The sequence below is a fragment of the Ascaphus truei genome, chromosome 3, assembly GCF_040206685.1.
Source record: "Ascaphus truei isolate aAscTru1 chromosome 3, aAscTru1.hap1, whole genome shotgun sequence".
In the NCBI taxonomy this organism is placed as follows: domain Eukaryota; kingdom Metazoa; phylum Chordata; class Amphibia; order Anura; family Ascaphidae; genus Ascaphus; species Ascaphus truei.
Genome location: NC_134485.1, coordinates 57,564,169 through 57,636,257, shown reverse-complemented (window position 1 = coordinate 57,636,257; position 72,089 = coordinate 57,564,169). Strand labels below are relative to the sequence as shown.

At 44.9% G+C, this 72,089-nt stretch overlaps 3 protein-coding genes and 1 long non-coding RNA gene across 5 annotated transcripts in view; 3 read left to right on the top strand and 1 right to left on the bottom strand.

Moving 5' to 3' along the window:
- The first annotated feature begins 11,431 nt into the window (after positions 1 to 11,431).
- On the top strand, positions 11,432 to 12,998 carry LOC142490911 (uncharacterized). The gene is made up of 2 exons (XM_075593308.1): positions 11,432 to 11,490; positions 11,854 to 12,998. The coding sequence occupies exons 1-2, from the start codon at positions 11,442 to 11,444 to the stop codon at positions 12,903 to 12,905; spliced, it is 1,101 nt and encodes a 366-aa protein (XP_075449423.1). The 5' UTR covers positions 11,432 to 11,441; the 3' UTR covers positions 12,906 to 12,998.
- On the bottom strand, positions 11,722 to 14,990 carry LOC142490913 (uncharacterized). The gene is made up of 4 exons (XR_012800147.1): positions 14,841 to 14,990; positions 13,764 to 13,819; positions 12,223 to 12,393; positions 11,722 to 12,135 (listed from the first exon to the last, which is right to left on the bottom strand). It is a non-coding gene; the product is annotated as an uncharacterized LOC142490913 (long non-coding RNA).
- A 15,399-nt stretch (positions 14,991 to 30,389) lies between these two features.
- CPOX (coproporphyrinogen oxidase) lies at positions 30,390 to 41,929 on the top strand. The gene is made up of 7 exons (XM_075594048.1): positions 30,390 to 31,046; positions 32,083 to 32,226; positions 33,244 to 33,354; positions 34,725 to 34,866; positions 36,812 to 37,030; positions 39,499 to 39,603; positions 40,375 to 41,929. Exons 1-7 carry the CDS (start codon positions 30,413 to 30,415, stop codon positions 40,460 to 40,462), a joined length of 1,443 nt encoding a protein of 480 aa, XP_075450163.1. The 5' UTR covers positions 30,390 to 30,412; the 3' UTR covers positions 40,463 to 41,929.
- Positions 41,930 to 70,591: 28,662 nt separating this feature from the next.
- The window catches only part of GABRR3 (gamma-aminobutyric acid type A receptor subunit rho3), a 66,609-nt gene continuing 65,111 nt past the window's right edge, over positions 70,592 to 72,089 (top strand). Inside the window, exon 1 of one of the 2 annotated variants that reach the window (XM_075594053.1) lies at positions 70,592 to 71,148. In XM_075594053.1, coding sequence (XP_075450168.1) covers positions 70,991 to 71,148 — 158 coding nt within the window. In that variant the 5' untranslated portion in view covers positions 70,592 to 70,990. The remainder of the gene's footprint in view (positions 71,149 to 72,089) is intronic. The other variant, XM_075594052.1, reaches the window with a different exon arrangement.

Genomic DNA, 72,089 nt, shown 5'->3' with positions numbered 1-72,089 from the left:
ATGAGGGGATGGCAAGGTGCAATAAAACAAAAAGCTGGTAGCAGCTCAACTCACACGGGCATGTGTGAGCAACTCCTATCACAGTTTATCTCAACTCCTTGCCTCCAGATAATCCCTGTCACATCTGGGATCAACTTCTGCAGGTGGAGTGGTATCAGCGACTGGCTATCACAGGGTGGTCCCTGTCGTAATACTCCAAACAAGGGGCGGCATCCACAGAAGTATGTGTGAAAAACAATGGTTTATTTCACATAAAAGGTAAGTATACAAAACTTACATATAGGTGCAACACTGTCAGCCTCCGTGTCCTCTGTATGAGCTCCGCCAGGGATCTCCCAGTTTAGTGTGAACATATATATATACAGTGTTCGACAAACCTATACATTTGCTCGCCCCGGGCGAGTGGATTTAACCCCCGGGCGAGTAAATATTGGCCCAAGCAGCACACGTTTGGTATTAGGTGGCGAGTAGATTTTTTTGTGTGGCGAGTAGATTTTTTGGTGATTTGTCAACCACTGTATATATACCAGTGCAAATATATGGGCTTAATTTGAAGCTCTGCCTGAAATGATTACAATATTGCTTGCACTGGTGTGCGTGACGCAGCTCAATTGAGCAGGTAGCTTTAATTGGACAGGAAAATAAGAACAAAGCTGGAACTAATTACTTTACCATCTATAAAACACTGCACGCCTTCACTTTAAATTTTACCACTCCAGGAAGAAGCTCACTGACGGGTGAAACATGTTGAGTGTTTACTTTACTACAGCCTTTATGTAATCTTCTATTCTGAGGGACTTATGATGGATCTGATGCAGCATTTTGGACTTTATTTTTTGTTCCTGTCATTAGCAGACTTTGGAAACACATCCTGTACAATCAATATGGACACAAACTCTACACAATCTAGCTGCAGCTGAGTATTATCCTCCTTACTGTTTGGGCATTACCTGTCCTTGCAGTGCTGCACTTTGTGGTGTTTTCAATATGTATGACTCTGTTTGCTAATATGTCTTTATTAGTCATATTTTTCTTTATTTGCTGCATCAGTTCTCATTGATTTCATTTTGGGGAAATGCTGTTCAGGGTATAACTATTATTATTGTTATATTATTTTTCCCTGGTTGCTTTATCCTTTTTTTTTTCCCTCTGTTTTTGGTATACATACTAATTTTTCCTGGCTATATACTGGGTCATTGACTATATACTTTTTCCAACGCAATGATTTATTATTCTTTCATGCATATGTCAGTGGGAATATATTTTGTATTGCCTATTATGTTAGACTAAACTACTTTGTTGTCATTATTTAAACTTTATTTAGATACATTATATTTTTGATACATATATATTTTCATAGGCTGTCTTTAGTATTTTTATGTTTTTAAGTTAGTGTGTCTTGTTGTTTAATCAATAAAATCTTGTTCATTTTTTCTGAATTGGCGGAGCATCTGTTTCTTTTTAACCATCTTTATCTTATAGATTAGTTTAGGTGTAATTTAGAGTGCTACTAAGGGGATTGTCTATGTTCTTTTCATCTGTGTGTCTTATATATATATATATATATATATATATATATATATATATATATATATATATACAAATGAATTTACCAGATGTAAGTCTGGAAAACAGAGACAGCACACAACCAGAGAAGTCCAAAAACACTGTATTCATGAGAAATACATGGCACTGCATCCAACATTTTGGTCATCCAAGTGTGACCTTCCTCAGGGACAGGACATACTTGAAAATGAGAGGTAACTCTCAATGTATTACTTCCTGGTAAAATATTTTATAAATAAATAAATAATATATATATCCCATTGGCTGAGGAAATGTCGGTCTTGCTATAATAAGCAACTATGGGTGTTACTAGGACATACCTCCTGAAGAAGCGTCATATGACGAGAAATGCGTAGAGGTGACGTCATCACGCAGTGTGGAGCGGATGTGACGATGGAAGCCCAACCAGCTGCAGACACACACGAGTCCTGCACGGGGTGTGTTCCCTTTCACATGTAAGTGTAATGAATCCACACCTCGGTTTACTGCTTACCTTGCCTTACAGACCTGTACAGTCCTGGAACAATCCCCATGATATATTCTGCAGCTGTGCAAGCTATTACTGCAGCCCCAGCCTGGGCTCAGTCATTAGAGCAATGCTGTCACAAGCCCCTTTTGCTATAGGTTCGCTGACCTTTAAATACAGCTTTCCCACAATACTTCTCTGCCGAGCATAATCCTTTCTGGATGTCACATGTGTTTTGCCACAGGCCCTAGGCTTATCTCTCGTTAAGTTTCTATGTTCTTGTCCCATATTCCATGTTCCTAGTTCATGTCCTGGTTCCTGTGCTGAAGCAGAGGACTCTCCAGTGTTACTTCAGCTTCCTGTTTCCTGAGGCCTGCTGTCCTTCCATAGCAGAGGCCTGTCTACTGGTTCTTGGGGCCTGCTGCTCTCTCTCCATTGCAGAGGCCGTGTCCTGGTTCCTATGCTGAAGCGGAGGACTCTCCAGTGTTTACTTTGGCTCCCTGTTTCCTGAGGCCTGCTGCCCTTCCCTTAGCAGAGGCCGGTCTATGAGTCCTGAGGTCTGTAGCTCTCTCTCTCCTTGCACAGGCTCGTTCTGGACTCTTGTGCTGAAGCACTGGTTTACCAGTGCTGCCAGGCGGTGTGCCCACTCCAGTCTGCCTATCCCTTCCTGAGACCGGTACCATGGGCCATGGTCGCCGCACGCGCAGAACCCGCTCCCGCCCTGCAGCTATTACGCTGAAGCGGGACCTAGTTGACTTCCTGTTACCAAAACTCCGCTTAGATAACGTTTACACTGATGTCTCCAATCCTGAACCTGGCTCGTCCATTGACTACGCTGCTCTCTCCAGTCCCGACCCTGCTATGTACGACTACGAACTGCGCAATCCGGATCAGCCTGCACGGTCTAAGGTCGGTGCTTATAACCTCACCTCAGCCACGCGGTCCGACCCTGGTTTGTGGTGAGCACAACCGTGACAGTAAGCAGGAACATCTTTATACACCCTGAACTAATCCATCTGTAGTTCTGAGGGGTTGTGATTTGGGAATATTCCTTTTGTGCATAGACTGCGTGGGTCAATAGATCTAATAGGGTCTTTTTATTTTATTTTATCATGTAATACATATATGTGATTTTTATGGTATTTTGAGTCAATTTATAAAGTTTTTCAATTTTGACTGATGGTTTTTCTTTTCTTGCGCTTCCTTTTTGTGTATGTGTTCCGGTTTGACCCCGCTGATCACGGGAGAGTGGGAGCAGCAGAGGGATACCATCGTTTTCTGAATACAGAAGGATTTTTGGGACTGCGCATACTTTTCTTTCTATCACCGGATACCCTCATTTTTTATAAATTCATTCTTTTGTGGACTACTTTCTTAGCCACACCCCCTGAACCTTGCAGAACTTTCCAGAGAATGCCTTTGAAAGTAACTTTAAAAGGGTTCTGTTTATAAAGATGTCAAGAGAGCCATATTTTAATCCCATCTCTGGCAAAAGAAATGCCCTTATCTGGATATTCTATCAGCCCCATACAACACATCTTGTACTTTTAGTGGGCCATAAATGATAACCCACCAACTAAGCACTATTTAAAGCTCTGGACAGACCCAGGAAGGGTCTTGACCTATCAACCAAATATATTGGGTTTTTTAAACAAACAGTAACCATATTAAAATTGGAAGAAGCATATACCCTAGCTATATAACCCTGTATAGCTGTTCAAATAGACATTGCTGTTCAAAGATCCCCGCTAGGTTATTTTTATTTTTATTGCTTTTGGTTATCTATATTTTTTGGTCAAGCTTGCATCACGCTGGGATATACTTTATGAGTATATTTTTTTATTGTTTTTATTATTGTGTTTTATTAGATTAAATTTATCGAAATTATACACTCTTCCTTTGTGGGCTTTCTTGGAATACAATGAACCTCTAGAGCAGCGGTGTGCAATCTGTGGGGCGCGACCCCCTAGGGGGGGCGCGAGACTGCCGACGGGGGGCGCGGGGTTTACAGAGGCCCCGCGCGCTTCCCGAAGGCACTTAAATTAAGTGCCGGGGGAGCTGCAGGGCCTCTGTAAACCATACTTACCCGTGGCTCCGGCGGCTTCCTCCCGGCGTCGCCATGGCAACGCGGCGTCAAAATGACGCTGCGAGGTCATGTGACGTCACGTTGCTATGGCAACGTGACGTCATTACGCCGGTGCGAGGGTAAGTTGGGGTTGGGGGGGGCGCGGGAGTGAGGGGACAGCCGGCAGGGGGGCGCAGGGAAAAAAGTTTGCGCCCCCCTGCTCTAGAGAACAGTGGTTCTTATTTATGATATAATTTCATGCGCTAGGGTATATGCTTCTTCCAATTCTATTTGTTTAATGGGGAACTGAATGTTCCCTTTCATCTACCTAAGCAGCAGAAATCACTCTATACACATTGTGATCAGGTTCCACCCCTACCATTGCAGACCTATTCAGCTAGTGCCTTTTATTTCTATTCCAGGTAACCAAATTAACCCCTGAAGCACCAGATTGATTAAAATACTTCATATTCCCCACCATTTTCCTTACACTATGTAACACTCATTAGGTAGGAGACATGCAGGGAAATCTGTCATCTGACACGAGAATATATTTAGTTAAATGCTGTAATCATATGACAGAAAATCCCAATTTACCTAACTAATAGTATAAATACTCAAAAGCATTATTTAAATGTATCAGGTAGGTTTGATTGACTAAGGATGGCCAATGAAGCTGTAAAGTTCTAAACCATTCAGGTTCAACCTTTTTTGGGCTTAAGGAATCCTGTAATTATATTGTAGAATTCTGCGGAACCCCAACCCTCTCTAATAGCGTGTCTGAGATCAGATGCATTGTAAAGAACCCCATCCCTCTCTAATAGCGCCTCTGAGATCAGATGCATTGTATGTATGTATATCTTTATTTATATAGCGCCATTAATGTACATACTGTAGCGCTTCACAGCAGTAATACATGTGACAATCATATAAATAACAAATAATATAAATAACACATAAAGGGGAGAAGTGCTTCAGACATAAATGTGACACTTAGGAAAAGGAGTCCCTGTCGCAAAGAGCTCACAATCTAATTGGTAAGTAGGAAGAATGTACAGAGACAGTAGGAAGGTGTTCTGGTAAGTGTGTCTGCAAGGGGTCAAGGTCAATGTATGAGGTGTGCAGTATCAGCCACAGAGCTACTCATATGCTTTGCTAAGGAGGAGAGTTTTAAGATGGGTCTTAAAGATGGATTGAGAGGGTGCTAGTTGGATATTGAGGGGAAGGGTATTTCAGAGCTGTGAGATGGTGTATAGCGAGAAATTAGAGCTGAGATTTAAGGAGTGGCAGAAGAGTGTAAAGCTTTCAAAGTGAGGATAATTGAGTGTGTGCTCCGGAATTTGATAGGAAGCCAAGCGAGGGATTTCAGCAGGGGAGACGTTGAGACAGATTTTGGAAAGAGTAGAGTGATTCTGGCAGCAGCGTGAAGGATAGATTGTAGGGAAGACGGGTGAGAGGCAGGAAGGCCAGACAGCAGGAGGTTACAGTAGTCGAGAAGCGAGAGAATGAGGGTCAGTGCCAGAGTTTTGGCAGTGGAGCAACAGAGGAAAGGGCGTGTCTTTGTAATATTGCAGAGGAAAAAATGACAGGTTTTAGCTACCTTTTGAATGTGACGGGAGAATGTGAGAGAGGGGTCGAGTGTGACCCCCTAAACAGCATGCTTGTGCTACTGGTGTATGATAATGCATCCAACAGTAATGTAGAAGGAGGTAGTAGGGCCAGGATTGCGAGGAAATATGAGGAGTTCCATTTTTGCCATGTTAAGTTTAAGTCAGCGAAGGACCATCCAGGGTGATATAGCGGAGTGACATTCAGAAACTTTAGTCTGTACAGCAGGTGTAAGGTCAGGGGTTGAAAAGAAAATGTGGGTGTCATCAAAATAGAGGTGATATTTGAACCCAATAGATGTGTTTACGTCACCTAGAGAGAGTGTGTAAAGTGAAAAGAGAAGAGGTCCCAGGAAAGAGCCCTGGGGTACGCCATCAGAGAGATTGACAGAGGAGTGTTAGCAAAAGAGACACTGAAAGTATGATGGGAGAGGTAAGAGGAGATCCTGGATAGAGCTTTCTTATGGATACCAAGAGTATGGAGAATGTGAAGGAGAAGAGGGTAATCCACAGTATCAAATGCTGCAGAGAGGTTGAGTAATATGAGCAGAGTGTATTGACCTTTGTCTTTGGCAGCATGTAGGTCATTCATTATTTTAGTGAGGGCTGTTTCAGTGGAGTGAGCAGTGCGGAAGCCAGATTGTAGAGGGTCTAGGAGAGAATTGGAGGTGAGAAAATGGAGCAAATGAGAGAATACAAGACGTGCAAGGAGTTTAGAGGCAAAAGGCTGGAGGGAGACAGGATGATAGTTAGAAAGACAGGTAGGGTCAAGATTGCTGTTTTTGAGTAATGGTATACCTGTAACTGTTGCATGTTTGAAGGACATGGGAAAGTTACCAGAGTAGAGGGAGGAGTTAAAAATATGTGTGCGCATAGGGATTATAGTAGGAGCAAGAGATTTTAGGAGCTGGGAGGGAATGGGGTCAAGAGGGCCAGTGGTAGAGGGAGAAGAGGAGATCAGAAGTGACACATCCTCCTCTGTGAACGTGGAAAAAGAGTCAAGGAAAGCAGGAGGAGACTTAGGAAGAGGTGTAGGTTGGGAGGAGGATAAAGAGGGGATATCCTGATGTATGGATTCTATATTTTCCTTGAAATAGTCAGCAAAGTCCTGAGGTGAGACGGAGGAAGAAAAACAGGCAGCAGAGGGTGGTCTGAGTAGGGAGTCAAAGACAGAGAAGAGTCGGCGTGAGTTTGTCTTGTGCAAGTTGATTAGTGAAGAAAAGTAGGTTTGTTTGGCCTGGGAGAGGGCAGAGTTGAAACAGGATAGCATAAATTCATAGTGAAGGAAGTCTGCGAGAGTGAGAGGCGTTCAGAGGAACGAGTGCAGGACCGAGGCATCTGCGTGTGGAAATTTAGCCAGAGTCTGGGGTTAGAAGGGTGAGAAGGGCAGACAGAAAGCAGGGCATGTAGATCAATAGAGGATAGGGCAGAGTTGAGTCCCTGACCAGGTTTTCAGAGTCTGGAGCACAGCTGAGAGAGGAGAGGGAGGAGCGTAAAGTGGAATCAAAAGCTGGTAGGTTAATAGAGTGCAGGTCTCTGCAGAAGCGAGGGGCAGATAGAGGTGGAGAAGGGGAGAAGTGTGAGAGAGAGAAAATGAGAGGAGGTGATGGTCAGAGAGAGCAAGGAGGGAAATAGATAAATCAGAGAGAGAAAAGTTTTTAGTGAAAAACAGGTCTAGGTAGTGGCCATTCTTGTGGGTGCTGGCTGCAGTCCGCTGTTGAAGGCCAAAAGAAGAGGTTAGGGAGAGTGGGAAGCCCAAGGGAGAGAGGGGTCATCAATATGGAAGTTGAAGTATCCAAGGAGAAGAAAAGGGGAGTCAGGATTAGAAGTGAGAAAGACAGAAGGGGGCTGAGTAGAGGTAGGTAGGCGATAGATAACCACCACATGGACAGGGAGAGGAGAGAAAATCTGGACAGTGTGAGCCTCAAAGGAGGGAAAAAAAGAGAGGGAGGAATAGGAAGGGTTCGGTAATGGCAAATAGAGGAGAGGACGAGCCCCACACCTCCACCCCTGCCATCAGGGCGCAGAGTGGGAGAAAGAAAGGCCACAATAAGAGCAGGTAGCTTCCAGTGCAGAGTCAGACTGAGTGAGTCAAGTCTCAGTTATACAAAGAGGAGCAGATTGAGAGAAAAAGAAGTAATGCACAGAGAGGCACTTGTTGGAAAGGGAGCGGGCATTCCAAGGGGCACAGGAGAAAGGGAGAGGGGAGAGAGGTTGATAGGGAATTGGTATGAGGTTAGAGGTGTTGACACCAGAAGGAGTAGAAGTTGTTTTTGAAAGGCTAGGATGAAAGCTTGTAGGAATAAGGCAGGGACCAGGATTGGGAGAGATATCCCCAGAAGCAATGAGGAGAAGCATGAAAGAGAATGTGAGGATGATTTTTAGGGGTGTGTTTTAGTGCAGGTGGTATAGCTATGTAGTGTCAGAGGGCGCAGGTAGGAAAGGGGTTCATTGAACTGAGATGTGGCCAAGGAAGGAGAAATGGAGATAAATGAATAGCGTTAGAGACATAGGGCCTCATGCAGTAAGCGACGATTATGTGAAATCGGCAAGCTTATCGATTAGTCATGTTATTGGCGTTTTTCCCTCTCCGTATGCAGTAAGTGCCGAATACATTCAAAATCAACCAGAAAACAAATCCGCCCACTCTCACGATGATGAGCCGATCACACACAGGTGTATCGGCGTGCGTGGCGGGGTGCTGTTAGGTTGCACAATCACAAATCTTGCTGAATCAGGCGAAACAAGCATGTTTTTGATTGCGCGCCATATTTAAAGGCAACGTGTACTGCTAATCATTCTCTGTGTTGTTGGGAGTGAGAGAGAGAGAGAGACGCACAGAGCTGGACGATTGAAGATTTGCATATTGACTGAGAGACTTGTTGTGTATTGGGTGAGCTTTGTCCTTTGTTGTTTTGTTTACATCTTTGTCTTGTTTTATATGTGGAAGTGGGTCGTGTGATTGCCTGTACATTTCTTGTCTGTTTTTTGTGAGTGCTGGAAGTATGCCCGCAAAGCGTGGGAAGAGTGATGCTGGTGGGAGTGGGAGTGCTACTCGTGGGAGTACGCGTCGGAGTGAACGTTCTGTTCAGGGGAGTGATGTTGCTGGTGCACCGAGTGGTGTTGCTGGGAGTGGGAGTGCTGTTGTTGGGAGTGGGAGTGCTGGTGCTGCGAGTGGTGTTGCTGGGAGTGGGAGTGCTGTTGTTGGGAGTGGGAGTGCTGTTGTTGGGAGTGGGAGTGCTGTTGCTGTGAGTGGGAGTGCTGGTGCTGGGAGTGGGAGTGCTGTTGCTGTGAGTGGGAGTGCTGGTGCTGGGAGTGCTGGTGCTAGGAGTGTGAGTGCTGGTGCTAGGAGTGTGAGTGCTGGTGCTAGGAGTGTGAGTGCTGGTGCTAGGAGTGGGAGTGCTGGTGCTGGGAGTGCTGCTGGTGGCGCAGTTGCTGATGGGGTGTCTGGTGGTGGCGTGCTTGCTGGTGGCCAGCTTTTGGAGGCTCTTCCATTGGAAGAAGGAGAGTCCAGTCAGCACCAGCCAAGCTCTGACCCTAAACCTGCTCGGAAAAAACGTGTGGAGAAGCCACGTAATCCTCGCTTCAATGACCAGGAAAATAGGGCTCTTGTCACTGGCATTCTGGAGCACTATGACAGTCTCTATGGACATTTAGTAGGTAAGTGTAACTTTACATTTATTATTCAAATACATGTGATCCTAGGTCATCTGAGTTTTGTTCATATGCAAATATGGGTACACAATATCTTTCTATGTTCATTAGTGTGGAAACACAGCTTTTTATCATGCCTTACAAGGACAAATAAACACAGGCGGTCAATTTGCCAGAACTGCATACAATATGAATGCAACCTTGCTTACATGTATAGGTTTAGTAGTGAATGCTCATGTGCTGCACATATTACACATAAAACAGCATGTTTGCTATCTCTTGGAACAGCTAGCAGTGTAGGAAACTGGTGCTTATATTATTATTAATTTACCTCATATCTTTTATATGTTTTTCAAGGGCGGACAAGTGCAGCAAGCAAAAAAGAAATGTGGGACACAATAGTCATTGGTGTCAATGCCTGTGGGAATAGTGTCAGGGACAAGTATCATTGTCGGAAAAGATTTGATGATATTAGGTCCAAATTGAAAAAGAAAATACAAGACCAACGCGTGCATGCTACTGGCACTGGAGGTGGGCCCACACCACAACGTCTCATATTGACTCCATTGGAGGAGCTGCTTCGGCCAAAATTACTTACCGTCGTCGTGGAAGGCTTGGCTGGTGACCGTGACATTGGAATTTATCCGTCACAATTTCCAGCAGGTGATAAATATTACTGTACTAGGCGTGTCGTTGCTTACAGTTATTTTGCATATTTACACTGCTTTTTATACTGTCTTCACAATATAAGCATACCTGCATCTATATATGTATATGTCTGATTCTGTATATATATATCTCAAAATAGACATATATGTAGTAGTCCTACTAAAAGCAGTAACTAATATAGCACGTGCCATTGCGTGCTCATTTACATGTGAATTCCCAAAATGCATAGCTGCAGTGGAAGCAATTGATGGTGGGCGAAGATGGGGAACAACAGGGTAGTACACATGTGTAACACATGTTCATGAGAAATTATTAGTAGCTACAGGTACAGAACAGAAATATGTATCATATTATTGTGTATTTTATTGATTTTACTCCGACAAACATGACATTACTGCCTATTTTAAGCATGCATCAAAGAAATTGCATGTAACGGCCTACAAACATCACTGGCACTAACACATCTATAGTTGCTTATGAAAAGGTCCATTTTTGCTTTATGTCATATACAGACAGCATAATGAGGCACACGTATCATATGTTATGTCATTGTTTTCATAACTTAAACACTGCAGATGACTACTTAGCTCATCTACCATTGTGTTAAAGCAGCTGCAATTAATATCTCATCACAGCATACACTTCAACAGAGGGGGTGGGGTTCAGCACACACACTAATTACAGCCTCATTTCACGGTCAACTTAGTTCACACCATTTGCACCTGTTTCAAGTCATTGAAAGGTGTGGCTGATTAGGCTTTTTGGGGAAGGGAATACCTTTCTTACAACCTGAATAGCACAACTGAAGTTAATCACACTCATTTGAAAGCTTAACTCTAGCTACTAAATGCCCCAACAACTCATTACTTATCAAAGCGTACGTCACACATTAGTTCACTCATATCTATAGTTGAACTACTATGAAAGACACATTATCACACACTGCATGTGTTGTCTTGTTGAGTCACAGCCACATTCAGGTGTGCCACATCTTCGATTAATGTACCACACATATCCTCTACCAAAAACAACACTTTTTGCAATATGACCACCTTCATGATAACCATTGTGAATGGTCATCTCATGATAGTTATGTACATTATGATACTGATATCACTACACAACATATGATTTTTATGTACTCATTTAATCTATTTATCCTCACGCATTACTGCAGAAACATAGTATGTTGTATGTTAGGGAACTCAAAAATTCTAAGTACACAGGCATGTACAGTGTTATTACAACTATTTATGTTCACTTTCACACACATTTTCGGTTAAGGAACTGATGTTGTTAGTTAATCATAAATACAGAACATACAATAAGTGTTTGTTCAATATTTACACATGTAAATGTAAAACTTATGTTATTGTTATATATAGTTGCCCCTGGAGGACATGTGTCACCTGAGATGGAACAAGTGTCTTCACCTGGGTCAGCCAGCTCAACACTACTAGAAGGTGAGTGTATCATTTGCTGGCCATATAATATGTGCTCTTCTATATGTTATGTTGTCATGTGCATTATTTGTTTTGCACATCTTCTTTAAATAGGATTACTTAGTGTCAGTGAAAATTAAGTGTAAGGCAACATGTATTGTGTTAGTGATGTTAATTATCATGTAGGACTTCTGAGTTTAGAGCAACTTTTCATTCATTCATATTTCATACTGAGTCCAAACATTATTCGTAAGTCAAGGTAGTTTTTAATGAGGTTATAAAACGTATGCTAACATGTTAGGTGTTACTTAGGACACAGTACAATTACATAGTAACACAGCATACATTAACATGCCATTTAATAATGTGTACATTTCTTTTTAGAACATCATGGTGATGAGGATGATGAGTATGATGAGGATGACGCCACAGAAGAGACTGAAATACAATCATGTGACCATGAAGAGGTGCCAATAGAAACTGTTGTACCGCCAAATCGTCCATCAACTTCCACATACGATGCAATTGTAGCTTCAGAGGGAAAAATAGTGGACGCAGAAAATCGTCGCCATTCAGACATGATGACAGTGCTGGAAAGGATGATTGGACTGCAGGAAGAAACAGTATCACAATTGGCACATCTCCACAGAGTCTTCATTGAAGTGCCTAAACAGTTGCAAAAAATCAACACCTCATTCGAAGCATTAGTTGTTCAGCAAACACAAGCTAATTACTGGAGAATGACTAATGTACCACAATTCAACACCTCCCAGCCAGGATCTGTTCATGCAGGTCAGTTTTCACCACATTCATCTGATATTCATTCACCAGGCCCAAATGTTACCGGTCAAGTAGCAGACATTGCTGTGCAGGTTCCTGATGACATCCTACCGCTGCCATCTGTACAAATTCAGCAGCAGACACCTACAAAGGAGGCGACAAAAACAAAACAAGACACACATGAAACAGACCAACCATCACTTGTGCAGTGTCTACCAACTTGCTCACATGTGTCACTGGGCACAAGCCCTGTCCGTGAACAGTCACTACCCAAAAGCCCTGTAGGTGAGTCGCTGCCCAAAAGCCCTGTAGGTGAATCGCTGCCCAAAAGCCCTGTAGGTGAGTCGCTGCCCAAAAGCCCTGTAGGTGAATCGCTGCCCAAAAGCCCTGTAGGTGAATCGCTGCCCAAAAGCCCTGTAGGTGAATCACTGCCCAAAAGCCCTGTAGGTGAGTCACTGGCCACAAGCCCTGTAGGTGAGTCACTGGCCACAAGCCCCGTAGGTGAACAGTCACTGGCCACAAGCCCTGCCCGTGAAGTGCCAGAGGCCACTCAAAGTGGCTCTGTTGTGCCTAAAGTTGGTGGCAAAAGAAAAAGGAAAATTCAAGAGACAACAAGCAGGCCTGTTACTCGCTCGCAAAAGGAACAAAAAAAATAAATGTTATAATTCAGAAAATATGTCTTTGGCCTTGTTTTGTTGACTTCAGATTATCTAATTACTATTGTATGTATGCTGAAGACTGTGTTGTTTCCAAACTTTCAACTATGTTCTTGTACACGTGAAGTTTTGGAAATGTTAACACTCATAATTAATTGTGTTATAAATATTTATGTTGTAATCGTCTGTTCAGTAATGGTCCACCAGGAGCCAGTTGCTAAGTTTAGAGAAGCTGCCATTGACTTTGCAGCAAAACATTGCATTTGGGTGTGTTAATTGATGTAAGAATTGCATATGCATATTAGTCACATGCAATTATTAAAACACCTAAGTAAGTGCAAACATCTTTCTTGTACGTGTACAGCAGGATTATGTGTAAATTATTACTTACCTTTGCCTTGCTTGGCCATTGTAATTTTGTCCTTTAATCAGTTGTGTGTTCGTTTCTATAACATCTCAGAATGTATAATAATATATATACACACACACACACACACACACACACACTGAGTGAGTGTGAGTGTGAGTGTGTGAGTGTGTATATATATATGTATATGTGTATATATATATGTATATATGTGTATATATATATGTATATATGTGTATATATATATGTATATATGTGTATATATATATATATATATATATATATATATATATATATATATATATATATATATATATATATATATAGTACTATATAAACTGGTATACACAAACTAATACACTTCATGCTTCCTTGTGAAAACACTATTTTAATAATACAGGCCTAATGTTTGAGAAATATCCTAAGTATGAGACTCTAACAGTATTGTGCTTAAACAAATGTTTATTACTTAATTCAATCATGTTTCTCACCATTTAAATAGGTTTCATACAAGGTATACTTAATGCCATCAATGTTGTGTGTACTCCTGCAATATAAAAAAAAATTAAATATAATATATAAATATATATATATTTTTATAAGAGATATATTTATATATATATATATATATATATATATACACACGTATTTAAACTCATGCAGACAGGGAGTTAACCAGACTTTCACATACACACAGAAATGTAAGCGGGGAAAAAACATTTCTTTTTGCAGGTGTGTTTTTACTGATATGCCTGGCTAAGAAATATTTTCACACACTGGTCTTTGTTAGTTTTCAAAAAAACACTATGTGAACGCATTCAAAGTGTAGGGATGTTTTTCACAAACGAGATAAAAGAAGGAGAAATGTTTCTCCCACAGTCCCATATCACGAACCACAACTGTTAACCCAATTAGACAAACAAATCCAATTGGCGTTTGAAATAAGGAGTCAAAGTAGTTAGTTTTGTTGACCTTGACAAGGAAAAACAGGAGTTTGTTAGCCATTCAGCACATTCATTTTGATGAGCAAATAACACAGACCTGCACACAGCTTTTGTGCTACTCAGACATGGCTGATGAATTCGTTAACAATATTAATCCCCTTTTAGGGTATAAGTACATGATCTGTGAAGCCATCTTGAACAGTCGTGGACAGAAAGCAAGCACACGCCAAATCGATGATTTCATTCGAGCAAAATATCCTTATTACCAAGACCGTAAGCATGCACGGAATTTTAATTCCTCAATAAGATTCACTTTATCAAGTAATGACTTTTTTGAACGTGACCAGGATAAGCTACAACACACCTATGGTTTCTGGAAGATTGCCCCGGAAAAACAATTTCTCCTGAAAGACGGCACTTATATTGTCGTGAAAGGCATATTTATTCCTAATGGCAATAGCAATGTATCCGCTACTACTGATCCGTTTGAATCGATACGTGCTGCAATATCTGCAGCCTCCATTCCTGAAACCCACATTGTACAAGAACAAAAGTACTATGATTATGTACCAAGCCTTTCAGCTGAAAATGCATTGGAATGGGAACCGGAAGAAATGAACCTACCTCCCGACCAATTATTTGAAGAAAGCAGTGGCGATTCCTATGAGCGCATCCTGGAGGAGATATGTGCCATACTGGATTCAGCGGTTGGGTTAAGCGTGGATGAAAATGCCTTGCATTTCTGGAGCGACCAGTTGCAGCCAGGCGAAGAGTTAATTCTAGAAGAATGGTAAATATAACAATCGTTATGCGTTGACTCTGCGTTTAAATTTTTATTTTTTTTGTAACCACCATTTTCACTTTCAATGCGTGGATACAGCGTAACATTGCAGACTGCATAACATGTAGCGATCACAAACAAATTGTTTCCTAATACAATATAGTAGGACCTGAAAGAGTAGTACACATTGCTGACGGAATAAATATACGTACTTTCCTATCCCTTTAAACATATTAGCAACATTTTACCATTACTCTAACACATACCTGTTTTGTTATCATGCAACATCTACAACATTGAAAACCGGGTCCACCACGTATGACGTGGGACCCTTGTCATGGGCCAAGGCGTCCTTAAAAAGGATTAGTGATGTAAGTCCCGCCCCCAAGCGACGTGCGCGCCTCAAAGCCTATTGGCTGTCATGTTTTGTTATAGTAACGGTAACTGCAGTGTGTGATGCGTGCGGCTCAGTGTTTGTAGGCGTACCCTGGGCGTTAGCCGAATGTTAATTGAGTGGGAGGAGTGTTAGCGTGCGTTTCACGCTGGCTTAACATGACGTCACACGTATTGCATTTGCGCATTGTGTTATCGGCCGTGCTTTCTGTTCAAACACGTCTGTTTAAAAAGAATACAGATGTACTCGTTTAGAACGAATGTAGTTTCGTCTTCATTGTATTTGAAATAAAGATGTTATGTTTACTGGTATTTTCAACATGTATTGAACGCACAACGTACGCTTTGTTTTGCGCATGCGCTAACAGTTAGTGGAGCCAAGCGTGAAGTGCGTGCGCACACAAAGATGTGCGCGCACATCTTTCAGTATACAGGCAACGTTCACTTCTTATACATAGTTATGCCTGCTACAAATTTAAAGAAACATTACATACTGATGAACAGTTTTACTTCTAACATATAAGTGAGTGACGTGTGTATCTACACAATCATATAGAGCTGCGTAACGCGTTGTCACGGATGCATATCTAGTAAGGTGCCATCTTTGACCATCATGTGTTTGCTGTATTTCAGAGATGTCGGGGAAGATACAATCGGATCAATGTATGATTTCAGAAGAGTCTACCTTTATATGAGATGATTGTGAGGAGGAGCCACCGACTACTATACTACATATGGAACTAATTTTATATTGCTTGCAGCGCTTATTAACAAACAATTAAAAATGTGATACCCTTATGCCTATATTGCATAAGCACTTAATTAACATAATGATGTTGCAAAAGAGTGCCTCATGAATTTTTATTGAGTGTTCTTTAATGACTACTAACATTTTATGACATGGTGTGTTTTATATATAACAACCATTCCCACTCTGCTAACACATTTGTGTATTCTAATATGTAATGGAACGTATGACTGTCGAAACTATGTAACAATAATAATAATAATATGAGCATGTTCATGTATAGGGCTGCTAGTTGTACGCAGCGATTTACAGACACATGTTTCAGCCTGAGGTCCCTGGCCCGTGGAACGTACAAATGTTTTTTTGCCGCATGAGGCACAGGGAGATAAAGTGACTTGGCCAAGGTCACAAGGAGCCCACACCGGGAATTGAACCAGACTCCCCTGCTTCAAACTATCAGTGCCAGTGTGTGTCTTTACTCAGTGAGCCACTCCTTCTCCCAATGTAAAGGACACTTACAACCAAGTAGCCATTTATTTTTAAAATCTCTTGTTACATGGGTATGTAGATAAAATGGTTTGGGACTGTAGCAAATAATGTTACTGGCCAGATGTTATGGTCCCCTCCAATGCATGATGTTCTGAATATGACATCACCATCATGTTATGAAGTACGTTTCTGTGTATATTTCATTAACCTAACTAACTATAGTTTACTGTGTTTATTAATCGTTTAGAAATACATAGTATAGTCAATATGATGATATAAGCTACCATAATAAAGCTGGTGTTATCATTTGTCGGTGTTATACATGGATCCTACACCAATTGATAGAGACACAAACAGTTGTCTTAAAAAGTGTGTCTATGCTAGTGATGAATGTGCTCCCGTAAGTAAACAAATAAGTACAGTTATCCCCTTTTCTCCAACCACCTCTATATTACATTAATGGAAATTATAAGGAAACATACATAAAATGTGATGAAATGTGAGTAATCATTTTGTAATACAATGCACATGAAAGCTCAAGAGTAGCTAAATGCATATACATGATACAGAAAGTACATATATGTAACATTTGTGTTTAAACCAATATGTTGGGTTTTTAGTTCCAATAATTATAGGAAGATTGAGGTAGCCACATCTTATGAGAGATGTCAGCAAATATACATACCATGATCAGTCATACTGGAGATATACCTATAATGCAAAGGAACAATATATAAATTGCAAACATTGACATGCCATCTTCAGTACCGTAAACAACACAGCAAAGTGTGTATTTGGTGTTAAATGTACAACACCATGTATATTTCATGACATTCAAAATGTAAATCAGCCTGGTGTACACATCATATGGATGTACATGTTACACTGCACCAATAACATTGTATGTAAGCATACTAGAAGCATGAATGATTATGGGCATAATATGTGTTTTGTCTTAGCATAAGGAATAACACAATGCTAAAATATTATTGCTTTGTTACCCAAGTTGTATTCACATACACACAACTAAAGTACAATTGAAGAGGGATTATATAACCTGTGCAACAATAACATACCGGTGCCACATCCCTTTGTGCACACAGCAGAGAAAAGAAAGGTGTGCAACCCATATTCATCTGTGTCCTAACAGAAGGTTATATAAAGAAACATTATTGTTAATATAACATAATTAAACTATAAAAGTAGTACTAGGAACATATGAGTTTGTACTTACAAGAAAAAAATGAATTGATGAGATTCTGTCGTGTCTGGCCACCACTGGCTGTTTGTTCATTTTCAGCAGCTACATGGGTGGGATGCTCGTCTACCAAAGCCTCAGCTAGGTCTGACTGTACATTGTGCCTGAGTGCAACATTGTGCAAAATGCAACAGGCAAGGATAATATCAGACACTTTTTGAGGCTTGTATAGAAGAGCCCCACCAGTTCTGTCCAGACACCTAAACCTGGTCTTGAGTAGGCCAAATGTCCTCTCTATAACAGATCTTGTAGATATATGGGCTGCATTGTACCTGTCCTCTGCTTCAGTTTGAGGGTTTAGCACCGGAGTCAAGAGCCACGGCCTAATTCCGTATCCTGAGTCACCTATAATGAATGGAGCACACATAAGCTGACATTAGTGATCAAATTGTACAATGCCAACATTCCTAAATCAACATGTGTTTTGTGTTAGAACATGTAAATATGTACTCACCCAGCAGCCAACCAGGTTCAAAATGTCCCTCTTCGAACGCATGGAAGACTGAAGAGTTCCTCAGGATAGAGGAATCGTGACTGGAACCAGGGAACTTGGGTACCACATGCATTATCCTCATCGTGGCATCACATACCACCTGTACATTGAGTGAATGGTAGTGCTTCCGATTGCGGTACACATGCTCACTCTGACTAGGTGCAATCAAAGCAACATGTGTGCAATCGATTGCACCCAGCACAGATGGTATCCCTGCTATATTATAAAAGCCAGTCCTGACTTCCAGCCACTCTGTTGCCTCTGTAGGAAAATGAATATAATTCCTAGCGCGTCTATTGAGTGCATAGAGAAACTGGGTCAAGGCCCGCGAGAATGTAGATTGCGAGACCCCGCCCACTATGCCCACAGTTGTCTGGTATGACGCGGAAGCAAGATAATGTAATGAGCACAGCATTTTAACAAGCCCAGGGACTGCACGACCTCTGGCTGTGAAAAAATCTAAATCCCCCCTTATCTCCTCATAAAGAGCTAAGATTGCTGCTGAACTCAAACGATAGCGACTTACAATCTCCTCCTCACTCATCCCATCTAACAGGGTTCTCTCCCTGTACAGACGCGGACGAGGCACAAGTTGTCTCCTCTGTCTTCTCCTCTGATCTCCTGTCCCTCTACCTGTCCCTCGGCCTGTCCCTCTCCCTGTCCCTGTCGTATCCGCGTCACTGTCACTGTCCCTCGGTGTGTCCCTACCTTGCCCTATATCATTCTCTTGATCAGCAAGCATGTCATAGAAAAGAATGTTCCTGCGTCTCCTAAACATTCGCAACATTTTGAAATGAGTAGCTGTGAATGAGCAGGTAATGTGCGTCCTTTAAATAGGTATGTGATGATGTCAGGTGACATAGTAAAATGCAAGGTGTTACATTAACATAATAAAGTACTTCTGTGGCAAGCTGTGTGCACTTGTTGTTCTAAGTATTTGTTGTGTGTATTCTGCAGGGAATGATGATATTTGGCAATGATGTGACGTGAAGCTTTGTACAAAGATTGCTTGCAAATAAATAGTTGCATGTGCAATGCATGTAACACTTGTGAACGCAAGAGTCAGTCATGTAATGAGACAAAAAGGCTGAGATTGACGTGGGAAAAGTTTTGTGTAACATGTGTAATTATCCATGTTATTGTGACATGTTGGCAACAATGAATAGTCGTGTGCATATGCATGCATTTGTGTAAGGAGGATAGTTGGTATAGAATGAGTTTACAAGGTGTCCCAATGATGAATTACTGTACATGTGTGTATAAGTTAGGTTGAAGTGCTTGTAATGCAACGGTTACAATGTAAACATGCAATGTGATTGAGCGTCCAATAAGTGACGTCATGAAAATAGGGAGGACCCAAAAGTATATGTAAACATGAGAAGACAGATGTACATGAACGTTTAAAGATGCGTGTCACATTACAAGCATTGTGTAATGTAAAGGAAGATGAATATACTGTGTATGTGTGACATGTGTGACATGTGTAACATCATGTAAATAATTGTCGCTGAGTTGAGTAAAATGTGTGCTATGATGTGAGGTTCTCCTTTAAGAGTGTAGTATAGTATTTTCCCTTGCCACATCATCACATGATGAGTAATGTGACCCGCAAATGCTGAAAACATGTAAAAGTCGAATGTTATGCAAATAAGACACATCAGCTGTGACACAATGCAGGGAATGCCCCCACACTGTAATGCAAATCCCCCTTGTATTGTGAGCAATGAAACGTAAACAGTACTATACTGTTATACGTCCCCGCTCCATTGACTTCCATTGATGTACAGAAGATTTTTTTTTTCTAAGTGCCATTCCGGCAGCCTTAGCGATCGTTCTCCCGTCCAAACTGCCAACTTTAGTTGGCGGGAGAAATCGGCCATAACATCTCAATTTCGTAGTGCCGATCAGCCCCGATAAGCTGTTTTTTTTTGTTGAATCCAGCCGATTTAAAAAAGTGGCGATCAGTGTCGAAAACAGGCTTATCGGCAGGCGACTGGCCATAACCAAATTATCGGCTCCGAAACCTGGCGATATGAAGCACTTATCGGCGCTTACTGAATCTCAAACCCAATTTTGGCTATAACATGGCCATATTTCCCTTATCAACGCTTACTGCATGAGGCCCATAATGTGGTTGATAGAAAGAAATGTGTATTTTGAAAAGAAGCTCACAAGGTCAGAGCAAATATAAACAGTAGCGGTGGCATGGCAGCAATAGTTTAGTGTTGAGATGTGCGGTATGGGATAGATAATGCCCTCTTTCAAGCATAGTTCAAATCCAGGATTCAGGGCCATTAGGTGTTCTGTTGTCCAGTTGTTTCATTCCTGTTGAACTCCCTGTTAAACTCCACGCTGCTTGCCACTTAAACAATTGCCACTTTAAAGATGGGCTGCTTTACAGGTAGGCTGCTTCACCAGTCTGTCTCTAGCTATATAGGTCTTACAAGTCACCTGACTGAATTAAGTTCTAGGGAAAACACAGATAAGCGTATCTTCGGTGTAAATCAATAGAGAAAGCTGCACGTATGTTCCGTCGCATTCCCACGTGACCGTCACTGTACTGACGTCACAACACCCACTACAGTGACGGTCACGTGGGAACGCGACGGAAGATACGTGTAGCTTCCTCTATTGATTTACACCGAAGATACGCTTGACACACAGGATGTCTACTCGATTGCTGTCTCTCCAGTATCATACATCAGGTTGTATAATTCCTGCTTCATTGCAGGCTATTTAGTTCTAGACAGCAAGCCAAATTCATTTATGTCTATGTGGGTATATGCTTAGCTCACTATACATTTAACCCACTGTATCCACTCTATACCATCATTATGGTGGTTACCAACTCAGGTGTGACATATTAATGGTTCCCCTGGGTATGCTTTAATTTGAGCTCTGTGGAACTATTCTGTGTTGTAATGTTGTTATTCTGCATTGTATTATGGTGAGGCTAATTAGCTGTGTCAGTATATTTTGGACACTGTCTACATATATATTGATGGGGCATTATGCATAGGTTCATACTAGCACCTTTAGTCACCTTATATTTTCCGTTTCGCCCACACAGGGATTTTTTTAGTTTATAGTAAATTAGTTGTCATTTTATGCATTTCGTCATATTTTAGTATGTAATAAAAGTGTATATTTCTTTGTTGTGCTATAGTTTTGGTTTTGTGGGTATTTCCCATTGGTCTGTAATATTTTCAAATTAGTGGTACTAGTTATTAAACTGGCACTTTATGTATATTAGATTACAATTTATAATGAGTGCAATTTCTAGGGACTTTTAGTGACAATCTTTGGTCACTTATCTGTGTTTTCCTTATTGTTTTCCCTGTGCACCTGTAGCCAGGTCACCTTTTTCCCCTTGCGACCCCCCAGGGAACCTCCGTGGCCCGGAGCGATGTCGGGTGCTGCCAGAGGCCAGCGGCAGACCCGACGGCCATTCCGGAGGGTGGGGGCCGAGGAGGGAGCAGTGCGTCTTCCCCTGCAGTTTGCCGGTTGCCGGGGACGCGATCGGGCCGTTGCTATGGCCGCGGTCGCGTCGCTAAGGTCCCGGCGGCTCGGTAATCCTGGCGGCACCATTGCTCTGCGCGTTGCGCATGTGCAGGGGACATTAAGAGCCAGAGGCCCCCGAGCAGCTCGCGCATGCGCGGCGGGAGCTTCAGGGGCAGGGAGAAGTCACGCGAGCGCGAGAATAGGCAGGGAAAGGTTGAGGCGGCCCCTAAAGACTCGCGCATGCGCAGGGCTAGCCAGGGAGGAAGGGACAGCTCAGGAAACAGTGAGGCGGCCCTTAGATGTTCGCGCATGCGCAGGAGAGGTGCGCACGCGGGCCCAATGTGTTTCTAGGCTCCATGGGACTACAACTCCCATGGGGCATAGCGAGACAGGCACCAGGTGCCTGATAGGAGCCAATAGGGCTGTAGGACTGCCCTGGACAGGAGTGGATACATTTGGCGGGCTGGAGCTACGTGTCAGTCAGGAAGAAGCAGAGCAAGGAGGCAGACAAGGGAAGGAGGTAGGGTACGGGAGAGGGGGATTCCCTGTACTAGCCAGCACCCCCTTGGCCCAAGATAGCTCTAGTTATCCCATATAGTGAGTGTTGCCAGGGATGCCCTAGAGTAAGGGACCCTGTCACTCAGGTTAGTCAGTTGTTAGTGGGAGTCAGGACTGGGCATCGTTAGGGGAGTAGGCAGACGATTAACCCCTTAGGCCCCAGACAGGCTCTCCCCCTCCAGTGTATGGTGTATGTAGGATTGGTTGCTGTGTGTTGTCGCTGCATGTGCTGGGCGCAGTGTGTGCAGCGTGTGTGGATGTCTGCAGGCTGACGGTGTTAGCTGTGTGTCTGCTACAGGCTGTTAGTATCTAGGAGTAGCGAGTAGCTAGATGCTAGGGAGGATTAGGGACGTGGGTAGCTAGGGGAGTGGGGCAGGTTATTACTCTGCAGGCCCTAGGAGATTTCCCCAAGCCACCCCAGGTTGCGGTTCATCAGGGACAAGCCCTAGGTTAGGGTTCCTGTCACGTTAGGGTTAGTTAGGGATAGACAGGGATAGCGGCGGCTGCTGTTCCCGTGATTCGGTTGCTGTTACCGTGAGACGGTTGTGTTCCCGTGAAGCGGTGGGACCCTCGTTGGGGTTCCTGGAGAAGTACCTGGAAAGGATCAGACGGATGCATCGCACGTCTGACCCTTTGAGAAGAGTGTTGCAGGACCGAGCATCGGAGTGCTCGGAAGGTATTTCTACACATGTGCACCAACAGGCCTAACAGATAATTTAGTGACTGCGCAGTCACCCACGACCTCCGTAGGAGTACGGGACATTGGGTGTGGGGGATTACAGGACACTGGGTGGGAACACCAGACATTGGGCCTGAGGTGATAAGGTTAACAGGTTATGATGTTATGTAAATGTGATGATATTCTCCATGCATGTTAGTAAAGTCATATAGTTAATATATATGCTGTCTACGTGATTATTATTGTGATTGTCCTGCGAGGAACCACTCCCCCTCTGGTGGGAGCCATCGCAGGTGGAGGCGCTGTACCGAGAAGATGTTGTAAGTGATCACCCCTAGTATAATTACCCCAGGTTCCCCGTGGCAGAAGCTCAGCCCTCCTGTGAGCCAACAGGTAATGCACCACACCTATGGTAACACCGTATGTTCCTTGCACCTACATCAGATCTGCGATTGGGGGGGGGAATACCCGTTACATTTGGAGGCGCTGCTGAGATCGACCTGGGGTGCCCTGTTCCATTTTTTTCTAAATTGTCCGATTCATATTTTTCATCATGTCGGTGCCGTCACAGCAAGACGTCGATGACTGGGCCTTAGCGCGGCAATTATCCCCAAGGCGCGTGTTTGTAGTGGCCGGAGTATCCCATGATACGGCCTTGTCCACAATGCGCGCACAAGTAAGAACTTGCCCGGAATTGGCCACTGCTCGGGTGACAGACTATAGGCTGGATACTGACGGCCGGGGGATTACCTATCTCCTGTTCACCACGCATGACATATGCCTAGAGACTGTTCCCCATGTATTAACACTACCCGAGTCCTCCGCAGGGGACTGTCTCATGATCTATGCGAAAAGCTGCAGTGTTGTTGACAAGACTGTAGTCAAAATGGAGGCTCCTGCAGCAGGGAATGCTAACAGTGAGTCCCACCTAACATGGCGGCTCCCGCCCCCTCAAAATGGCACATGTGCTTCTGACTGCCAGGCTGCTCAGAAAAAGGTTGCAGAAATCTGTCCGGGGTTGGCGGGAAAACCAGAGCCCCGCCCCCGTAATGTGAGTGACTCAGTGCAGAGCCAGAGCCACTCAGTGATAGAGCACACCCCTCCTTTAAATTCCACCAGGGGGAGTGAGCACAGTGAACAGCCATTAGACCCTTCTGTTCACCAGGAGGAGGAGGAAGGCATTGTCGTAGACATGGAATATTTTCTTTCTGAGCAGGAAACCGAGATAGACTGTCAAGGGATACACCCTAGTGTGTATGTGGCCTGGCGCGCGCCCGGAGTAGATTCTCTTCTCTTCATATGCTCCTGCCTGCAAGAAGCCCACGCTCAGGGAGCCAACGTGGCTCAGGGACCCCTCGACTTCAGGACCATCGAGGTGGAAGGAGAAATGGGCATACAGTGTTTTGGCCCCACGTGCGGCTGTTCTAGAGAGACATTGACATGGTGGTCCTACTGTGAATGTTGCGGTGTGCGGTTACTGAGGTCTATTGTGCCCCAGCATGCAGAAGTTTCCAGTGAAGAGGTTGAAGTTCCATCGGTGGCGATGCGCCTACCGGCGAACCACCCCAGCGATGATACAGAGGAGACAGAGGAATCACAGGGTAAGGTGTCTATACCCCCACCTTCTTCTAGTGAATCCAGCGACCCGTCACTTGTGGTGATGCGCCTGCCGGCGGACCACTTCAGTGACACCAATGAACACACTATCTCGGCGAATGCAGAGCCTGCTGTGGGCCCGTGTGCCCTAGAGGAAGTGTGTCCCGATGTTGCGGACCCTGCAGTGGGCCCGTGTGCCCTACAATGGTCAGTCCGACCTACTACAGAGGTACCATCGGTCCTAGGCTTGGGACTAGTACCTACAGACGACAAGGGTGAGTCGACTGCCCCAGGGGTGTTGGGGGTGAGCCTCCAGGTGACCGCGGAGCACGATGGCTCCTTAAGTCTGGTCGCCCGGGCAAAGGGCTCCCCTCTGCATCGCGTCCTGGTGGAGGTGTCCTCATTGGAAGGTAGCTGTCCAGAGAAGAGAGTGGACCAGTGTCTACCGTCGATCCTTCCGGAAGAAGGGAAGCCCATCGTCAGCCAGCAGAGTGGTAAGGAACCCCCTTGTTCCCCACCGACTCCGATGGAGGTGGCCGTGAAGAAGGCCAAAGCTACGGTTCCTGAGCGGAGTGTGAGCCCGTGTGCTCCGACGCAAGTGGTCCCAGGACTGGGATCCAACGCTCCCGAAGTTCGAGTCAGTGAGTGGACTGTCCCAGAAGTATTGGGGACAGGTCCCGATACCGCCAAGGTGGGAACTGACAGCGTCCCCGAGGACCTGTTGGCCACCGTGAATCACTGCAGGGGTAAGGTGTCTACTCTTTCCCCCCTGCCAGGTGAAACCGAGACATTGTCCCGTGCTCGCTTCTCAGAGGAAGCCTCACAAAAATATGGGGACAAAGACTGTGTGGAGAGAGATCCAGGGAGACTGGCCTCCTTTAAGCCCAAAAAGGAGCGCCCCATTCCTCAGGTAGTGGACCGCGGGAAAGGTCCTGGCCTCCTGGTCTACCGCATCCAAGCCGCGGATGACCGGGTAAAGGCCTGCTTAAAAGACGTTGTGCTACTCCTTCCACCAGGGGGAGGAAGTAGCGAACAGCCAGTGACTGTTTCCCCAGAGCGTGCTCAACAGGAGATTTTTCTGGGGGAGGCTCACGGGCGCAAAAGCGAGGTACCCCCATCTGATCAGTTAGGGGCACTCCACAAATGGTCTCAGCAAGCAGCTGATACTCAGCTGGCCTCGGGTAATAATGGGTGTGATGTGTCAGGTTTCATGGATGTTGCAGCCGATCTGTTAAGTGTACGGGTTACGCCATGCCATTTTTCACTGTGTAAAATTGTGCCATGTGATGTCGTTCCCCAAGCGAGGGCGTTGGGTGTTTCACCAGGGGGAGAGTGTAGCCAGGTCACCTTTTTCCCCCTGCGACCCCCCAGGGAACCTCCGTGGCCCGGAGCGATGTCGGGTGCTGCCAGAGGCCAGCGGCAGACCCGACGGCCATTCCGGAGGGTGGGGGCCGAGGAGGGAGCAGTGCGTCTTCCCCTGCAGTTTGCCGGTTGCCGGGGACGCGATCGGGCCGTTGCTATGGCCACGGTCGCGTCGCTAAGGTCCCGGCGGCTCGGTAATCCTGGCGGCACCATTGCTCTGCGCGTTGCGCATGTGCAGGGGACATTAAGAGCCAGAGGCCCCCGAGCAGCTCGCGCATGCGCGGCGGGAGCTTCAGGGGCAGGGAGAAGTCGCGCGAGCGCGAGAATAGGCAGGGAAAGGTTGAGGCGGCCCCTAAAGACTCGCGCATGCGCAGGGCTAGCCAGGGAGGAAGGGACAGCTCAGGAAACAGTGAGGCGGCCCTTAGATGTTCGCGCATGCGCAGGAGAGGTGCGCACGCGGGCCCAATGTGTTTCTAGGCTCCATGGGACTACAACTCCCATGGGGCATAGCGAGACAGGCACCAGGTGCCTGATAGGAGCCAATAGGGCTGTAGGACTGCCCTGGACAGGAGTGGATACATTTGGCGGGCTGGAGCTACGTGTCAGTCAGGAAGAAGCAGAGCAAGGAGGCAGACAAGGGAAGGAGGTAGGGTACGGGAGAGGGGGATTCCCTGTACTAGCCAGCACCCCCTTGGCCCAAGATAGCTCTAGTTATCCCATATAGTGAGTGTTGCCAGGGATGCCCTAGAGTAAGGGACCCTGTCACTCAGGTTAGTCAGTTGTTAGTGGGAGTCAGGACTGGGCATCGTTAGGGGAGTAGGCAGACGATTAACCCCTTAGGCCCCAGACAGGCTCTCCCCCTCCAGTGTATGGTGTATGTAGGATTGGTTGCTGTGTGTTGTCGCTGCATGTGCTGGGCGCAGTGTGTGCAGCGTGTGTGGATGTCTGCAGGCTGACGGTGTTAGCTGTGTGTCTGCTGCAGGCTGTTAGTATCTAGGAGTAGCGAGTAGCTAGATGCTAGGGAGGATTAGGGACGTGGGTAGCTAGGGGAGTGGGGCAGGTTATTACACATGTGCACCAACAGGCCTAACAGATAATTTAGTGACTGCGCAGTCACCCACGACCTCCGTAGGAGTACGGGACATTGGGTGTAGGGGATTACAGGACACTGGGTGGGAACACCAGACATTGGGCCTGAGGTGATAAGGTTAACAGGTTATGATGTTATGTAAATGTGATGATATTCTCCATGCATGTTAGTAAAGTCATATAGTTAATATATATGCTGTCTACGTGATTATTATTGTGATTGTCCTGCGAGGAACCACTCCCCCTCTGGTGGGAGCCATCGCAGGTGGAGGCGCTGTACCGAGAAGATGTTGTAAGTGATCACCCCTAGTATAATTACCCCAGGTTCCCCGTGGCGGAAGCTCAGCCCTCCTGTGAGCCAACAGGTAATGCACCACACCTATGGTAACACCGTATGTTCCTTGCACCCACATCAAATCTGCGATTGGGGGGGGGAATACCCGTTACACACCATTGATAACATTTCTTCTAGTTGGCGAGCAAGGTGTTTCTGTGTGTTTTTTTAAATTAAGTTCTATCCAGACAGCTCAATTAGCACATGTGAAGTTCATTAAAACAAATATTAAAACAAATGGTATTTCCAAACAGACAATTGTCCTACCCAGGTGTTAGAAGTTGATTTTACTGAGATACTGTAGGCACAGCAAAGGGTGATTTGGAGAGACAGGATTCAAAGATGGTTTTTACCTGAGAAGGAACCCCAACCCTCTCTAATAGAGTGTCTGAGATCAGATGCATTGTACATTTTTCAATATGTGGTCCAATTTTCAAATGGTATACAAAGGTACTGTATCCAGGGTGGCATGGATCAAATAAAATGCAGTTAAACAGTCTGTCTGTAATATGAATCATTTCTATATTTAGAATTGAAAAATTAAAAAAAGGTAACAATGTGCATAAATCATGCTATTACCGGTATGAGGGTCCAATACATACTCCACTAAGATAAAGCATTAATCTAACTTTGTAGCAACATAAAAAGTAACTCCAGAATGGGAGAAAGATTGAATTTGGCTTATGACCAGGGTTCGACAAATTATGAAAAATGCTACTAGCCAGACAAAAAAATGACTCTGTCTCAATCCCCCCCTCCCCAATTTTTTTTCATTGCACTTTACTGAACGTACACTCCCTCTCTCAACCCCCTCCTCCTTCCGAGTTAGACAGCGGGTGGCGGCAGGAGAAGAGCATTGAGACCATGTGAGCGGCACAGGAGAAAGACCCGGAAGTTTTTACCGACTTCTGATGTCTGTCGCTGATACAGAGCAGCTCCTCTCCAGCCGTTCTCCTGCTCCACTCACATGGTCTCAATGCTCTTCTCCTGCTGCCGCCGCCCGCGAACGCCTCTGCTCCACTAACATGGTCCTTTTCTCTCGCGCCAGCTGTCCTCTTCCGGTGCTGCTCCACTCCCGTGGTCTTCAGTCCTCATCTTCTGCCACCGCCTCGGGCCGCCCTTCTCTCCAGTTGCCAAGATCAACTTGTCAAGGGCGAGCAGGCGAGTGTATTTGTCGAGACCTGCATATGACCAACAATTTTAAGAAATTGGACCTCTCAAGTGGTCTTTCAAGTTGTAGTGGACTTGCGGTCAGATGTACTTCGGCCTCCGGGTTCAGAAGCTGGCTACACCAGACAATCTTGCTTCCCGGGTTCACACTTTGGTCTGACCGTATGGGGCGTTCTTTGCATCCATGACTGCTCTCCAGCTTTTTTCTTTGCATCAGGCCCAAATCAATTAGGAAAACACTTCAGCATGCGTCCATGCTATTCAACATCATTTGTGCGCCCAGACTGGAATATTGTAGCTATAGCTACTTACATAGGAAATGTAAGAAAACAGTAGATGAGATGGTTACAGACTGTGACACACAGGGAGTTAAACCTTGGGATGTCACAAATTATGCCCTTTAGCCGTCCTATTGCCAATTTGAGATTAGCAGTAGAGCTGCATAAACGTGGCCCTTGTCCCATGATTGGAATGACTCCTGAGAGCTGCAGCAGAAAAGGACTTCTAGTGTCACTGAATCAAGGCATTTTTCTCCAATTTTACTCATGTGAGACAGCTTGTAATTTCGGCACTGTCAAGAGGGGGAACTATGACGTACGTAATAAAATAAGATTAAATTGTATGTAGCAGGTTCCCCCTGGGCTACTAATCTGCCCTGCCTAACACATAAGCCCTGGTAACAGCGCAGTCAGTGTTAGAGTTAATCTCGACCATCTGCAGTAAACAACTCCCTAGAAGTGACGACTGTGGTCCAAGGCGAGGTACCGCCCATAATAGGGGTGGCGACCTGAGACCCTCCCCTGGGCACAAAAATGGGCCAAATGAGTGTGAGTTGTGGAAGTGTGGAGCTAGGGCTCTGGTTCACCTTCCATTCCCTCCCTCAGGGGAGTGGGAGCATATACCCCATACTACACCAGGGAGTATGGGTCAGTGATAGGGGAGCACTGTCCAATAGGAATGCTCCTGCTCCGGTCACATGGTTCCCTGGCTTCCACCGGCATCAGCTGTGTGCTGTATTCTTGCTGCTCCCGCCGGCTGAACACGGACGTCTGCTGCTGCTCCAGATGTCGCCGCGGTCTTCCTCGCCGGTCTTCCTCACCGGTCTTCCTCACCTTCTGTCGCCGGCTGCAGTTAAGTGTTGAAGTATTTTCAGCTACTCTGAAATTACCCGCCGCCGGTTCCGACCTGGTCCCGGTCCCAACCCCATGCTGCCGGGTCCGGGTAATTTCCGGGTAGCTGAAAAAGTGCCGGGTACCAGGTAATTACCCAGTGCTCGGTACATCCCTAGAAAAGATATTTTTTTTAACATGAAGAAAGTTCCCTTAGCTAACACAACTCACACATTGGTCCCGATATATGACGTTTAATATTTTGTTGTAGGAAAAAAAATACTAGCAAGGATGAATATCTGCATAATTGTTGTGTGCATTTTCTTGCAACCATAATGGGCCACTTACTATGCTATGCTGTAGGACACCCTGCAACCGATTCACGTAAGTGGAAAGTAAGGTGTCTACCATTCCATTGCCAGGAGCTCTTATATTGAATAGCATCACTTACCAAATATGTATTTATTTATCAAATGTTTTACCAGGAAGTAATACATTGAGAGTTACTTCTCGTTTCCAAGTATGGCCTATGTTAATTAATTATTCTGCTTTTGGAGCTTACTATTTTCCACTGGATTGTGTTTAATAGGAATGTGCAGTAGTACAGTATTTAGCAGAGCCAACGTGGGTGTCAACATGTTGTGCAAAGTTCCCCTTTCAGTTATTGATTATTACTACAAGTCCCAGCACTCCTTGCAGCAGACCCCGCCTCTGTGCCCTGATCTGGAGACGTCCTCTCAGACATATAGGGGCGGACACCTACGCTGGTGCCGTTTCTGTGCATGCACTTTGCTCTCTGCCAGTGCCCCAGTGCCTGCCCCTGTCTCTGCCATGTCCTTGCTGCTGGTGTCCGTGGCGCGGTGCGGCCGGGCGCTGAGAGGCAGCCGGGCGGTGTCCCGTGCACTCACCGCCCGCAGTCTGCATGGCTCAGCCAGCAGCGCCCCGGGCAGATCCTCGCTGCTCGTGGCCGGCGGGGCTGCGCTGGTGGCCGGGCTGACAGCCGGGTATAGCCACATGCTGCGGGCGGACATGGTGCCCAGGAGCCCGGCAGAGCACAGCCCGGGGAAGGATGGTGATGATGTGGGGAAGCGGTGCGAGGGTTTCATGGCCCCGCCGGTGACTGCCTTGCACCAGCTGCGGGCGGACAGGCAGGATATGAAGACCCAGATGGAGCTGCTGATCATGGACACCCAGGCGGAGGTGTGCCGGGCACTGGCAGAGGCAGATAAGGAAGCGACCTTCACTGTGGACAGGTGGCTGAGGGAGGAAGGTACATGCACATACATGGGGGCTGGGACTAGAGGTGCCCCCTCCCCCCCCACATACATGGGGGCTGGGACTAGAGGTGCCCCCCCCCCCCACACATACATGGGGGCTGGGACTAGGGGTGCCCCCCCCCCTCTTTCTTTATATATTATAGTAATGTATGTTACTCATTTGTACTGTATGTACACCACCCCAAAATATAGTTCCCGTGCACATACCTCAATGTTATTGTGTTGCCGGAACAGCAATGGGAAGAACTTACAATATGGATCAGTTTTCCCGTAAAAACACACACGTTTGTTTAAAATAAATCCTGTATGATCAATATGCACAATGAGAAGCAATACTGCATAAGTAATTTAAAAGCAGATGCAGCAACATTTCCCCATACAATCTTGTTGAAGGTTTTACCCAGTCAAGGCAAATACTTTGGTTGATAATTACATGACAGGCCTGGAGAGTCAGATTCATTCAAATCAAATTGGTATGAATGAATAGAACAGAGACATCAACATGTACCCATTACACTTTCCACATACAATTTAGCGGGTTATGTACAGAACAATGATTATATTCCCACAGGAAAATTCTAATTTAGCACCAATCTCAATGGGATGGCAATGGTAAGAATAAGTTAACCGAGTGTGAAAGCCATTCACTTAGTAAAGTAACGACTGAATGTAGCCTCATAAAAAAAAAAAAACATCATAATTAGCCCATGAAAGTTTGAATAACATCTCTATGTACAAGACCATGCTTTAGAAATAACATTAGGCAGCTGTCATCTAAATTGTAAACCTTTTCTTGTAACAGAATGGTAGGAGAATTAATTTGTATACACACACTGTAAACAAATATTACTCTATACAACTCTGTCTCTATCAATTTTATATCAATCTTACAGAGAGGGCGATCTGTGGAATGACTAAGAATCTCATGTTACGATGCTGATCATTTTAACTTGTTTTATTCGGTTCACCCCTTTTTGTTATTTTCTTGTATGCAGGAAATTAGATGAGCATTTTCTTGTGTTGTCACAGGTGGGGGTGGCATCAGTTGTGTGCTGCAGGACAGCAATGTTTTTGAGAAAGCCGGTGTCAATGTTTCCGTGGTCCATGGCCACCTTTCAGAGGAAGCCATACTGCAGATGAAAAGCAGAGGGAAATCCCTTAAAACAAAAGACGGTAAATAATTAACCTTTTTCTTAAGACCTTGTTAATATCATGACAATGTTGTGATTACAATGGTATAATGGCAACTGAGAATGGGTTGACAGTAGTATCCATATGATAAAGTAGAAGAAGAAGAATGCATCAGGTTAGGTGCATTTGTTCCTTCAGCACCGAACAGGTTAATTAGGATAGTAATTAATGCAACTTAATTTGTGCTTATGCGACTTATTCTATTTATATTAAACTTTTCTAGTTCTGTTTACTTCTATTTACTTCGTGTGCGACATATGCTTGTATTTGGTAACTACTAAGGCACGGATGGCCAACCTGTGGCCCGAGGGCCTGGTGTGGCAATTCAGTGCTTCATGGGGGGGGGTCGGGTCGCCCACTATCCATGTCACTCCCTCCACAGGTCACGACCCCAGTTGTACTGTGTCAGGTTATAACCCTGTGTCAGTGTATAGTGCCATCGGTTATAACCCTGTGTCAGTGTATAGTACCATCAGGTTATGTCCTCTGTCAGTGTATAGTGCCATCAGGTTATACTCCAAACTATACACCGACAGAGTACAACCTACCGGTACTACACACTGACGCGGTCAGGTTATGCTGTGTCAGTGTATACAGGTTTGAATTCGTTTTTTCTTATTGTGGCCCTTTGACAATGAGACAGGTATATTCTGGCTCCAACTCCCAGCCAGGTTGGCCACCCCTGTACTAAGGGTTTTGAAAGTGGGCGTTTTTGCTGTTACGGTGGCTGTGAGAGGCATTCGAATTTTCCAAGAATGTATGAAGCTACTTTGCAACTCTTATAGCACGAGTGATTTAGGATCAGTATGTGTCAGGAAAGAGATACAGGCATGTGTGTTTATGCACGTTTAAACACACACACACACACACACACACACACACATATATATTGTGTATTTTAGTATTTAGAATATGTTATGATTTATTTTCTATCTCAGAAAAGGAAAGTGAAGTGGTTGTTTGTTTTTTTTATTTATTTTAATATAATTTTCTCTTCAGGTAAATTACCCTTCTGTGCCATGGGTGTTAGTTCTGTTATCCACCCTAAGAATCCTCACGTTCCCACTATCCACTTCAACTACAGATACTTTGAAATAGAAGAAGCAGACGGTAAGGACACAAAGATCTGTTTGGAGCACTGTATTATTGTCAAAGCTCTTTGCTCTGAACATCTGTTCCAAAAAAGTGTTGCAAGGGGCAAACAATTCAAATTATGTTATAATGCCACTTGACTTAGGGAACCATTGCTGTACAGCACAAGGGGAGATTCACTAACCTCCAATATGTTAATTGCCACTTAAGTTGTGCTAAAACCCTTATTGGAGGACAATAAATCTCTCTGTCATTTTGTGTATGTTCCTTTCGCTTATATTCTTGTTACTTATGCTCTAGTGCACGGGTGCTCAACTCGGTCCACAAGTCTGCCCCTTGAGGACTGGTATGAGGAGATATGCAAATTGTGGCCCTGTAAGAATCTAGAACAAAGTTTTTGCCTAGACAAGAGAAAAGAAGACCCTATATTCTAGCACTCGTCTAAATTGTGAGGTAATATTGTAGTAAACATAACCTTTAATGGTAAATATGATGTAAAATAATTGGTGGAAAACCTGATCTCACAAGCGAACAACACACATATAGGTAGTTAAAATGGTATTAAATGATAATAGGTCAAACTACTGAGCTCTAGGCCTGCTTAAGGTAAGCTGGCTGATATAAACAGTGGATGTAAAACTATACCTAGGGATGGTATAAAGGTAAAGTGGCCCATCCATTACTACTTGGTGTCATAATAACCTCAGAGAAAAGGGTCACCCTCTTTATTTCAGTATTCTGTGGATAAAATATCCACAGAGTATTAAATGACACAAACCTACTACTACAATTCAGCTGTCATGGTGAGATGTGATGCTTAATTGAATGGTCAGAGGTTAATTCAAGTGAACATTAAGAGCTATTTTATGGCACAATCATTTTTATTTAATGGTTGTATTTTAAGTTATTTTGGATTTTAAATTAAGGGAAAGTCATTGCACATTCACAAGGATAGTGAGCCATTTGTCAGAACACGTACCCGAGCTCCCTGTGCTTTGTACATACATCCTTTGGTCCATGGACATTACATTTTACCTGTGTCTGTCATTTATGCTGTTGCTGCGCTATTCTAAGGAAGAAAAGACAATATTATTAAACCATGAACTGACAATCGTACAGTGCACAGTTCTGCGTTCTGGATGCTGAAGTATACACCAGGGTGGGCAACTCCAGTCCTCAAGGACCACCAACAGGTCAGTTTTCTGGATATCCCTGCTTCAACCCAAGTGGCTCAGTGGCTGTCTGCTACTGACTGAGCGCCTGTGCTTATGTAGGGGTATCTGGAAAACCTGATCTGTTGTTGGCCACCCTGGTGTAGAACCATAACGATGTGAAGTGTGGTTTATTCTAGGCTTATTGTAACTGCTGTGCTACTCCCTTTCTGAAAGGTAACAAGCAATGGTGGTTTGGAGGTGGGACAGACCTCACCCCAACATATCTGAACCAAGAGGATGCTGTGCATTTTCACCAGACTTTGAAGGACGCATGTGATAAACACGGCTCCGGGCTGTATCCCAAATTTAAGAAGTGGTAAGTATTTCATGGTTGTTTATAAACCTCAAGGTTTGAACAAAGAAAATGCTATAATTTCATAAACATATTTGCCCAGCTTCACAATGCAGGTCTAGCATCTTATGATGCTCCTAGATTACTGCTTTGACTTTTTCAATAAGTTTGCTGGCCCTGCACATCTTTAAACCAGGCTTTGCTTTAAAAGCTGCAGGTATCATTTTAAAGGGATCCATGTTAAAGTGGATAGAAGCAAAAAGTGACAAATTCTTAGTACTCAATTGCATGTCATTACCCAGAATCCCTACTGCAGTAGAATCGTTGCGCAATTTATGGGGGTAAGACCAGTTCCGAGACGTGAATGCGCACATAAGTTTTCTTTATCATTACAGAAACAGATTGGTTACTGTTAAATTAGTTGTTAACTACCCATTCATAATGTAAAAATATTTAGTCTTTGAAACGAAGGGATGTGTAGGTTTGTGTATAAATCTTTTCCAGATAATATTAATGTTCATTTTTTTTTTTTTTTAATGCAATGGTGCAGTGTAAGGTAATACTGACTAATTCGTTTTGGCAAATAGTTACAACTTTCTTTAGGTTTCTTTCTGTTTTTAATGCAATTTCTTTGATTTAAGAATGCAGATTAAAACAAACGTCATTTCTATCTGCATATTTGATACTGATTTCAATAGATGAATTCTTCTGAAACTTCAAGTTTATTTTTTATAGTTAACATGGAATCATTTTTACCTAGTAATAGAAGGGGAAAAAAAGTTTGGCGTTTAGAAATATATGGGGGGAAAGCGTTTTTGTCCACTTGTATTAGCACTGGGTTTTGAAACGAGTGAACCTTGTTCAGATCCTCTTGCATCTCCTTATCAACATGGGCAGGTCACTTATTCACCCTGTGCATTAAAGATTACATTTTAAGGGACATGTGCTTGTGCCTAATTAAGCTCCATGTACACCGCTGTATTTATTCCAGTGCTATTTAAGAGAACAATACACTGCCTGGTTGTGTTGACCTTACTGAACATCACTATCAGAACCAGAGTTACTCTAAAAATACTAGAAATAAGTGTTTCTCTTTTTCTTTTTCTTTTTTTTTAAATCTTAATTTGTCAAAGTATTTTGTGAATAGACCCACGAATTACTAGTCAAACTGACTGTGTGTTTTGAAGATTTATCTTATGGTAAACATAATGGCCGTCTTGCTAACGGGGCTGCCTTTTCAGAAAGATTAAACCAGCGTGCTGTAGCTGTGTCTCTGTGCTTCACAGATAAAGAGGGCGGAGTGCCTCAGAACACATGAAGTCCTGGTCACGTGGTCTCTGATATCACAAGGCACTTGTTTTATTTATCTTTGGGGGATCTATACTAGTAAGTGCGTTTGTTGACCCCTTACACTGCAACTTTTAGCTAAGTTGCTGAGTATGTGTGCTATCACAGATCCTGTACTCCCAAAAGGTACCAGAGACCTCCGTCTCTGAAGCGGTATGCTGCATTTGCAATAGTGGAGCCACATTTTCATTCCAGATATTTTACTGACGTTCTAGTGAAGTTAAAACTCTCATAACATTTTCTCCAACATCTAAAATGTATTTTATATGTAAAGATTAGCACTGGACCCAAGACTAACCACAAAACTGAACATTATTTATTTGGTTGAATATGTGAATATATATTTTTTTGCAACGGAAATGGTATTACATTGCTCCCTAATTAACTTCTGCTTTTGTACAAGAGAACATTACATTAATTAGCAAAACAATGTGTTCTCTCTCTACCCCAAATACGTGTCGTTGATCCCAATGTATCCAATGTGCCTCTTATTTTATAGTTGAGTTCTCCCTTTACAGGTCTTTCCAGCACTACAATGGTAAATACACGTTATTTTCCCTTGTCATTAGGGTACAAGACTGTATGTATGTAGCCAATGTAATAAAGTGGTACATTGTTTTAGGTGTGACGACTACTTCTACATCTCGCACCGTGGGGAGCGCAGAGGTGTTGGGGGCATATTCTTTGATGACTTGGACTCTCCATCAAAGGAAGATGTATTTCAATTTGTGCAGAGCTGTGCTAAAGCTGTTGTGCCATGTTACATCCCTATAGTGAAGAAGCATTGTAACGACTCCTTCACTCCAGAGGAAAAATTATGGCAGCAGTTAAGAAGAGGACGGTGAGTAATGACTCTGTGTATAATCTGGAATTGTTTCGTCCCTTCGCTCGTTCAGAAACCAGCATGGGTGCTGGTCTGGAATTTTTTATTAACAAAAAGATTGATCTATATAGAGTTTCCAGGTGAAAGTCTTTCTGTCATAATCATCATTTTATTTATTTTCCAATCCTAATGGCACAAAAATGTAAACGTCCCATGGCTAATACTAATTTGCCCATGAGCAAGGAAATCTTCAGCAATCATTAATATGAATTTGTCATTTGAGGAAGGCTCTTTCATCCCCAGGAACGTCAGATTAATGAACATTTATTGTGGCTTCGCTCAGGCAGTTATTTACTGTATGTGCAGTGGCAAATATTGTGTACCATTTAATCTGTTTTAGTAGTAAGGAAATTCTGCCATGTGTATGTCCAATGCCATTTTAATACCGAGTTTGATAGAAGCAAAGTATATACATTTCTGTCAATCCATTACTTTTTCCTTTAGCAAAGTCACTACAGTAACTCATGGTTACTATTAGTACGAAGTGCCAGGGCCTATAATTGAATATCTTTTCACTATAATTTAATCATCCCCACATAATGGGGGGGGGAGGGTGTGCTTTGAGACCCCCCGCCCTGTCTCACTCTTACCCCCTCTCTTCCTCGCTCTCCCCTCTTCCCCCTCTTCCTCACTCCCTCTTACACCCCCTATCCTCCCCATCCATGAATTACCACCCCTCACTCCATCCTGCTCGCTCAATCCCCCCTCGCACTCATTCCCTCCTCTCCCCCCGACAACACACAATCCCCCCCCCCCCCACAAAATGCATACGAAACTTCCACCCTCAAATACATACAAACACCCATCCCCACCATAAATACAAAAAAAAAACTCCCATCCCCCCTCCCCCCAAATACATACATAACACACTAACCTTGGGGATGGTCTCGGGCCTCTGATGCCCCGGTTCTTCGCAGCTGCTGCAGGCCTCCTGCTGAGCTTCCCTCTCCCTCCCATACTGTAGCTAGCCTTCCTTACTCTCCAGTGGCGGGACTCTCTCACTCACTCACTCACGCACTCACTCACTCTCATGCTGGTGCGATGCAGGAGAATGAGGGAGGCCCGCAGCTGGGTATAGCCAGGGCCCGGCTGCAGCCAGAGGATTGGCAACCGGAAAAAACTTGGGTCCAACCTTCCAGCGCCGGCTGGGTCCCCCGAGGACACTGGTCCCGGCTCTGTCGGTGGTCGTGTCCCTGTTGTATTATTATTGCTGTATGGCCATGGAATTATTATATTTTGTTTGACATTTTAACTTTAGTAATGACTTTCTATTTTCACTGGTCGGGTGGCTTAGTGTACGTTGATGAATGTTAATATTTAATTCTATGTAGTTTGTGGAGGGACACGGTCATTGTAGTGGGTGCGTCTCATAAGCAGCACCTTTTGTGGGCCTCCCACTAGATACCATTAAATAATTGACATAAGAAGGCAAATTGTGAAGGGCACAAAGTTATATCGCTGGGTTAATAAAGCGGCAGTTCTTCTCAATCTTATTTGTACTGTCACAAAACATGCTTGCAATGTTTACATATTCATTGATAGCATAAGCTTAAAATTGTGTAGTCCCCACAAAAATAAACATTTGTTAGGTGAGGCTAATTCTTGACTTTGGTGACATTGTGTTTTTGCATCTGATATAGAAGTCCCAGTTGACAGATGAGTATAACCATCATACTATACATATAACTCCCCTTACTATAAAATACTGTGCATGTTGCTCCCTTCCTCTTCAACAGCTCCTTTCATAAATTCCGCAAGCCACTGAACATTTTGTATTTTGCAACATTAGCCACGTAATACTGTTTAACAAAAGTATGTTAACTGTACTAGGACATTTTCCTTTTCATGTCAAGTCTTTAAACATGAACAATAAAGATGTTATTCAATAATTCTAGTGCAAGATAAATGTATTGGGTGATGAATATTGTTTTATTTTTTTTTATTTTATTTGTCCTAAAATCTCAATTGTTAGTCCAATCTTTCGAAACTTCTACTCTTCCTAAAAGGTGTTTTTATTTATTTATTTTTAATCACAGACCCATATATTTATCCAGCTGTGCTATACCTTAAGGCTATGGCGGCGTGTGCAGAGACTACATCCGCGGTCTGTAGGGGGGCAGGGCCATGACGGGGGGTGCTGCCAGTGGCTGCACGCCAACCGCGTGACAAAATTCTTGTCTTCCCTGCTGGCGTATGCGTCACAACACTTTGTGCGCCCACACACACAGGCACTGGGGCCTGCCCCATAGAGGGCTGTGGTGTGTGGCGCGTGGTGTGTGGCGCCATGACCACTGTGGACTCAGCCTAAGGTGTTTCCCAGCACCACAAGGCCCCATGTGACCATTTATCAAGCTTCTGGTTGCTTTGTATATTTGTCATGCTAAATGTCAGTGTTTTTTTTTTTGTTTTGTTTTTTTTTCTTGCAGGTATGTGGAATTTAACCTTGTATATGACAGAGGGACAAAATTTGGTCTAGCAACACCAGGATCCAGGATTGAGAGTATCCTCATGTCCTTGCCACTGACTGCCAGGTAGGTACTATTCATGTAGCAAATATGTTCTTATCAAGCTTTAAGTATTGGCACAAGCCAGTCCCCAGTGTTAAAAACTGTCCAAAAGATGTCACCAATGTGCCAAAGTTTCATAAACTTTCTTCATTTTGCTGTGCCTTGCTTCCTGTGAGAATTTTCAGCAACATATAAAAATTCTTTCCCTTTTTAAAAACAATTAAAAAAGTGTGTTACTGTGTAAAAACTACCCCAACACACATGATCCAGAGATCTATGTGAGACACTTCCTCATTTATGATCAAGGTTTGTATGGGAACAAAAACTGAAGTTCTAACCTTCAAAGTAGAAAAGCTTCTGTTTTGTGAAACATGGCAGATCTTCATCACAAATAATATCCCTGTGTAGTCTTCATCTTTTATGGGGTGTTATTTACCTGAAGGGCTCAGTTTTGAGTCTACCAGTGGTTCTCAGAAATTTGTAAACATTAGATGTGAGCACCTGGCCATATTGGATTATTACTAGAATTTTATACTTATTTAATTGAATTTTATTTATTATATCAATATTCCCTAATTCGCTTTTAATTGATGGTACTGGGTTTCTCCAACCCTTTTCTCTGTTACCTCAGCCTGGTCATGTTTTAAGTGTTGCCAGCTAATCGCATACTGTATTCACATGTAAGATGAGAGGAAACGTGTTTTGGTAATTCATGCTTTTTAAACTATGTGTGACTAGCGTGTCCCGGGGAAAATCTCTCTCTGCAATTGTTTAACAGTATTGTATTATTTTTAGGTGGGAGTACATGCATACACCACCCCCAGACTCCAAGGAAGGCGAAATCCTCAATGTTCTGCGCCAACCCAAGGACTGGGTGCACTAATTATCTGAAAGACTTTACCAGTCTGAACAGCAACAAGAAGCAAAACTATGGATTCTCGGTTGTGCTGCAGGATGGCACTATTCCTCTTTGTAATGTGCCTTAACTGATTTGTTGCTGGAGTGGACTACAATAAATTGTTTCACCACTTTGCTTCTGGAAGCAATATATTGCAGGTCTCTTCAACAGCGACCTTTTTCTGTAGTCCCGATTCCCCTGATTGTCTCCACAATCTCACTGTGGTGGTGTTTACTATTACGTGACTGATGATAAGAAATATTTGATATGCTGTAGTCTTTGTTGACCAATTGTAACACATGTTTCTGGGATCTCCTCCTGTTAATGTCTCCATTTTAGTTGCAGTGAAGGAGAGTTCGTGTGACTAGCAATTTATGGTCCTTGGGAATACAACACTGAAATTGGCTTTAAGAAATGTTACATCAACAATAAGATCTCTTTAAATATCACTTGTTTTCCAGTAGTTGGTTCAGACATTTGGTGCGTTCTCATACAATATAGATCACATTTTTCCTGAAGTTAAATGTAGCCGTAATTGTGCAAATGACTTCTCTATCATTCAGGAGATTGCCATTCTAAAAAGTTTTCTGCATCTTTGTTCAAAAACTCAAGACTAGTGTCCACTCATCTCACAGAAAAATCACCTTTTATTAATTTAAGTTCCATTGTAGCTCAGAATTTAAAATCCCAAGTCTGGAGGATACATAATGAATCTTTAGGCGTTTATTAATGATGTGTGTATATCCCCGTGCATATGCAGAATAGCCATCCAGGGTAAAAATAGGGCTGCTGTATATTTGGGTACTACGAATATTTTGTCTTTTTAATGTGAGATAAAGATATTCCAAAATATTGACAAACGCCTTTAACTTACATTTAGTAATTTAGGTTTCTGTTTAGTGCTGTGAATACCCCATAAAACGCGTCAGTTACACTAGTAGCATTATGTTGACGGGTTGGATGGCCACGAGCCTCCTATGGAACATCAAAATTGCTTTATCAAAGTCTGTTTGCAGTCATAAAATGATTGCCTGAAATTAAGTGTTGGAAAAGCTGGTAAATTCCAACACTATATAAAAAAAAAGTTTCAGAAAGGTAGATTTGATGTGTATGGAAACGATGCATGTTTTCTAGTATTTTGCAAGTTTATCACAGATCTGGGTATTTCTGTTAAAAAAAAATGTTTAATATCCTGCAAAACCCCATCCTTAGGGATTTGCCCAAGTTGGAACTTTCTTTTTAGTAATCACTAATGGGGTTCAAAAATCATATGTTCTATATCTCGTTTTCATATTTTGGGTCATTTTTATTTGACAAATATGAAATATTAAATCATTGGTATACATTTCTCTGATTCATATTTTTTAAATAAGATACCACATGGGTTTTATACTTTTTGTATTTATTTAAATTGGCAAAATACACCTTTCCAATAAAGTAAATATTTTTGAATTTTTTTTGTTTTCTTCCTAAAGACACGGTGTGAATTATTTTGTTAATAGAATGTTACAGGGGGAAAATAACCAATGTTGATTGTGCCAATGTTCAGAGTGAAGCTGGGTGAGCCAGTAAGGCTCCTCTGACATACAGGTTTTTTTTTTTTTACACTTTATTGGAATACTCCACCAGAATTAACTCTCCATGCTCATTCACCAATTTGGGAGGGACCTGCAAAGCAGGTGCAAGTTATTGTGGTGGCGATCTACTCTTGGAGTAAGTGTTCTGTCCCAATCTCACTGTGGCAAGTGAGTAGAGACAGGCGACTTAACTCAATCCCATATACCAAGCAAGGGGAAGCTTCTTATTTGCTGAAGTGTTTATTGGGCACAACACAGAAATAAAAGGGGGAAAAGATACTGAGGAACACTCTGGGATGGGAGCAATGCAGAGGAAAGGGGGACTAGAATGGCAAATGGAATAGCACTAGGTATAGGGATAGCTAAATAATATTGACTTTACCAAAGGATGGGTGAGGTGTGACTACTCACAATGGCTGCAGGGTTCAAAGAGGAAGTGTGCTTGCCGATACAAGCAAGAAATCAGGCTGGGACTGCACCAAGTGTCCAGGAGAGGGTGTGCAGCCCACTCACAAAGGAGTAAAGGGAAGCCAGGAAGGGGAATTACATTTGTAACAATATCAACACTGAATAGTGACAGCAGCGACATAACGGAGAAACCATACGGGCCAGAACAGTCAGAGTAGAAGCAAGATTGACCTGTATATTTATTACACCAGTGACCAGCATTGCCCCCGTTTTTGTAGTTTTAGTTCTTAAATAAGACAAAGTAATGTACTTTGTATCCCATGAGGCATGCCTAATATTACATTTTGGACTAGTGAATTATTATGTAATAAAGATATACCATTTCATTTTAAATTTATTGTAATAGTAAGCTGTGGACTTGCAGGTTTCTTATAAAAAAAATTTTTTTTTTTTTTATCACCAATAAAAAGTATGGAGGTATAAACCAGCTAGTATTGTGTAGAATTTTACATTTCTACGTGGAGTCTGTTTAATCAGAATATAAGCGTTGTTAGGAAGGTGGAAACCAAAGCATCTTTTTACTTCAGGTGTTTAGGAGTTTGTACCCTAAATAAAACCGCTTTCACAACATTTCAGGAAGTGTGTTGGTACAGACTTTTGTTTTATCATCATCATTAAGCCAGATAATCATCTTTCACAAACCAGCATGTGGGCTCATAAAAGGCTTTATTTATTGGTTTAAAAATTACTTACTTTGGTAAAGTGATTAACAAAAATTAGCTTCACAAGATAGCGGAGTATCAGGCTCAAACAGGATTTTCATGCATATTGAAAGATAGAAGGGGAAAGTCTTCGGTTGCTACACTATTCCCAAGAAGTCTCATTACCAGACATTGAACGATTTTATTTTATTTGCAGATTAATTGCACAATGTTTCGGGAATCGCCCTTCCTCAGGTAGTTTTATGTACATGTAAATTTAACACCTGAAGAAGATTATTCCCAAAACGTTGTGTGATTAATCTGCAAATAAATGTAACAGTGCAGGAGCCTTTTTCAAAACCCAGTTCTAGAATCTCAAGTTTTCAAGCCCAAGTTTTGGAAATGTATTTTCTTGTAAAAAGGTATGTGTAATTCATCTCTGAGGGCAGTCCTGGTAATTCGATTAGCCAGGATGTCTGCATAGAGATGTTGAATCAAAGGGGAGGATGGGAGTAGCGAGGTGTCGGATCATTTGGTTGAGCGGGGAAACTAGGCTCCCCGTGGGGGAGACTCTTGTTCTCTGAGACACTGTGGAGCCTACCCAGCGGGAGGTGTGGGACTGGCAAGGGGAAAGCTGTTGCTCATAGACCCGGTTCCCATTGGCCAGTTCTAATTTCCTGCTCAATAACTAGAGGTATATCTGGCACACTTTACTTGTACAGACAATCAGCTGCCGGTGCTCACTGGATCAGGGAATGTCCTGCACGTCCTATGTAGTAACACGATAGGAGAAAAGATCCTGGCACTCAGGCTTTGCAAAAAGATGATTTATTTACAGCCAAAAATCCAACGTTTTGACTACTTCGCAGCCCTCGCCTTGATAAAGACTGCGTGGCAGTCGAAACGTTGGATTTTGGGCTGTAAGTAAATCATCTTTTTGCAAAGCCTGAGTGCCAGGATTTTTTCTCCTATCTAATTTCCTGCTCACCAGCTACCTGAGCCCCTCGGTACGCCCCCTCCTCTGACTAGTGCGCCCAGCCCCCTGTCTATGTGTGATGGTTGCACTATGATCCGTGCGTTGGATGGTCGGCAGTCCCTGTTCCATGTTAGACATAGGACACAGGTGTATGTAAGGGAACTGCCCGATCAGAGAAGGCTCTCAGACTTAGACAATCTTGGGACTTGGTCCAGAGAAGAGTGGCAGGCTTTTCAAAGGTGCTTTGCTCGCAATAGCAAAGCACTAGGCATTGAGGTGCCAGAGAAGCCTAGCCAAGCTGAGGACAAGTTCTGAGGAACGATGGTACTTGCTACAGGCTTAGTCCAGTGATGCGGCCATCTGGTGCTCGGCATAGAGGTGCCGGAGCAGCCTGGTCAAGCGGAGGATAAGTGCTGGGAGCAAGTTCTCGCGTCCAAGTTCTGAGAATAGGACGGAGCTGAAACCAGCGGGGAGAGCTCGGTGGCTCTCCTGAAACGAGTACCATGTGTTCATAGACATGGAGCGGACAGGGTAAGCCTTCCTGAAGCAGGCAGTTATATATAACTTGTCATGATAATATCATGAGATATTAAGTATTTTAATCCCATTGGTGCTTAAGGGGTTATTGATCTACAGTTTGAAGTTAAAAATACAAAATTTGGGGTCTGGCTGGTCATGAATCTGTGGGAGATATATATATATATATATATATATCTATATATATATATATATATATAGTTATATATAACTTGTCATGATAATATCATGAGATATTAAGTATTTTAATCCCATTGGTGCTTAAGGGGTTATTGATCTACAGTTTGAAGTTAAAAATACAAAATTTGGGGTCTGGCTGGTCATGAATCTGTGGGAGCATCAAAGGGACTTGATTGAAGTTGGGTACGAAAAGTACAAAGAGAGGTTTTATGGTATGTTATCACCTTTTACAGGCCTACTGGTAAAAACTGATATTTTGTACAGATAAGGATATATGTTCTGCCAGAGAGGGACTCTGACATGGACAGGAGGTTTTTCAAAGGATTCTCTGCAAGGGGTTTATGGGTGGCATGGGGGGCGTGGCTAAGAAAGTATTCAATATGAGAGCGACTTTATTAAAAACGAGAATATCCTGTGATGTCATCTCTGCATAATAAGAGTTACAAATCTTTAATCGTGTCACTGAGGGGCAGGTTCTGACACCACACACTATATTTAAGGGATCATAAGGAACAGATATTAATTTGTCGCTTAAATGTAGGATAAAGATTTGCCGCGTCCGCCATGAGTGCCTGAATGCATTGATGTGACTCACGTGTGTGTAAGTATGATTTAAGGAAAGTTATGAATACATTTAGATATTGAAAAGGAGTTTAAACGTAATTTGGTGGGAGGTTTTTTACTCTGTCGTAAAACTGTAAATCTCAAAGCTGATTTACGACAGGGGCTGGGTTTATGTTGTTGCAATGGGGAAAATAGTCAATAAAGTCTGTCCAAAGATTATGAAAAATCAGATGTCTACAGAGGTGTATTTGGAACCAAATACGGGATATCTCATTTTCTCTTGTCAGTGAACCCTCTGGGAAAAAAATATGACATATGGTGATGCATAGCGTTTTCTTTTATGTTATATCCTTTTTATTTTGAAAAACTGTTCCACCTTTTATTGTAACTGTATGTTCTTATAATACTTTTTTCTCTAATCCAAGCACTGTATTTTTATATACAGTATATTAAAACATTTAATAAGTAATGCTTTGGGCTCTGAATGAACTGTTGCCCACTCTGGAGAGAGTATTTACATGTTCGGACACATTTTGCTACAACGGATTTTTGGTGTGTTAAAGTGCATAGTTTTTTTCTATAATCAACAGAGACCTGGGACCCTCACAATTATTAATATTACTACTTTGATTTGTATTTCCCGGGTGATGACAGTGTATAGATATGATTGCAATTAGTAAGGGTTAATAGTAATTCATTGGAGGTACCTTGCGCAGGCGAAAGGTGAGTTAGCTAGAGTAGCCATGTGTATTAACCATGGTTGCATATCTGTCACGTGCCCACTTGTGTGCTGTTCGTGACGGTCGTATATGGGGACGGATTTAGGAGAGATATAACTCATTTGAGGGACCATTGCAAAGGTGAAGTGTGGGGCAGCTTGCGAGCTGTGTATTATTCCTTGTCTCGTATGCAGGCCGCGGGCTCGCAGGTGTGGCAAACGTGACATAACCTATAGAAATTTGTGCCGCTGTTACGCACTCTCTGACTAAGGCTGAGTCCATAGAGGGGGAAGCTGCGCTCCTCCGCGCTGACGCTGAGGCTCGCCTGCTCGGTCAGGAGGGATTCCATGGACTGGCAGGCAAGTCAGCGTGGGTGATCGGGAGGTAGGGGAGGCGGGGCACTGACGTTGCTGGGCCAATAGCCCGCTAAGCGCCAACGTCACGGCATCGGCGTCATGACGCTGCTTTGCGCTGATTGGTGTTTTCAGCCGACAGCACGCTGAGAAACAGGTTCTGCTGTCGGCTGAAAATCCCAGCGCCTCAGCACGCCTGCGGACGCTCGCGGGAGCCCCCTCTTAAGACATCCTCATTGAGGATGCTCAGCGCGGAGCGTCCGCACGGCTCAGCGCGGCTCCCCCCTCTATAGACGTAGCCTAAGATAAACAATACTTGCAATCCCCAGACACCTCGGAGGGAAATATTAAAAAAAAAAATATATCCACACAATACACCTTTCTGTTCTTAATAAATACATTAATAATAATATTTGACAGCTGTACAGATAGCTGTGGGAAAAAAAACTAGTGTTAAGTAGAAACTTGATTGCAACATAGAAATATGCAATATATGTTATACTAACTAGGCCCTTCATTTTCAGATGAGTATTAAAAGCATGAACCGCTACTGCATTTCCAGGCTCTCTGGCAGTTGAAGGGATAATTGCTTTGCTTCTAAAGGGACCTGCAGTGTATTGATGCAAAATGCTTTGCAGGTCCCTATGGCATTGAAGCAGGGTTGCCACATTCTACTGGTCCAACCCGGCAGGGGAAAAAAAATCCCTTGCTTAACGGTGTGGTGTGGTGGCGTCTCCCAGCATCCTGCTGCAATTACCCCTCCAACTGCAGTGAACATGGCTGCGCGGCGTAAAATGACGCAGCGTTGCCATGGCAACCGGCCGCTATGTGATGTCATGACGCTACGTGTCGCCACATTGCCATGGCAATGTGACGCCGCGTAGCCCCCTGATGTCATGTAGCGTCCGGTTGCCGTGGCAATGTGACGCCGCGGAGCCTCCTGATGTCATGTAGCGTCCGGTTGCCATGGCAATGTGCATCATTTGACGCTGCGCAGCCATTATCACTGCAGTTGGAGGGGGAATTGCAGGTAAATAACGGAGAATGCAGGAGACGCCGCCACACCGCACCCCGTCGCCATCCGGAGATTTACAACGGCAATCAGTAGCCCGGAGGTAAGTGCCCGAAACCCAAAGTCTCAGGGTCAACCCCGGAGTCATGGCAACCCTGCACTGAAGTGGTTAAAATAAAGCTTTATGGCTGGTTTAAAATCAATACTTTTGAATACCAGGTTCTGGAATAACTGCCCTGCATCTGAAATCAAGGACATTTTAGGTAAAGACAAATATTTGTACCTTTCCTAAAATATATTTTATTTGGGGAATGTTTTGCTACCATAGATCAGAAGCAGCAGTGTAAATTGCTTTGCAAAATGGGGTTGAAATGAAAAATAAACAGGACAGGAGTCATGTGACACCATTCCATTCCCTCTGTCACAGTAATATCTTGATTGTAAAGTAGGGATTTCCAAGTCAGATCATCTGCTGCAAGAGATTAAGTGTAATCTTGGTCTTCTAACGGCACAAACCCCTGGTGTGCTCCGGCATGTGAACATGGTGTGGGCTTTCTATTGTAGGTTTTCAGTTCACCGAGCTGCAGCTGCTGAGCAGCAGCAGTGGGAGACATAGACCAAAGTAGATTGTGCTCCAGCCTCTTTAAATCTCAGCCCCATAGAGAAGTTTAGGGAAATTCCAACCCTAATCAGAAAAAAATGGGTCAGACGTTATCAGAAACATCCACATTGTTAGCAGATAAAGCCCCCATTACCCACCTCATTTGCCTACTTTCCATTTCCTGCCTGCTGCAAAGCTTCAGGCCCCTTTTAATCATTGGTTTCTTATCCCCCTTGTGTCTGTGGCAATCAGATTTGAATTCCCTTATTATATTAGATTCCCCCTTCCTCTGCTGACAAGTTGTTCCTGGAATACACAAACCCTGTCAAATGAAAAAGGAAACCCTCACTTTTCTTTTCTCGTCCATGACCCTTTAGTTTGACGGAATAACCTATTTTTTTGAATGGTCATCTTTCCGAGTACAATACTTCCATAGTAGGCTACACATTTTATTTGGACTACAATATTTTTTTTTTTGAGAGCTTAGCTCAGGGTCACACATTCCTCTTTCTCTGCTAAATACTTTCATTATGCACTTTGGTGATACATTTAATGTGACACTTCTCTATTGCCGCCCCCCCCTCACCCCACCCTCCCTCCCCCTCCCCTCCCCCTCCCCCTCTTTGATAATAGCCCTCCAACATTACAATAAGGAGGGATTACTTAGTGCTAATATATGACCCCATATACATTGTATATGGTGATACAGGTCTGTGTGTCATGCTTTTTATCTATATAAAGTTATTTAGCACATATCTCATCACACCCTGATTATAGCAGACTGGGATATACGGTCATTTTTATTCTCATTTATGTACACCCCTTTATTTTAAGAGATATACCATAAAAATTATTTTTAATCCTTATCACTTATCATTACTATTACTATTTACTTTAGAGTTATAGAGTGCTACCAGCTGAGTCCTTTTTCTCTGATTAGAGACATGTGAAACTTTTCCAAATGCATTCGCAAACTGTGTTGCGTTTTTGTTGTTGACCAAATTCAATTCCTGGCGAACCAGTTCGAAGAAACCATTTAGGGCCCAAACTCTCTCAGAAATCACATTTCCACCATCAATTCCCTGATTCGCCAATGCATCACACCTCAGTCAGCTAACTCCCATCCAGAACTTCAAATCGGGCATTTGCGGGAGTAAGAGAAAACATTTTTAGGACCATAACCCTAGTGAAAGTGGCTGCCCTTAGTATTTATATTACGTTGCTTGGAAAGATCTCACTTCTGTTTTCAATTATTTAAGGGAGATCTTTCCCTGGAATTGCACCTGGTTCAGGTGAGTGAACTGATTCTATGAGCTGTCAGTCATATAATTCTGTGGTGACTCCTGCATCTGGAATAGCCAGATGGATGAGCTATATGGACAACATACAAATTCAGAGATGTGGTGTGTTTGTTTTGCCAATTGCATGCACTATTTATACTTATTATATTCCAAGGAAATTGTTCCTTGTCAAGTTAAAATGTATCTAGTTCCTGACAGTTGCAAAAGAGTATCATGGCACGGCTGCAGGAGGCAATGGTTTATCTGAATTTAAGTTGCACAGAGGATTAAAGTTATTACAGGCACTGGTTAAATATGCTTTAAAGCGAAGAATGAAAACAAATTTTTGAAGGCGCAAACCAAACACTAATATTAACTATATATTAATAACCCAATACTGTGACTGACGTATGTAAACGAGTAAAATTGTACATTTAGGTAAAGCCCCCAATTCCAGATGCTGCTGATACTAAACGTCTCCAAAAAAAAAAAAAAAACGTTTTAGGTAACAAGATAAAAATAACAAGTATTAGCACAAACTGGACAGTGGTATAAGTGAAAATAAACTTAATGGTGAAATTACCAGTGCTGTGATAAGTCACAAATAAATGTACCCACTCAGATTTGAATCACAAAACAAAATCTTCTCTGGTGGTACACAAAGGATCTGTGGTGCTCCTCTCACTGCACCATTCGTCGTAAGAAGAAAACAAATAGCAACGACATACAGTAGTATAACACCGTTTACTACATTGATCAGACAAACCACAGAGAGGGGAAAGGAAACAGACTCCGGCTGCGGCCGGCGGCGCGAGCGGCCGCAGGCCACCAGCTCCTTTTCTCCGGTCTGGAGGTCCCCGCTGGCTCCTTCAGACGTGGCTGACTGCGTGCTGTGACGCGTCAGCAGGCCGATGCTGCAAGATTCTGGTGATCAGAAGCGTTGACGTGTCACGTGGTGCAGCAGTCAGCCAATGACGAGGGAAGGGAGGCGGCTACGGGGAGGGAAGGGAGGCAGCTACGGGGAGGGAGGTGGATACCCTCTCCCTGTGTTTGCTGAGGGGGTGACGGGGCACAGATCCGCTCACTGTCTCTCCCCGAGACGGAGGAGGGGTGGGAGGGTAGGGCTGTGACATCCACGGGGAACACACAGCCTGGAGAGTGACATTAGCCCCTGTCATGGCCACGCCCCCGACCCATCTTGGCCAGGCCCCCCAGCTCCCGCTCCCTACAGACCGCAAATAGCGGTCAAGTGCCTCTCCACACGCCGCCTTTCCGCATTGCGATCGCAGAGTCTAGAAGACGGCTACTGACACTTCTGTAAGGACAGTGGCTCCGGGCTCCTTACAGCAGTGACATGGCCATCAGCAGTCTCCTCAATGAAGTGGTGAAGTGGTCTGTGTTTTATAACAGGACACTGAAGTGATACTGCACCCATCCCAAGTAACAACCTCACCAGTTTCAGTCTCCAGTGGGATCTCAGCTCCTTCTTAAAGGGCTCTTTTCCCTACTTCCAGAGTCTCAGGCCAAGTGCGACTTGAGACAGCAACGCAGAGGGCGTAGCACCGGTCACTCTGCAGCCAAAGGGGAAAGGCGCAGTGGGTTCCTTTTTTTTCTTTTTGGTGCTTAATTGTTCCGATTGTTAACGTCCTGCATTTGTCTATTTGATTTATTATCCATACAGGTTGACAGTGTGTCATTAAACAGATGCATAATCTGCACATTTGTGTTTATACCTTTTTAAGCCTTTGAGTGCCAGAGGGGTCGTGGTGCCTGAGTGCCATGGCCCCTCTGGCACAGTTTGGTTATCTGACCGCAGCTGCAGCCACCACCTCCATTTTACTTCTGGGCACATCGCACCCTGCACTTCATAAGAGTGCAGGTTCCTATGACAGTGACTATGTCTTGGGGCACTCAAAGGGTTAAATATGTAATAATCAGGACTGCAAACAGGTTTCCAAGAACCCAGGACAGAAATATGGACCTTGTCCGCATGCCTATGACTGAGTAGCACGGGGACGGTTAAGGAGCACACTAGGACAGAAGGTGGGGGAAGGCTACATAGCAGAGGTGGGAAGGTTGGAAAGCAAGGTGATGCTTGGGTTGTGAGGGATGGGGTCTCCAAAGAAGGAATGGGGCCTGGCCAGTTGACCAGGGAACTTGGGGCCCTACTTCTGGGGTCTGACGGACTGGCCCTCTTCCTTCACTGGGCCCGGGAACTCTCTCCCCACATTCCGCAGCACTGCTTACACTTTTCTACTTACAATTAAATGTGTTGGCCATTAGTCTGCTCTGGAATTCTCCCACCCACTTTTTTATTTTCTTCAGCTTCAGCAGGTGGGAACTCCAGATCTTCATCAATACTATGCAAATTTACATTGAGTGCTATGTTTTGTAAAATATAACAAGAAATTATGATATCATACAATTTGTCATGGCTATACTGTAGCACACTACCAGATTCATCTAAACGCCTGATTCAACTTTTTAATGCTCCAAGTGCCCACTCCATTACAGAAAATGTAGATATGCGTGTCTCAGTATACTGAAGTTATACTGGGGTCTGAGGATGAGCAAGGAAAGTTTGATGTCAAGTTCGGCACTAATATCTCGTCCAGAGAGAAAAAAGCTAAAATTCCTTTTTTTTTAGAGTTATTCTCTAAATGGCGAATGCCCCGCATTTAGTAAAGGATGCAACACTTTGGTGCTACTTTACCTACATTCAAGTAAATGAGACTGAGGACGTGATAATGTGTGCATTCCTTAAATGAATGCGTGCTGAAGTGTTCTTTAATTATTTATAAGTTGACACAGCAGCTGCCTATCTCCATACCTGCCCCCTCACAAAGACATCCAAGTTCTGAGGGATGCAGGATATGAGCAACGAGACAGGAGCCTGGAAAGACTGCAACCACATTCAGAATTTGCATTGTAGCATCCTAAATATCAGCTCTGATTTCTCTCGCTATGCCCCGGCTTGTCTCCCGCACTCTACCCATAACGGTCTCCTCTCCACCCCTTTCACCTTTACAGTTCTCTCTCGCCTTACACCCTCACTGCTTGTGGAGCTCCCTCACACAGTGTATGCCAAGCACCCTCTTTTCCACAATCCTTAGAACTCAGCTCCTTAAATGAAGCATTTCAAGCCTTTCCTATTGTCTGATTTTGTTGCACCTATTGTATTATAATTCCCTGTACTGTTTTTTGTGTGTCTCTTTTGTAAAGCGCTGAGTACACTGTGGTCGCTATATAACTAAAGATATACATGCATACATACCACGTGCACATTGCGGGAATAACAATTTTTTTATCTTGTAATATTCATGTTCCCTCTCTCTAGGTGGCACTATAGCTACAATACATGCGTGCAGAATATTGTACCCATCACATTTGGGAAGTCAGCCATTTCATAGATACCATGTTTCAGGTCCTGCCACACTGTCCTCTCACTGGAGACATGTGTGACATGACTTCTACTGGTGGGTGGTTCCAAATCTACTCTTAACCTTTCATAAAGAGCCATGATTGAAGCTGTGTTCAAGCGATAGCAGCCTATTATCCCTGGGGACTAGGACTACATCTATGTACTCTGGGCCACATATGAGCCACCGCTCTTTCCTTACCAACTCCCACACCAAAACCATCTCCCTCTGCCAAACCCACTCCAAAACCCAGACCCACGCGCCATCATCCACACCAAAGCCACCATTTTCTGACACAACCACTCCAAAACCCAGAGCCACTCCCTCTCCCACACCAGCTTCCTCTCCCACACCAACTCCCCCACTGACTCCAAAATCAACTCCCACACCAAAATCCACACCAGCTTCCTCTCCCACACCAACTCCCCCAATGACTCCAAAACCCAATCCCACACCAACCCCCCACCCAGTGACTACAAACCCCAGACCCACACCAACCCTCCCCCAAGTGACTACAAACCCCAGACCCACACCAACTCACCCACTGACTCCAAAACCCAGACCCACACCAACTCACCCACTGACTCCAAAACCCAGACCCACACCAACTCACCCACTGACTCCAAAACCCAGACCCACACCAACTCACCCACTGACTCCAAAACCCAGACCCACACCAACTCCCTCACTGACTCCAAAACCCAGACCCACACCAACTCACCCACTGACTCCAAACACAAGACCCACACCAACTCACCTTTGACTCCAAAACCCAGACCCACACCAACTCCCTCGCTGACTCCAAAACCCAGACCCACACCAACTCCCCCACTGACTCCAAAACCCAGACCCACACCAACTCACCCACTGACTCCAAAACCCAGACCCACACCAACTCACCCACTGACTACAAAACCCAGACCCACACCAAGTCACCCACTGACTCCAAAACCCAGACCCACACCAACTCACCCACTGACTCCAAAACCCAGACCCACACCAACTCACCCACTAACTCCAAAACCCAGACCCACGCCAACTCACCCACTGACTCCAAAACTCAGACCCACACCAACTCACCCACTGACTCCAAAACCCAGACCCACACCAACTCACCCACTGACTGCAAAACCCACTCCCACACCAACTCACCCACTGACTCCAAAACCCAGACCCACACCAACTCACCCACTGACTCCAAACCCCAGACCCACACCAACTCCCTCACTGACTACAAACCCCAGACCCACACCAACTCACCCACTGACTCCAAAACCCAGACCCACACCAACTCACCCACTGACTCCAAAACCCAGACCCACACCAACTCACCCACTGACTCCAAAACCCAGACCCACACCAACTCACCCACTGACTCCAAAACCCAGACCCACACCAACTCACCCACTGACTCCAAAACCCAGACCCACACCAACTCACCCACTGACTCCAAAATCCAGACCCACACCAACTCACCCACTGACTCCAAAACCCAGTCCCACACCAACTCACCCACTGACTCCAAAACCCAGTCCCACACCAACTCACCCACTGACTCCAAAACCCAGACCCACACCAACTCACCCACTGACTCCAAAACCCAGACCCACACCAACTCACCCACTGACTCCAATCCCCAGACCCACACCAACTCACCCACTGACTCCAAAACCCAGACCCACACCAACTCACCCACTGACTCCAAAACCCAGTCCCACACCAACTCACCCACTGACTACAAAACCCAGACCCACACCAACTCAACCACTGACTCCAAAACCCAGACCCACACCAACTCACCCACTGACTCCAAAACCCAGACCCACACCAACTCACCCACTGACTCCAAAACCCAGGCCCACACCAACTCACCCACTGACTCCAAAACCCAGACCCACACCAACTCACCCACTGACTCCAAAACCCAGACCCACACCAACTCCCTCACTGACTCCAAAACCCAGACCCACACCAACTCACCCACTGACTCCAAAACCCAGACACACACGAACTCACCCACTGACTCCAAAACCCAGACCCACACCAACTCCCTCACTGACTCCAAAACCCAGACCCACACCAACTCACCCACTGACTCCAAAACCCAGACCCACACCAAGTCACCCACTGACTCCAAAACCCAGACCCACACCAACTCACCCACTGACTCCAAAACCCAGACCCACACCAACTCACCCACTAACTCCAAAACCCAGACCCACGCCAACTCACCCACTGACTCCAAAACTCAGACCCACACCAACTCACCCACTGACTCCAAAACCCAGACCCACACCAACTCACCCACTGACTGCAAAACCCACTCCCACACCAACTCACCCACTGACTCCAAAACCCAGACCCACACCAACTCACCCACTGACTCCAAACCCCAGACCCACACCAACTCCCTCACTGACTACAAACCCCAGACCCACACCAACTCACCCACTGACTCCAAAACCCAGACCCACACCAACTCACCCACTGACTCCAAAACCCAGACCCACACCAACTCACCCACTGACTCCAAAACCCAGACCCACACCAACTCACCCACTGACTCCAAAACCCAGACCCACACCAACTCACCCACTGACTCCAAAACCCAGACCCACACCAACTCACCCACTGACTCCAAAATCCAGACCCACACCAACTCACCCACTGACTCCAAAACCCAGTCCCACACCAACTCACCCACTGACTCCAAAACCCAGTCCCACACCAACTCACCCACTGACTCCAAAACCCAGACCCACACCAACTCACCCACTGACTCCAAAACCCAGACCCACACCAACTCACCCACTGACTCCAATCCCCAGACCCACACCAACTCACCCACTGACTCCAAAACCCAGACCCACACCAACTCACCCACTGACTCCAAAACCCAGTCCCACACCAACTCACCCACTGACTACAAAACCCAGACCCACACCAACTCAACCACTGACTCCAAAACCCAGACCCACACCAACTCACCCACTGACTCCAAAACCCAGACCCACACCAACTCACCCACTGACTCCAAAACCCAGGCCCACACCAACTCACCCACTGACTCCAAAACCCAGACCCACACCAACTCACCCACTGACTCCAAAACCCAGACCCACACCAACTCCCTCACTGACTCCAAAACCCAGACCCACACCAACTCACCCACTGACTCCAAAACCCAGACACACACGAACTCACCCACTGACTCCAAAACCCAGACCCACACCAACTCCCTCACTGACTCCAAAACCCAGACCCACACCAACTCACCCACTGACTCCAAAACCCAGACCCACACCAACTCACCCACTGACTCCAAAACCCAGACCCACACCAACTCCCTCACTGACTCCAAAACCCAGACCCACACCAACTCACCCACTGACTCCAAAACCCAGTCCCACACCAACTCACCCACTGACTACAAAACCCAGACCCACACCAACTCAACCACTGACTCCAAAACCCAGACCCACACCAACTCACCCACTGACTCCAAAACCCAGACCCACACCAACTCATCCACTGACTCCAAAACCCAGGCCCACACCAACTCACCCACTGACTCCAAAACCCAGACCCACACCAACGCACCCACTGACTCCAAAACCCAGACCCACACCAACTCCCTCACTGACTCCAAAACCCAGACCCACACCAACTCACCCACTGACTCCAAAACCCAGACACACACCAACTCACCCACTGACTCCAAAACCCAGACCCACACCAACTCTCCCACTGACTCCAAAACCCAGACCCACACCAACTCACCCACTGACTCCAAAACCCAGACCCACACCAACTCCCTCACTGACTCCAAAACCCAGACCCACACCAACTCACCCACTGACTCCAAAACCCAGACCCACACCAACTCACCCACTGATTCCAAAACCCAGACCCACACCAACTCACCCACTGATTCCAAAACCCAGACCCACACCAACTCACCCACTGACTCCAAAACCCAGACCCACACCAACTCACCCACTGACTCCAAAACCCAAACCCACACCAACTCACCCACTGACTCCAAAACCCAGACCCACACCAACTCACCCACTGACTCCAAAACCCAGACCCTCACCCACTGACGCCAAAACCCAGACCCACACCAACTCACCCACTGACTCCAAAACCCAGACCCACACCAACTCACCCACTGACTCCAAAACCCAGACCCACACCAACTCACCCATTGACTGCAAAACCCACTCCCACACCAGCTCACTCTCCCACACAAACTCCCTCACTGACTGCAAAACCCACTCCCACACCAGCTTACTCTCCCACATCAACTCCCCCATTGACTCCAAAACCAAGACCCACTCACTCTCCCACACCAACTCCCCCACTGACTCCAAAACCAAGACCCACTCACTCTCCCACACCAACTCCCCCACTGACTCCAAAACCCACTCTCCAAAACCCACTCCCACATCAGCACCTTCTCCCACACCAACTTCCCCACTGACTTACAAGCCAACTCCCAAACAACTCACAATCCCACAATCTCCCTCTCAACCACACTCCCTCACTCTCTCTTCTTTTTTTCCCTCTCTCGTCTGCTCTCACAAGTCATGCTGCAGCCACAGAAACGCAGCTGTCTTGCCCAGGACCATGGGTGCTACAGAAATTCCTTTACAACTCAGCAGATTGAGGATCACTTAATTGCATTATATACAGCAGAAAATTGGGGATCAGCCCATCTTGTATGGTGTAAGTGCACTTTCCTTTTCAAAAGAACTATTCATCCCACGGGCAGTACAAATGACTCGGGGGCATCCCTTAAGGTTGGAAGAAAGGCGATTTCACCAGCAACAAAGGAAAGGGTTCTTTACAGTAAGGGCAGTTAAAATGTGGAATTCATTACCCATGGAGACTGGGATGTCAGATACAATAGATTTGTTCAAAAAAAGGTTGGACATCTTTTAAGAAAGGAAAGGTATACAGGGATATACTAAATAAGTAAACATGGGAAGAATGTTGATCCAGGAAGTAATCCGATTGATAATTCTTGGAGTCAGGAATGAATTTAATTTTTCCCCTTATGAGATATCATCGGATGATATGACACTGCGGTCTTTGTTTGCCTACCTCTGGATCAATAAGGAAGTATAGATATAGGATAAAGTATCTGTTGTCTAAATTTAGCATAGGTTGAACTTGATAAACGTATGTCTTTTTTCAACCTCATCTACTATGTAACTATGTAACCCCTTAATTGCAAATGAATCTGTGAATACTCCTTCATTGCTATAAATAGTCTCACTGACTTTCAAGGGGGTCATTATCAATTGATTTTTTGGAGAAATGTTTAAAAAAAATTGAATGGATGTTATGTATTTACATTGGATAATGTGCTGCGGCCTATTGTGTATCTTTGGGTAATAGGTCTGTATGTTCTTAAGATGCATGGTGGATTCTTAGTTGGGTTGCTTTTGGCTGTAGGTAATTGGCGAAGGAAGGTTGGGATTTAATACCTTTCATTGCATGGTAGTTGGTATGATTTTTGGTATCCTGGGGTGGGGGGGAATTAATTAGTGTATTTTAATGCCTTTATATTAGTTTGTTGCCAGATAGCCATGGATTCACAATGGTTAGATGGTGACTTCAGATTGTAAGGGGTTAATAGAGGGACTGCTAAACTGCAGGTTTCTAGCAATTGTTTTCTAAGTTAGGTTCATTCCCCTTACCAGTAGCTTGTGAGGCACCCGTCACTTCATTCTTTAGAAAAATAATACATTTCACCAGAGGGTTGCCAGGTGTCCGGTATTGAACCAGATTGACATGAGTTTGGCCACTATGTCCAGTTAAAAATTAGAGGTAATACCGACATGTATGTGTCAGGTATAACCTCTCTGAACCTAGTGACTTAACTGACTTGTGGGGCGGAGCGCGGCGGCGGATGGTGATGGCGCCGGCCGGGAGTAAAGACTCAACACAGCATAAAGAGCAGTCGCGAATCGCACTGCAGGCTCGAGCGGAGGAGGGTGGCATCTGCAGCAGAGGCTGGTGGGGGCAGAGCACACACCCCGGCGGCGCCAGGCGGCTGAAATGATAACTTCCGGTGCCACTGTCTGCCAGGAGGACCTTCACAGTTAAGAAACTTTAACAGGATATGATATGGGGGGGTTAAGAGAGGATGGGGATGTGAGACAGGATATAGGGGGGAGGCGAGAGAGGATATAGTGGGGGGGAAGGGTGAGAGGATATGATGGGATAACAAAAAAACACTGGGTGGCGCTCAAACACTCCCTAATACCCAGTGAAATAAGTATAAGTGGAACAATGATATGTAGCCCTGGTAAGATTTTGGGCTATATATCTTTCTCCTACTGGTGTAAGTCCTGCTAAGGGCAGGCCGCCAGTAGTTATCATGGATTTTCCCCGCTTCAAGCCCTGCCTTGATTGGTGGAGGTAGGCCCCCTGACTCTGTGTGGAAGGCAAGAGACAGGGGAGGGGCCTGCTGACATCATGAGGAGTGGGGCTGTCTAAATTTAGTTGCCTGATCCTGTCAGAGGCAGTTCATGTTGGAGTGCCTGACTGGACAGTCAGGATTAGAGTGAGACCTGTTCTAGGAGTGAGAGGAGCAAGGCCTGCCCTGGGATCAGAGGCAGGAGAATGCAGGCGTATATTTGGAGGAGAAGCTAAGGCCAGACTTATTAGAGCTGATAGCACTATAGTGTGGTGGACCAATGCCCCTCACCCTGCTCAGGGGGTGAGGGGGGGAAGCTAGCCTCGCCTCGAGGTCTGCACCTTGGGGTGGGTGTCGGGAGTATTGGAGCTCCATACAGCCCATCCTGAAGGGGTACAGCCTGGAGGAGAAGGAGAGGAGGAGGATACCCTGTACATTGCTGCTGCTATTGTGAGCTGTGTACAATAAAGAGACATTGCTGCTTTTATAAAGAGACTTGTGTGAGACTGAAATCTCTCGCCCTGAGACCAGGGCTTCTCTGGGAGGATTTCACCCTACCCCATAGGGCTCGCCAGAGATGGAGGCGCTGCACCGTTGCTAAATAAGATGGAGGCACTAACCCCAGAAGCCTGTCCCTGTTGCACCCTATACCATCGCGGGAGACTCAGGCCCTCCTGTTACCAGCAGGTATGCACCACCATAAGAATGTAGCCAGCCCTCACTACACCCTAGGGGTCCTGTCTGCAACCGGGGGGGGGGGGAACAAGGGCTACATTTGGAGGCGAGTTGCTGAGATCCAGAAACAGGACAGGCTTTCAGCGAAGCAGAGCTGGAAGTGTAAGGTACACCTTCCATGCAAGTGCTGCAGAAAGTAGGGCACAGATGCACATCAGGGGTAGTCAGGGGAGCGTGGACTCTCGCACAGTACGCCCTGGGTGCCCTAAGAGGGTGTTGTAAGATGGGTGTGGGGCTATAGCTGTCCTAGTCCCTTGAGGCAGATAGTGTGAGGCAACTGGGGGGGTTAGCCTGTTAACTTGTCCAGGGACCATGGCCCAGGGCCCGCACTATTAGTGGCCAAAAGTAGGAGACGCCCGTACTTAGGAAGATGCCCGGTACACTAGCCAGCACCCACATAAAACACACCACAGAGTACTTGTAGGAACCGTCAGCGAGTGCGGTGTACCAAGAAAGAGTTCTGCCTAGCCTGGGGTATGCCAACATCATATCAGTGGGTGAAAGCATTCAGAGAGTATGGAGAGAGCATTCAGTGAACAGAGTGAGAACAGTCAGAGTCTAGGAACGAGTTATGCACTAGACGCTGAGAATAGTGAACTCATACATTTGGAGGGCTCATTAAAGATAGCGGCCGTCACTACATGTGCTCCACAGAGCAAGAAGGAGTTAAAAATGGTGACAGCAGCGTCATTCACGGCCCAGCAGCTAGCAGCCATCCCAAAATGGCGACTCCCGCCAATCCTGGGTCGCGCACGTGAAGCGTGCAAAGAGACTGTGAGAGAAATGTGGTGGGAGATGTGCAGGGGTTTGGCGCCAAACCCAGATCCCCTGCAAAAGGAGCGGAGCGGCGGGAAAGCCGAAAGCCCACCCACCTGTGCTGTGACTGGCCGACAGACAAAGCCATGTCACGCTGAACGAAAGAGTGCCCCTCCTCTTGTTTCTACTAGAGGGAGGAGGCACTGTGAGAGCCAATCAGAAGCGTTCACTCCGGAGAAGGGAGGGACAGGAAGTGAAGGCGAGGAACTGGCATTCAAAGAGAGAGGAGCTGACAAACCCCTGAGCAAACAATGTCAGAATTAAATATGACCACCTTCCAGTTCCCAGGAGGCTTCCTGGTAGTGGAGCTCGACAGCCGAGAGTATCTCCGGTGCCTGTGCATACACTGCAGGACACCCGGACCGGCCCCAAGCATGAATGCACGATGCCCTCAATGTGGCACGTTCTACCTGTGGCCTACCGAGCCATGGCCCATGATCAAGACCCCTCGGGGTGCCTCTCCGGGAATCCTAACGGAGGTGGCGGAGACGGTGGAGAAGGCTGCCCTAGTTCCCTGCATCACCACTGAGGTGGGAACCAAGGCCCAGCCAACTACAGAGCCGAGAAATGTTCCGGCGGAGAAGAGTGCGACCGCAGTGGAGGTACCGGAGCGGGCCCGTTTCGTACCACTACCCACTGGTGGTGCTGAAAAAGACCAAGGTGACTCCCTAGCGGAGGATCCGAGCAAGTTGTTTTCGGAGGAAGAAGATGGCGTTTCATCGGTGGCGATGCGCCTACCGGCGAACCACCCCAGCTGTACCAAAGATGGCGGTCCACTTACCGGAAAGAGGGAGCAGATGAGTCCAGACACCCACCGACGGCGAGCGCTGGTGTGGCTGAGGCCCGTAGCAGTCCCACGGCCGTGGTGACTCCCAGTGCGGCAGAGACGGGGTCCGAGACGGCTCCGGAGGAACCAGAGATCATCAGCCGGCAGCGGAGCGGTAAGGAGACACCCCCACCCCCTTACTCCCGCCAGGCGAAGAAGGAACCTGCACAGGGCGAGAGAGAAAGGCTTGTGGCCTACCTGCCCGTCCGCGGACCGGATGATCCACAACCGCCCCTTCCGGTCCTCGACGCACTTCCGATGCGAGACCACGGAGCGGATGGAGAGTCGCGGGCACCAGAGATGACATCACGTCCGGTTCCGGCTGGCACGGAGGCCCGGCGGCCATATTTGCGGCAAGAGGAGCAGCCATGGCAGCTGCACTTGCCACACTCGAACACCACGGCGTTCACAGAGGAGCACGAAGCACGCCAGGAGGGAGAGCAGAAAGATGCCCACTGGTCGCAGCATAGCCCGAATGATAGACTCTTTCATGGACATTGCCCCAGTCCCTACCCCTAGCGCCATTGCCCCAGCCACTGCCCCTGCCCCGTCACGAGTCATGACACCGGGACCTAGCGGGGATAAGTTGAGTAAAAACCCCAAGTACTCTAAAGATTGGAGGGATTGGGACTTGAGTGATGAGGGGTCGGATGGGGATGTACCATATGACAATGTAATTCATGTGTCTAACCCTATACCATTTTCTCCTATGTCTAGAGGGAGGGCCCGAGGTTCCCATACTACTGTGGAGGCAGGGCCTGTGAATAAATTGGTCCATAAGATGAACCCCACCATCTATACAGACGATACAAGAGGTAGACGCAGAGGCTCGCACTCTACTGAGGCGGTCACGTCAGGTGAGTCATCACAAACAGAGTCAGAGACAGGTACTTCCAGTGCAGTGTCAGAGTACGAGCATCTTGACAAGTGGTGGGCACCCCTGTTTACTGGGTACCACAAGGGTATGGACCGTACGAGTTCCTGCTCATCAGAAACAACATAGTTGACCATTGGTGGGCTGTAGGTGCCTTTTCTCCCCAGGAGGTGGCGGATGAGTTAGAGCATAGATACCAGGAGATAGAGCAGAAGAACATCCTTCCTAAAGGGGCTGCCATATTGTACGATGATATTGCCCCAGAGGAGCCTGAGTTTTGGGTACTGCCAAGCAGGGCTGGTAACCGGAAACTTACCAAGTTGAGCTGAGCAGATAGGGCCATAGTGGCTAGGTATAGACAATCACACGGATACGAGTTCCCCTACGTGCCTGAGCCAATAATGTATGAAATAGAGGAGCAGAGAGATAGCTGGCTCAGGGAGGCAGTGATGGAGTACTTGCGAACGAGGTTCGGGAAGGCAGACTATCACAATGAAGACAAAATAAGTGATGTAGTAAGGGCCTGGAGTGTTGGGAGATGTATATACATGCACAGTGTGGTGTATCGGCCGGAGTCTGGGTCGGTACAGCCATACTATATAACAGTAACAGATCATAATGGGCGGGAAGTACGGAAGCCTGACCCGAGACATTATTACAAAGTTGGTTCTTCATGTTGGGAGTAACCGTGTGCCTTATGTTATACGCCATCTGGGTGGATGGTCTGATGCATAAACACTAACATGCAATGTGTTTGTTTCCTAGGTTGTTCACCTGCAGGATGATGCTGTTAAAGTTAGGTCCAAGTGGGGCCCATTGGTTTCCACCTGAGGGAGAGTGTAGCCCTGGTAAGATTTTGGGCTATATATCTTTCTCCTACTGGTGTAAGTCCTGCTAAGGGCAGGCCGCCAGTAGTTATCATGGGTTTCCCCCACTTCAAGCCCTGCCTTGATTGGTGAAGGTAGGCCCCCTGACTCTGTGTGGAAGGCAAGAGACACATGGGAGGGGCCTGCTGACATCATGAGGAGTGGGGCAGTCTAAATTTAGTTGCCTGATCCTGTCAGAGGCAGTTCATGTTGGACAGTCAGGATTAGAGTGAGACCTGTTCTAGGAGTGAAAGGAACGAGGCCTGCCCTGGGATCAGAGGCAGGAGAATGCAGGCGTATATTTGGAGGAGAAGCTAAGGCCAGACTTATTAGAGCTGATAGCACTATAGTGTGGTGGACCAATGCCCCTCACCCTGCTCAGGGGGTGAGGGGGGGGAAGCTAGCCTCACCTCGAGGTCTGCACCTTGGGGTGGGTGTCGGGAGTATTGGAGCTCCATACTGCCCGTCCTGAAGGGGTACAGCCTGGAGGAGAAGGAGAGGAGGAGGATACCCTGTACATTGCTGCTGCTGCTGCTGCTGCTGCTGCTGCTGCTGCTATTGTGAGCTGTGTACAATAAAGAGACATTGCTGCTTTTATAAAGAGACTTGTGTGAGACTGAAATCTCTCGCCCAGAGACCAGGGCTTCTCTGGGAGGATTTCACCCTACCCTATAGGGCTCACCAGAGATGGAGGCACTGCACCGTTGCTAAAGAAGATGGAGGCACTAACCCCAGAAGCCTGTACCTGTTGTCCCCTATACCATCGCGGGAGACTCAGGCCCTCCTGTTACCAGCCGGTATGCACCACCATAAGACATGTAGCCAGCCCTCACTACACCCTAGGGGTCCAGTCTGCGACCGGGGGGGGGGGGACATGGGCTACAGATATATAATATATACATATAATAAAGTGATACAAAGTGCAAATCTAATCATTCTACACCACCAAAAAAAGTGAAATAATGTGGAAATAAATAAGAGGCAAACAACCTCCACTCAACCCTTATAAAAGACTGTTTCAAAAGTCTTGACAAATGAATTTCCTCCAGACCATAGGGGAGCGATGATGGAAGCCATGTAATGAAAAATATCACATAGTGCAAGGACAGTGATAAATAAAATAAAAAGGGGCTACACATTCCTACTCACAATTGAGCAGAAATAATCAATCAGAAATCCAAACAGTGGCAGTGATGTCCCGGGATGGTGTGATGCTGAAGTTTCGGTAGATCTCAAAAGCAGAGACACAAAAACATAGTGCAGATCAAATTTAAAAGGACATTTATCAAACACAAAATTCACAAGTGAAGGCTTACATTGTGTAAGTGAACAAAAGGCAAGGTATAGATAGAAACACCTACTGTATGTGGTGAGTCGTGATCTCACCGCTCTACCGTCCGAACCTCCGGTCACGTCCGCATCCGCCACGAACCTCCGACGTCACTTCCGGTCACATGGACTCGCCCGCCGGGATATTCAGCGGATGCCTCTCTCTCTCTGGATCACGCCGTAAGCCACGCACTACGCGTTTCACCGTACAAGAATGACGGCTTCCTCAGGAGTGGCTAAGTACTACATCACAAGTGGTATATATACTCACTACTAAATCTCAAAGCCCTCCCTATTGGCTCTCAGATAAAAAACGTCTGTCTTCAATGTAATCTTAGACATCATGCAGACATATATAAAAGGATTTTTACCACATAAATAGTACAATATTTAATACAATACAATAAAAGGACCAATGGTCAAAAAGATAAAATATATCATAATACTGTATATAGTATATAATTAATATAATTATGCTGCCCCCAAACAGCATAATCATAAAACCTTAGCAAAATATGTAATAAAAATATCTAACTACACTATCAATATCTAACATCACATCGATTGAAGGGCCTTATGCAGAGAGCATCGTTATTTCGAAATTCGCCATTTTTTGTACAATTTCGCGCAGAAACTGGCAGAAAATGGCGAGTTCCGAAAAACGCGCCATTTTGTTTTTTCAATTGCTAAAACTCGCCTCGCGGCTGGCGAGAACCTCCATCTCGCCATTTTTAAAACTCTCCGAATGCAGAGAGGTGCGAACGCCATAAAGCGGCTGTTCGCGCCAAAAAATGCCGCGATTCTCGCATTTTTGCCGCGCCAGGAAAAGATGGCAAGATGGCGCTCGCCGCCTATAGTAAAGGGGAAAAAAAGGCGCGAATTTGTTTTTACACGTTTCTGAAGCGCGCATCTCGCCAATTTAAACTCGCCACACGCATCCATGTTAAACATAGCAGAATTCGCACTTTTCTGCATATGGAGAATAAAACTCTCCAAAAAAGCTACTTTTTATGAAATTCGCCAATTTTAAAATTCTATGCTCTCTGCATAAGGCCCGAAGTTTTCTTTATCTCCATGGTAGATATGCAGCAGAGGGATAAAAATAAGGATATCAGTGAAATAAGAATATAATATAAATATAGATAAAACTATAACTACAGGGCAATCTTTCAACACAACCAAATATAATAAAATATTAGAATAAAAATATTCTTATATTTAAAAGTGAATAACCAGAAAATAACCATATCACAAAAGACTCCCAGCTCTATATCAACATTTAGTGTGCTTATACCGTAGGGTATGTGTGTTTATTAACTCCAAGGGGCATATGCAGTAAAGGTTCAAAAAAAATATTGCATGGGCATTTAAATCGCTGTTTTTTGGAGCGTTGCTATCATGGCATTCAGAAAGCCTTCATTTCCTGTGTAACATGGCCTCCCGGCAGTTACTTCTTGTTCTGGGGCTTTTCCTCTGTCAGTCCTGTTAGAACAGGCAGTGGAAAGGTTAATTCCTTCAAAAGGTCTGTATGTGTATTCAGCCTTGAATATGTAGCCATATTCAAAGGCGGGTCTTGCAACCTGAGGTTGTCAATCAAAGGGGTGGCTATTGGTTGGAACGTCCCCTGCTGTGTGTGGGCCAATCTGTATCCGGCTTTGTCTTGTAATGATTCAAAGTTAGAGACACTCCCCTGAGATGTTCCAATTGAGACACACCTCCTAAATTAAGTAGTCAGTTAGCCAGTTAGTTAGTGAGTCAGTTGAGTCTGTGATCTACTGAGTGAGAGAAGTAATTACAGGAATTCTCTCTCTCTCTCCACCCATACTGGGTTGGAGGGAGGGGGGCCAAGAAGAACATGAGGCTAGCCAGGGCTCTGAGCTAGAGAGACAGGACTGATGATACTTTGCTGCTGTGATACTGTGCTGCTGTGATGCTGTGCTGCTGTGCTGATGCTGAAATAAATCTCCAGAAAGATACTGCTGTGTAGAACTCTGTCTCTGGTATGTGAAGAGTGTCAGTGGGGGTCCCTCCTCTGAAGACCCCAGAGGATCCCTACTGGCTGGAGGCGCTGCACTACCCAGTCCTGACTCTCCCCACACCACTGCGGAGCCCTCAGCCCTCCTGTTACCAGCAGGATCCAGCACCAATACACCTGTGTAACCAGTGAAGGAGAGTTACCCCCCAGATCACTTAGGGGGGGATGGGATAAAAGGGTTACACCTGTCATAGCAAAATTCCCACAACGAGCGAGTTGCTGCCAGTGACAGGATCAACCCTCTGAAAACGCCTTACCCGGTGATTCATTTCTGCTGCAGAGAGAGCTGCTCGGAGAGAGCCGCCACTCCCAGCGAAAATCTTGTTAGAAAATTATGTTTTTTAATATACATGTTATTCCTTGTGTAGATGTGCAGGGGGTCTCCTGAGCCGAACCGCGTTGGTATCTCCTATGCATTGGATTCTAGCGTCACATGATCGGGACATTTCCTTGCATAGGAGATACCGGCACCCCATAACGGGGCCTGTATCTCGGGAAGCAGGGGGTCCCCGGACATAAAACCAACGCGATTCTACTCCGGAGAACCCCTGCTCATCTACACTAGGAATTAAATGTATATTAAAAAACATTTACTAAGCCTCAATACACACCTCCCCCCCCCGTGCCCCCCATAATGTAAAACCCTTATTTATTTTTTAACATACAGGCTTAATACCGCAGGCCTATGGTAGTCCCAGGTGGGCCCGACAGGTGTCCACAGGCCCAACAGTGCACAAGAGGGGGTTGCCCACAGGGTCTGGGGGTCTTCGGGTGGTCTACGTCATTTGTTGTTGATACAATCCTGGATGGTAATCGTTATATTTCAATATGTATATTCCAATCCACATTTTTCTTTGTTATCATCAGGCAGTGTCACATACTGTAGTATAAATATTTTGGCTATGTTTTAGTCAACTAATTTGCTGACAGTCTATATTTTCATGGACACGTCTTTTGGTTCCAAGAATACTATACGTTGCAATCAAGTTCTTCATGTTCTGCTTAGCTTACCAAAGAGTGTATATAATTACTAGTCTAGCAGTATACGTTACTAAGTATATGTTGATGTATTTCAATGGAGCAATACATTTATAGCCTTACACAGACATCTAGGGACCAAGTGTTCATAGATTCAATATTATGAAGACAGTGTTTGGTATTCTAAGTAATAATGTTTGTTTTCTCCATTTTCTGGTCTCAATATGTGCTAATAACAAAATTTTTTACCAGTTACTATATATTTTAAAAGTTTTTTTACTTGATTAAAATGTAATTGTCTTCAATGCACCGCAAGCAGCTGCGTCTGATGCGGTTTCTTAATTAGTTAGTCTATGTATGTGTATTTACTTCCGGTAAATCATTGCTCCTTGAGAAAGCGCAACACTTGCGTGAAACGCGTGGCAGGTTCTTGTTTCCTTTTTGTACGTCTTCAATGTTCCAATAAAGCCTTTGTTTCATGCTTCAGTGTACCTAGCTACCCCTTTTTTCTATTTTTCATTCGATTGTGGATTACAAGTGAGTGCCCTGTTTTTACTTTTCTATCGATATCTACTCTCCGACGGTGGCATCCGGAGGAGTGGGGAGGGGGAAGATTTACAGAGACTACAGAGGTCGGCAAGGATTAGCACTGCCAGCAGGGGGACCACAGGTGGATGTGAGTGGATACACAGGAGGGTAGAGGATTTCACTTGCATCCTTCTCTCCACCGCTTGCCCCATTTAAATTACTGCTCACATAGGCAGTCTCCCGCCTCATTCCTTATATGAAACACACACCGCAGCGCTACTACTTTCAGGGACAGTTTGAGTCTCTCCCCCCGATCCACTACAGCCTTACAAGGCACTGGACGCGCATCCCGGAGCGCAAGACAGCACAATTTTACAATACATAGGAGAATTTAGAATGTAATTTTTCAGTGTCACGTTTATGAAATGTGTGAATATTGTGTCTTGCATCTGATTGTTATTGCAGTCTTACATGTGTACATCTGTGTTGCCCCAAAGGCGGACAGTCTGATGGGGCTCCCCAAGAGCTGCTCCCCTCTGCACAAGACCAACATGCTAAGGGTTAACATTTGCTTGTACTTTGTGGAACATCAACCCCACCCAGTGGAATGTTAATGAGCCAAGAGGACACAAATAACGTTTTGTTCACAGCTGCAGTGAAAATCAACCACTCCAGTGTACATCTGCATTGCCCCAAAGGTGGACAGCCTTTGGCGCAGCCATTCGGTTGCTGTTTGGAGATGTTAAATTGATGTGATCTCCAAGTGATGGTAAAGTGATCTCCAAGTGTTTGGAGATGTTAAAGCTGCTCTATTTCAATTGGAAAATCACAAGCCCTTTATGCCCTGTACCCAATTTTACAACTCTATCTGTCCATGAAATGTCTGTCAATTGACTGTTTAACCCTGTTCTGTTAATGTAACTATGTCTTTTTATAACTCTGTGCCCAGGACATACTTGAAAACGAGAGGTAACTCTCAATGTATTACTTCCTGGTAAAACATTTTTATAAATACATAAATAAAACATAGCAGTTTCTTTAAGAAAGAAAATGGAAGAAAAAGATAGCAGGAAATGCACAATTTCATACATGCAATTAACATATCTGTATCAAGTGTCTCTTCCTGTAACATCTTCAGCTGTTTCTCATACCCATGGCCCATATTTATTTTTAGAAAAGGTGCAAATCAACACACACACGGCTATTTTAACTAAGTGGAGTTACTGTACTTCATAAGATGCCTTTCGACTATGAAACTCTCCTTACATAAGGTGTCCTCCATCACCGAAAGCTATCTCTTTAAGTTCAACCGCTTACTAAATATGGTAAAGGTAAATTCACGTTTTGTTTTTTAGAGATCACAATGTCTTATAGTTTTGTTATAGCCTAAATCAACCTTGTACCCAAGAGAAACAACATGCAGCCCTAAGTGACGAATCGATGGCTCTTTGCTATTTCCCAGAAAGCCACGTTGAAGTCAGTGGAGCTTTCCATGCAATTGGTGCTGGATCGCAGTTCATAGATTAAGGGCCATAGTATTTAACATGTTGGCTTTCAGCTCTGGTAAAGGGGAACACACAACTCTGTAATGTACACAAGCGCTCATTCATTTTGATCGTTTTAGATTATGCTGCCCAGCATTGCCAAATACCATTTGAAAATTGAATACAACTGAATAGAAATCTTGTTTATGAGCTTTGTATTGCCCATTATTGAATCACTGTACCACTATTCTTTTTATACACATTGACTAATGAAAGAAACAAAGTAAAAAAAAATATTTAAGTTGCTATAATGTAGTTTGGTGAATTGGTTATAAAAATAACTGAATATCTGTGTACATTCTACACTATTCCCTAGCTATGTTTACAATGATATTCAGAAAGCGTGTGGTTTAATACTTTGGCATATTGCAGCAGAATAATCAATTAAATGCTAATGACTTTAATAAACAATCCAGCTGTACTGGATTTAAACCTGTTACCTGGAGGTAATGGCAGAGATCTTTTATTCTGTGCCAATCCACTTAGTTTGCAGTCATTAAGGTTAATGAGGCAATTTATTGAAGCCAGAGTGGCATTTGCAATTACTAACTAAGTATGCTAGACATTAGAATATATGCTTCGCTATATACAAATTGCAAGCTGTATTGTGCAGTATCAACCATCATTAATTTTAACAGTCTCACAACATGCAGTTATATACACATCATTTATAGTAATCTAACCCTTGAGAAAAACTGCTCACAATATGTATAACTGATATTAAATTCAGTGACCTCTACAGAATAAGACCAGATTTCATAGTGTATTGGACTTTTTTTTATGGTGTGTGTAGGATTAAGGAGATTAAATGTCGACATCCCTCTTTTCTGCACTGGAGTTTGTCTGAGAATGTACTGTGTGGGTGATAAGCTAAGCATTGAGCTTATGTATATCCACAGAAGGAAGAGAACTGGGGTGGATCATGCCCACATGGAATAAACAACCTTACAGTCAGTTTCAGAGTGTTACCTTGTTACTGTTAGGTATTTTTTGTATTCCCCCAGGAGGATGTATCCCGATGAGTGGATCAGGGAAGATAACTTGGATTTTCTAGGATTGTGTTAAACTGACTACAGGAGAACAATCAACACAGGACATGCACTTATTACCTTTCACCTGGGATGCCTCGTTTTGGAGTGGCAAATTGTAGACACAATAACAAGGACAGAGAAATGGAAGCTCTTTAAGGTGTCGGAGGGCAAATTATTGCTGTTGTGTCCTGGAAGATATGGTTCTCATCATTACATTACTTCTGCTTACCTGTCTGTGGCCAGGAGCTGTGCTCAATGGGTTCAATTCTGAAAGGCAAAAGCACCATCATCATCATCATGAAGAGAAGCAACAGGAACAACCAGTGCCCATGAGAGACAGCAGGAGGAACAGCAGGTGAGAGACACAAATTGAAGCACTAAGTTACTGTTTTGGACCCTTCTGCCTATCCCTCATCCCCTCTAAATTCTTACAAAGACACTTCCAGGAATCTACTCCACTGGTTATTTGTCAGGGTTAATTGTACTTGGAAAAGCACCAGGTAAAGTTGCGGACCTGGCGATTGTCTGTGTTGAAGCTACTTGAAGTTAGCATTTCTATAAGGTAACGGAACTTTGGGTCACAATACAGCCTTTAAGAAATAGTCTCTAAAGAACGGAACATTATGTGGTCATTAATGCCCCAACTGAAGGACCTCAAACCAGCTGGGACATTCAAGGCCAGCTAAACTCTTTGAAGATTATTATGTATATAGTCAGGAGTTGTTTTAAATATTTTTTATTTTAATATTAACATACATGTTAATGTTAGGTGCGGTTCCCAGTTCAATATCTTGGTATTCCTAGGCCAATAATGTTAAGAATTTCAACGAACCAGAAAGCTTGGGTTCTGAATGTTCTTAAAGCTATTGAAAGCTTTTTACAAGGGGGAGTAGAAAAAGAGGGAAGGGAGTTAGGGGGAATGGAGAGTTCCCAGAGAGAAGACACACACAGACACACACTCCACCTCTAGGACTGATACGGGGGGTGGGCGGGGGGGGGGATAGTACTGCTCCAGTCTGTTTGGAGCTGCTCTGTAGAGATCGGCCATGTGGGGGACAGGGAAACAGGAAGAGGTGGGAAGGCATTGGTTGCAAGCAGGGATAATACAATGCAGCATGGGAAACAGAGGTGCCGGTACTACAGTAAGTGTACACACACGTACACACTATTTTTTTAGGGTTTTTTTTCTCCTGTTTCAGAGAGGCTGCTGATTGGTTGGTTTCTCAGCGCAAGGCCACTGATTGGCTTTTGCTTTGCAGTGAGGTAAGCAGGGTCGCCACCTTCTACTAAAGGCTA

Bases quoted from the DNA above. Each gene is read 5' to 3' on its own strand.
- CPOX (XM_075594048.1), top strand. From the start codon at position 30,413: ATGTTGTGCAAAGTTCCCCTTTCAGTTATTGATTATTACTACAAGTCC. The intron at 32,227-33,243 runs GTAAATAATTAA...TTTTCTCTTCAG, and splicing joins ATCCCTTAAAACAAAAGACG to GTAAATTACCCTTCTGTGCC. The intron at 37,031-39,498 runs GTGAGTAATGAC...TTTTTCTTGCAG, and splicing joins CAGCAGTTAAGAAGAGGACG to GTATGTGGAATTTAACCTTG.
- LOC142490911 (XM_075593308.1), top strand. From the start codon at position 11,442: ATGGAACAAGTGTCTTCACCTGGGTCAGCCAGCTCAACACTACTAGAA. The intron at 11,491-11,853 runs GTGAGTGTATCA...ATTTCTTTTTAG, and splicing joins CAGCTCAACACTACTAGAAG to AACATCATGGTGATGAGGAT.